The following is a 72089-nucleotide window of genomic DNA, read 5'->3' on the forward strand; positions in this document are numbered from 1 at the left end:
CCGAACTTCGACGATCGGATCCGGCTGGACACCCGAGAACCTTGGATACAGCACATTCGCCGGGAAAGCCTCAGATCACATATCTAATAACTGGCTTCCGTAGAGTACTGTAACAGCGATGTTGTTTCTGGATGGCTGCAGATACAACACCGCTGTTACACTATTCTACGGAAGCCATATATAGATGTTGGCCACTGATGGGATCATCTCCTCATCATCAGCTAAGGCTTGAAAATGGTGTGTTGGTCACCGAAAAGGGGTTGAAATGTAACAAAATAACAGGTGTTTCATTTTATTACATAAGTGAACTGCCGAAGTTCTATGGACCATCGATCACGAGGTTGGACGTACAAAAAAGGCTTCGTTTTGGCGCTGAGCAATAATAAATAAACATTAATCGCAGTTTTTGTTTCTTATTTATGAAGTTAAAATCACCGCAGACATTAAATTGATTCATGGACCTACAACACTTGAGGAAAATACGGCCAACGAAGACATACTTTCATATAAAAATAGGTCAGTCTCGCTATGTTAGAGGCCGCCTTCTAGGCGTTGTGATTTTAATTGCTGGCGATGCACTTTGGTTAAATCAACACTGCGATCGACGTTTCAGATATTCGGGTAGTACTGGCCATCCATCAGCCAATTCTAGCTCTTTATCAAGTGCCTATTGTGTCTTTATTTTGCAGTTACTTTTGGAGCCTCATCAAGAGTACACACTCTCTTGAACTGAGGGCTACTGCAGCCAAATATTCACATTTTTGTGCGAAGGCAGTGAACACCTTTCTGACGGTACAAAGTTTATTGAAAGCACGATGGGATATACGCGGTTTATGGGCGGCCTCAGGTGATCCAAATAGGGATTAGAAAGGAAGTATTTTACATTTTTTCTTTTTACACAGGTTTAGTGGGTACTGTTACATGCAGTAGAATAGACTCGCACATTAGGTACTTGCATTATTGTGTCTTCAACATTATTTAACGCTTTTCTTGAAACCTCTCTCCATCCATTACGTCACTAGTAACATTGAAACCCACTAGAAGTGTTTGTCAAATAAATGAAACGAGGTGTTCCTAAACGAAATAAAATGAGTATTTGGTGTGGAGAGAATAAAATAAGGCCTTCAAAGCATGCCAAGTTGTAGATAAGCACGAATAAACACATACTATTATATCTACATCTACATCTAACAAGGAGACGGCACGACCGTAGGGTCTGGGATTTGTCCGAAATTTGTATGGTGAAAGAGGACCCCTAACACTTCACGTGGTTAAAATATTAGGACGCACTACTCGGAAAATCCCAAGAAAAATCGATCCAAAGTTTCTTAGGTGCCTTATCATGAAGTAAATAACCTGAAACGTTTCTACCATGTCAGGAGTAATACAAAATCAATATGTGTTGGATATCAGTTCAATAACTTTAACCATTTTCGAAATTTGGATGTTTCTCTGTAAAAATCATTGGCGCAACAGAAAAGAGCTAGAAACTTAAAAATTTATATTTAGATTCCTTTTGCATAATAATTTAGTAGAAACAGTATTCTGGATCTCACAAATTAAAATTTTAGTTGAAACTCATGATTTTCTACATCTACATCTACATCTACATTCATACTCCGCAAGCCACCCAACGGTGTGTGGCGGAGGGCACTTTACGTGCCACTGTCATTACCTCCCTTTCCTGTTCCAGTCGCGTATGGTTCGCGGGAAGAACGACTGTCTGAAAGCCTCCGTGCGCGCTCTAATCTCTCTAATTTTACATTCGTGATCTCCTCGGGAGGTATAAGTAGGGGGAAGCAATATACTCGATACCTCATCCAGAAACGCACCCTCTCGAAACCTGGCGAGCAAGCTACACCGCGATGCAGAGCGCCTCTCTTCCAGAGTCTGCCACTTGAGTTTGCTAAACATCTCCGTAACGCTATCACGGTTACCAAATAACCCTGTGACAAAACGCGCCGCTCTTCTTTGGATCTTCTCTATCTCCTCCGTCAACCCGATCTGGTACGGATCCCACACTGATGAGCAATACTCAAGTATAGGTCGAACGAGTGTTTTGTAAGCCACCTCCTTTGTTGATGGACTACATTTTCTAAGCACTCTCCCAATGAATCTCAACCTGGCACCCGCCTTTCCAACAATTAATTTTATATGATCATTCCACTTCAAATCGTTCCGCACGCATACTCCCAGATATTTTACAGAAGTAACTGCTACCAGTGTTTGTTCCGCTATCATATAATCATACAATAAAGGATCCTTCTTTCTATGTATTCGCAATACATTACATTTGTCTATGTTAAGGGACAGTTGCCACTCCCTGCACCAAGTGCCTATACGCTGCAGATCTTCCTGCATTTCGCTACAATTTTCTAATGCTGCAACTTCTCTGTATACTACAGCATCATCCGCGAAAAGCCGCATGGAACTTCCGACACTATCTACTAGGTCATTTATATATATTGTGAAAAGCAATGGTCCCATAACACTCCCCTGTGGCACGCCAGAGGTTATTTTAACGTCTGTAGATGTCTCTCCATTGATAACAACATGCTGTGTTCTGTTTGCTAAAAACTCTTCAATCCAGCCACACAGCTGGTCTGATATTCCGTAGGCTCTTACTTTGTTTATCAGGCGACAGTGCGGAACTGTATCGAACGCCTTCCGGAAGTCAAGAAAAATAGCATCTACCTGGGAGCCTGTATCTAATATTTTCTGGGTCTCATGAACAAATAACGCGAGTTGGGTCTCACACGATCGCTGTTTCCGGAATCCATGTTGATTCCTACATAGTAGATTCTGGGTTTCCAAAAACGACATGATACTCGAGCAAAAAACATGTTCTAAAATTCTACAACAGATCGACGTCAGAGATATAGGTCTATAGTTTTGCGCATCTGCTCGACGACCCTTCTTGAAGACTGGGACTACCTGTGCTCTTTTCCAATCATTTGGAACCCTCCGTTTCCTCTAGAGATTTGCGGTACACGGCTGTTAGAAGGGGGGCAAGTTCTTTCGCGTACTCTGTGTAGAATCGAATTGGTATCCCGTCAGGTCCAGTGGACTTTCCTCTGTTGAGTGATTTCATTTGCTTTTCTATTCCTTGGACACTTATTTCGATGTCAGCCATTTTTTCGTTTGTGCGAGGATTTAGAGAAGGGAACTGCAGTGCGGTCTTCCTCTGTGAAACAGCTTTGGAAAAAGGTGTTTAGTATTTCAGCTTTACGCGTGTCGTCCTCTGTTTCAATGCCATCATCATCCCGGAGTGTCTGGATATGCTGTTTCGAGCCACTTACTGATTTAACGTAAGACCAGAACTTCCTAGGATTTTCTGTCAAGTCTGTACATAGAATTTTACTTTCGAATTCACTGAACGCTTCTCGCATATCCCTCCTTACGCTAACTTTGACATCGCTTAGCTTCTGTTTGTCTGAGAGGTTTTGGCTGCGTTTAAACTTGGAGTGAAGCTCTCTTCGCTTTCGCAGTAGTTTCCTAACTTTGTTGTTGTACCACGGTGGGTTTTTCCCGTCCCTCACAGTTTTACTCGGCACGTACCTGTCTAAAACGCATTTTACGATTGCCTTGAACTTTTTCCATAAACACTCAACATTGTCAGTGTCGGAACAGAAATTTTCGTTTTGATCTGTTAGGTAGTCTGAAATCTGCCTTCTATCACTCTTGCTAAACAGATAAACCTTCCTCCCTTTTTTTATATTCCTATTAACTTCCATATTCAGGGATGCTACAACGGCCTTATGATCACTGATTCCCTGTTCTGCACTTACGGAGTCGAAAAGTTCGGGTCTATTTGTTATCAGTAGGTCCAAGATGTTATCTCCACGAGTCGGTTCTCTGTTTAATTGCTCGAGGTAATTTTCGGATAGTGCACTCAGTATAATGTCATTCGATGCTCTGTCCCTACCACCCGTCCTAAACATCTGAGTGTCCCAGTCTATATCTGGTAAATTGAAATCTCCACCTAAGACTATAACATGCTGAGGAAATTTATGTGAAATGTGTTCCAAGTTTTCTCTCAGTTGTTCTGCCACTAACGCTGCTGAGTCGGGAGGTCGGTAAAAGGAGCCAATTATTAACCCAGCTCGGTTGTTGAGTGTAACCTCCACCCATAATAATTCACAGGAACTATCCACTTCTACTTCACTACAGGATAAACTACTACTAACAGCGACGAACACTCCACCACCGGTTGCATGCAATCTATCCTTCCTAAACACCGTCTGTACCTTTGTAAAAATTTCGGCAGAATTTATCTCTGGCTTAAGCCAGCTCTCTGTACCTATAACGATTTCAGCTTCGGTGCTTTCTATCAGCGCTTGAAGTTCCGGTACTTTACCAACGCAGCTTCGACAGTTTACAATTACAATACCGATTGCTGCTTGGTCCCCGCATGTCCTGACTTTGCTCCGCACCCTTTGAGGCTGTTGCCCTTTCTGTACTTGCCCGAGGCCATCTAACCTAAAAAACCGCCCAGTCCACGCCACACAACCCCTGCTACCCGTGTAGCCGCTTGCTGCGTGTAGTGGACTCCTGACCTATCCAGCGGAACCCGAAACCCCACCACCCTATGGCGCAAGTCGAGGAATCTGCAGCCCACATGGTCGCAGAACCGTCTCAGCCTCTGATTCAGACCCTCCACTCGGCTCTGTACCAAAGGTCCGCAGTCAGTCCTGTCGACGATGCTGCAGATGGTGAGCTCTGCTTTCATCCCGCTAGCGAGACTGGCAGTCTTCACCAAATCAGATAGCCGCCGGAAGCCAGAGAGGATTTCCTCCGATCCATAGCGACACACATCATTGGTGCCGACATGAGCGACCACCTGCAGATGGGTGCACCCTGTACCCTTCATGGCATCCGGAAGGACCCTTTCCACATCTGGAATGACTCCCCCCGGTATGCACACGGAGTGCACATTGGTTTTCTTCCCCTCTCTTGCTGCCATTTCCCTAAGGGGCCCCATTACGCGCCTGACTTTGGAGCTCCCAACTACCAGTAAGCCCACCCTCTGCGACCGCCCGGATCTTGCAGACTGAGGGGCAACCTCTGGAACAGGACAAGCAGCCATGTCAGGCCGAAGATCAGTATCAGCCTGAGACAGAGCCTGAAACCGGTTTTTCTGGTTTTTATCTTAAAAATTAAGGAAGCAAGATAGATTAAGTAGGCGAATAAATAAAGCTAGGATGTTTAAATTGAAGTAGAAGGGAGATCCGCTATAATCATAAAAATGTGAGAAGTTTCATCAGAATAACTATAAAACTATAGCTATAGCGTATCTCTAAAGAGCTAGTTCAGAGCTCGTCTACTGAGTGTAGTGTAATTAAATTAATTCTCTCGCCAAAAATATTTGACTTAGCCACGTCAGACTTTTATTATGATTACTTACTTATGTGCTGATTGCACAATTAAACTGAAAGCTTCATCGGCCATCAGCAAAGGAAGCAATGATTTATTCGATAACTTAATGTGGTGCATTACTAGCCCAGCGGCTAGTCGGGAGAGCGGATTTGATCAGGCGTTCCCTTAGCCGTCCGCACCGTGGCTTTATATGTAAGAAGGCTGCGCGAGAAAAAAAGGCCCCAGTTCTCTCCAGACGCTGATTAGCGCACCACTTGTGCCGGGAGTCGCGTCGCGTCGGTATCATTGATATAAACAGCCTTGGATGCATTAATAAGTTACTCGGGATACGCGTAACCATGAAATCGTTTTCGAGTGAAGTGTTAGTTTTGGGATGACTTTAATGATCTATCTTCAGTTTGCGTATGTCGTATTTTCACTTGCCGCCGCAGGACAGACATTCTACCATTATTTAGCGTGGCATTTGATGAACTTTATCATCAAATTATGGCGAGCATTCACTTAAACATTTAATTTGAACAGTTATAGTTACATCAGCGCATTAGACTCTGAACTGCTCTGGTAGTTGGATTGTGTGTATTCTCTTTGGTCAGTGACTTTCAGAATATAGTGAACATTTTAGAGAGAATGGTTTTTGATTATGAATCCCAGACAATCTCCTAATTCCTCGGAGCTATAAGCTTTAGCTATAAATGTATTTCTCAGATGAAGTGGGCACTACGAATTCTAATTACAGGCTTCACGTTTTGCTAATCACTTTCTGGTTGCCAATATTGTAGTTGGAGAGCCAGTGTTGAGAACAGCAAACAACAGCATTAAATAAATAATCGGAACATTAACAATTATTCCACCCACTGCCCCACAGTATGGGTACAACACCATTACTCTACCACGCAAACATAAGGTTTACACTCGTCTGGTGTGAGACGTTCCCTGGGGGGTCCACTGGGGACCGAACCTCCCAATAACCCTGGGTTCGGTATGGAGTGGCGGAGGGGTGAAGTGGACTGCGGTAGTCGTTGTGGGGTTGCTGACCACTGCCTTTCCGTCGTTTCTAGGTCCCCAGTTAACATAACATAACCTAAGGACATCACAGACATCCATGTCCGAGGCAGGATGCGACCATAGCAGCAGCGCAGTTTCGGACTGAAGTGCCTAGAACCGCTCGGCCACAGCGGCCGGTGAATTTTCCAAGCAGATATCTTTTGCCTTACTGTTTTTCTATATGTCACATCTGTCTGAGTTATACCGGTTACTCTAAGATCCTCTTTAATCGCAACGATCCATTCAATTGGCTCAGTTTTGGCCTTACTTCTGTTTTTGTAGAATTCTAATATTAGTTTTGTCAACCTAGTGGGTGCCGTTCTTACAATGTGCCCATAAAATTTAACTCTTCGTTTGTCTGCGTTCTCTTCTATTTCATTATTACTTCTCAGCCTGTAAGTTTCTCCATCAGTAATTTTGGGGCCTAATATTTTCCTAGCCGCGCAGGATTAGCCAAGCGGTCTAGGGCGCTGCAGTCATGACTATGGCCGGCCGGGGTGGCCAAGCGGTTAAAGGCGCTACAGTCTGGAAGCGCGAGACCGCTACGGTCGCAGGTTCGAATCCTGCCTCGGGCATGGATGTGTGTGATGTCCTTAGGTTAGTTAGGTTTAAGTAGTTCTAAGTTCTAGGGGACTGATGACCTTAGAAGTTAAGTCCCATAGTGCTCAGAGCCATTTGAACCAATCATGACTATGCGGCTGGTCCCGGTGGAGGTTCGAGTCCTCCCTGGGGCATGGGTGTGTGTGTTTGTCCTTAGGATGATTTAGGTTAAGTAGTGTGTAAGCTTGGGCAACGGCCTTGCCACAGTGGATACACCGGTTCCCGTGAGATCACCGAAGTTAAGCGCTGTCGGGCGTGGCCGGCGCTTGGATGGGTCACCATCCCGCCGCCACGTGCTGTTGCCATTTTTCGGGGTGCACTCAGCCTCGTGATGCCAATTGAGGAGCTACTCGACCGAATAGTAGCGGCTCCGGTCAAAGAAAACCGTCATAACGACCGGGAGAGCGGTGTGCTGACCCCATGCCCCTCCTATCCGCATCCTCACCTGAGGATGATACGGCGGTCGGATGGTCCCGATGGGTCGCTTGCGGCCTGTCGACGGAGTTAGTTAGTTAGTTAGTGTGTAAGCTTGGGGACTGATGACCTTAGCAGTTAAGTCCCATAAGATTTAAAAAAAAATATTTTCTTAATAATTTTTCTTTCTTTCTTACTTTTAATATTTATATGAATATCAATTCACGCAATGTGAGCGCCAATGGAGAATTTATAAATAGTAAAAGTTTTTACTCGCTCCAAAATACATTGTTGAAACTTTAGAACATTGGGATATCCGGACAGGCAGTCAAAATTTCCTAAAATATTCCTGTGTCTCAGTTCTGTTTCGTTGTTCAAGGTAAGCACAGGAGATATTTGTAGGCCTCTGAAAATCGCTGTCTCTTCTAAAATATTAGAGTGGCTGGTGGGAAACCACCAGTCCAAGCCCCCCCCCCCTCCCCCCGCTCCCCACTCCATCTATCGCTGCAATCTGTCAATCACGAAGTTATTTTATTTTTATTCGAGCTACATAACAGCAGTAAATGTCAGCAAGCAATTCGTACTACAATTGCCCCATCGCTGTGCGGTACGAGGTAAACGAACACTCCATTTGAGAGCGGATGGCGAGCCCTCAGCCACGCGCCAACCGGCTGCTCTGCTGTCAGAGGGTGGGCAAATGGCAGACGGGAAGGGCGGCAGGTCGCAGCGGTGATTAATGTTTTTTCGCTCGCCGGCGCCACCCGGCAGATGGCAAGTGGCGAGCCCACACGGCCAGCGGTGGCAGAGGCGGCGGCGGCGGCGGCAGCGGGCCGGCAGAGCACGCAGCCCGCACCGCTCCCCCAGCGTAGCTCGTTTGTTTCCTCCCTCACTTGGTTTGTTTGATCTGAGGCCGGCGCTGAGTGGCGGCAGCCCGAGAGCTTTTTAATGAGCAGGCTTGTTTGTCGACTGAAAGAAAGGCACGCCGGCTATGAGCACGAATCGCGCTGCCGCCGCACCCCATCCGTTACGTGTAGCGTTTGCTCAAATTCCCCGCGGCGCTTGCTTGCCCTTTCTTTCATTATTACTCTTTCCGTTTTGTTTTCGCCACGACCCTTCTCTCCTCCGTCCGCTGAAGAAACCAGTTATTCTGCGTATCTTACCTCACAGATTGCCTGAACAGTAAAGAACCGTCTGTGTGTGTGTGTGTGTGTGTGTGTGTGTGCGTGTGAATGTGTTTTTGTCTCACTTTTCAGCACCCAGTGTTGAAATTAGCATCTGTATGGAATATGGGTACGAATAGTGCATCATGTTACACGTCAGCCACCACCATTCCCTCAATTTTTGCATGTTTCCAACCGCCACTCTAATAAAGACAGCGAAACATGGAGACTCGAGACGTGGAAAAACGAGACTCTCATGCAGATCTGAACGAAAACACACGTCGTGAGACAGGTGTGTCTTCATACATTTCTCTGTTAAACTTAGAAGAGACACGCATAGTTACTTAACACAAGCAGGCACTCAGGGCGTTCCATGACCAAGAGCCTTTCCGTAACGTTACTATGACATTAGTTAAGATTATTACTACACTTCAGTTGCCACTTGAAAGGATATTCGGTAATTGTTTATCACCGAATGTGTACTGCAGTGACTTTGTCGAGCACGTATCAAGGCCACAGCATCTATTCAGAGCAGTCCTCGCCGCAGTGGAAAGGAGAGGAATAAAATTATTCTGAACACGAGATTCGAACTCCATACAAAATTCCGGGTAAACTAATACCTAACTTCGACCAGTCGAATAATTAATTAACAATTAATCGAACTTAAGTCTAAAGACACTACCGACGTATTGTCTACGTAGAGGACCATCGGTCAGAGGGGGCAAGTTTATTTTAGCATTCCGCATTTAATTAATGTAGAAACCGCCCAAGATAGCCGAATCTAGCTTGCTGTTCTGGCCGTTATTACAAATCGTCCTCGGAGCCACGCGGTGGGGGAAGTACACACAGTTCTGTCGCCCTCTGAGAATTCTCGCAACTTCAGGGCACCCAACGTGAGGGGCTGAACTCTACTGCTCCAGACGGTCAGAACAGCAGGAACGGTTCCGCCTCTCACCCCTTTTAGTTTGGCTACGAGCATCCAAGCTGCTTACAAAAATAATATACAGAAGAATGGAAAAGAAAATTGAGAATGCGCTAGGTGACGATCAGTTTGGCTTTAGGAAAAGTAAAGGGACGTGAGAGGCAATTCTGACGTAACGGCTAATAGTGAAAGCAAGGCTAAAGAAAAATCAAGACACTTTCATAGGATTTGTCGACCTGGAAAAAGCGTTCGACAATATAAAATGGTGCAAGCTGTTCGAGATTCTGAAAAAAGTAGGGGTAAGCTATAGGGAGAGACGGGTCATATACAATATGTACAACAACCAAGAGGGAATAATAAGAGTGGACGATCAAGAACGAAGTGCTCGTATTAAGAAGGGTGTAAGACAAGGCTGTAGCCTTTCGCCCCTACTCTTCAATCTGTACATCGAGGAAGCAATGATGGAAATAAAAGGGTTCAGGAGTGGAATTAAAATACAAGGTGAAAAGATATCAATGATACGATTCGCTGATGACATTGCTATCCTGAGTGAAAGTGAAGAAGAATTAAATGATCTGCTGAACGGAATGAACAGTCTAATGAGTACACAGTATGGTTTGAGAGTAAATCGGAGAAAGACGAAGGTAATGAGAAGTAGTAGAAATGAGAACAGCGAGAAACTTAACATCAGGATTGATGGTCACGAAGTCAATGAAGTTAAGGAATTCTGCTACCTAGGCAGTAAAATAACCAATGACGGACGGAGCAAGGAGGACATCAAAAGCAGACTCGCTATGGCAAAAAAAAGGCATTTCTGGCCAAGTGAAGTCTACTAATTCCAAATACCAGCTTTAATTTGAGGAAGAAATTTCTGAGGATGTACGTCTGGAGTACAGCATTGTATGGTAGTGAAACATGGACTGTGGGAAAACTGGAACAGAAGAGAATTGAAGCATTTGAGATGTGGTGCTATAGACGAATGTTGAAAATTAGGTGGACTGATAAGGTAAGAAATGAGGAGGTTCTACGCAGAATCGAAGAGGGAAGGAATATGTGGAAAACACTGATAAGGAGAAGGGACAGGATGATAGGACATCTGCTAAGACAAGAGGGAATGACTTCCATGGTACTAGAGGGAGCTGTAGAGGACAAAAACTGTAGAGGAAGACAGAGATTGGAATACGTCAAGCAAATAATTGAGGACGTAGGTTGCAAGTGCTACTCTGAGATGAAGAGGTTAGCACAGGAAAGGAATTCGTGGCGGGCCGCATCAAACCAGTCAGTAGACTGACGACAAAAAAAAAAAAAAAAAAAAAAAAAAAAAAAAAAAAAAAACGGTGCGTTTTCGCATACCGCGGAAGTGCACTGTAGCTCATCGACCGAGCCTTTAAATAACATGGGGAGTAGGTCTCCAGTTTGTAGAGGAGTCAACATCGCGAAGTTCAGTGTACGGCACTTCCGCCATTTACTGGCTAGTGCTTCTCGTTGCCCTGGGAACTGCATCGGTTTAGTCGTCTGAGAACCACTCGTGATGTTTCTGAAGCACTCCGCAATTACGATGGTTGCGACTGCGTTAGTGCTACGTCCGTACATCGAGATACCAGCGCGGCAGACCGGTATTTAGTGTAGCAAGCTGTTTTGATGACCCCTGTTGCTGTTAGTGTGACCCCATGGTTAGTTCTCTAGCTATAGTGATACCTATTATTTCATTTCTGTGCTCTCTCTGGGGACTGGTCTTCATACTCAAGATGGGTTCGTGAGTGATCTTGTGTACTTCCAGCTTGTCGTACAGCAAGCATGCTCGCCCAAGGGCTACATTACGTGTGGAACGATTTATGACCGCTTGTTACAGAGCTATCTCTGAATTTATGTGTTCATTTCTGGATATATGTTTCGCCAGATTACCACGACTTTCGTTGTCTGTGGCTTACCTACAGTCCCATTTGTAAACCAGTTTCTTACTAGGCTACGAAACACCTGAAGAAGAGACGGAGTCCGACTCCTGGGATGGAAGACCATCAGCTGAGTGATCTACTAGGGAATATCGCCAGTCGGAGCTCCACTGCTAATCTGCTACAGCTATTTCCACCAAAAACCCAGACGCTGCAAACGTTGTTGTAACCTTCAGTACAAAGAGTACTGTAAAGCATTTAAATGGTTTCGTCAGGTACTTTGGCAGTATTATGTTCGTCTCGTTCTTCTATAGAACATTGTCTACTTGACCTGACGCACTGTGAGATATGTTCTTTAGCATTTCAAGGACGCGTTACGATAGTTACTTGGATGGTTTCACCGACAACGTCGATGTTGTGCCAGTTTCAAAGGAAAATGGGATATCGTTTTAACTGATCTGTTTTTCCTTGTAAGTATACACTTGTATTTTGCGGCCATGTTTCTTCTTGTAGTTATATTTTCGTGTACACCGAATTCTTTGAAACTTTTTAAAATTTCAGTGGTGACAGACGTCCATTCAGGATGTCCTGTCTGGAAACGGAGAATGATATACATGTCAAATAAATCAGCTGTTGGTTAAACTGCATTTTCTAAAGTATTATGATGCAGGTCTCCACACTGGCATGTGATGTGCAAGTCTCCTCATCTCTGCATAGCTAGTACCATCTACCTACAGTAAAACGTTCTTACTTTAATCAATCCTTTCTCTTCCACAATTACCAAATTAATTACTCCTTGATGTCTCAGAGTGCGTCCTGTTGCGCTATTCCCTCTTATATTCATGTTGGGTCATGATTTACTTTTTACCCGATTTCATTGAGAACTTGTTCGTTAGTAAATAAGAAAATCTTCTGCACCCAAGATCGCTCAGTATTATCAGTTTTTTTTTTCTTTTACAGCGACCGGTTTCGGCAGGATCTTGCTTTCACCATCCGATCTTCAGAAAATTCTTCTTGACATGCCTAAATGCCATGAATACAATGACAACACTTCCCACTCAGCCAGCAGGGGTGGTCGAGCGGTTCTAGGCGCTACAATCTGGAACCGCGCGACCGTTACGGTCGCAGGTTCGAATCCTGCCTCGGGCAGGATGTGTTGGATGTCCTTAGGTTAGTTAAGTTTAAGTAGTTCTAAGTTCTAGGGAACTGATGACCTCAGAAGTTAAGTCCCATAGTGCTCAGAGCCATTTGAACCATTTTTGAACTTCCTACTCACAGGAAACGACACCATTTTGGCTAGTGTGTAATGGAAGATGTTCTCAATGTACTGCTGGTATGTATAGCTGTTAATAACAATTTTCCGGAGATATGATGATGACAGCAAGATTTTGTCGAAACCGGTCATTGTGAAATACAACAAAATACCAAGCCATCTTGGCTGCAAAACGTTTTCCTATTGGCTCTGAGCACTATGGGACTAAACCTCTATGGTCATCAGTCCCCTAGAACTTAGAACTACTTAAACCTAACTAACCTAAGGACATCACACAACACCCAGTCATCACGAGGCACAGAAAATCCCTGACCCTGCCGGGAATCGAACCCGGGAACGCTACCGCGTTTTCCTATTCACCAAGTCCCTACAAACATGTGAAACTTGTTCATTACGTATTTAATCTGCACATCTAACCGAAAGGCGGTATTCAATCCACCTTCCATATAATTTTTATGGGGTTCTGCAACAAGTACTTCCTCTGCCTATAGTCTCTCATATTTTCTTCACGTCAGGGATGAAGATCACGATGGGAACCGAAACTGAGTGTGTTTCATTTTAATTTCCATTACATTTGTCATTGAGCACTCCGGATACCTGTAAAAACCTGTTCTGAGTATGTGTGATCGCTGGGAGGACTGAATGTGTAAGCAACGTCAAAAGCATGCAACTCGGTGAATTTAGGTGGAATGTCTCGGCTCAGCATTGCAGCAGACGCCCGAGAACGGCAATTGAGTTTCACTCAAGCAGGACATTCTCTGTGCAGGTTTTCTTAACGGGTGCCCTCGCCATAGGCTCCTTCAGTCCGAGGCGCCAGGGACCCGACTGGTCAAATTTTAGACACTAGACCGATGGAAAATTTTGAGGACGAGCGGACAGACGTCGTTCGTCCTGTATTCTGATTAGAGAGGACGTCTGGCACGACTGAAAAGTCGTCTTGTTGATTGGTCAGTTCGCAACCTCAAAGTTTTTTCGGTATAACTGCACGGAGGCGGGGCGGGTCGGACTTTGTATCGAGTCAGTCCGTCGTAGAAGAGTCGCTGATCTGTAGTACGCATGATATGCCGCTCCTGTGCACACTTAAATAGCGATTTTGGATGAGTGTTGGCTCAGATTTTACGAGATAGTAATTTTCTGTAATTTTAAAGTCATTTGCTCCAAGCATTGTATGTTTCACACGAGTATAATTTTGCTCTCATTTTACGAGATTCAGATGAAGCGGAACTTATTCTTTACACGGTTATGACTGACTTCAGGCATCTTATTTTCGACTGAGTTTCGTGTCTCCTTCTGCTGCAAGGCACAAGCCAGTTTTGATGAGTCAACTTTTGCTAGAAAGTGATGAGTGTTATCTTCGGTTGTTCAATGAATGTCTGGATCTTTGCATACACTCTGCGACAGTAAAAACACACACACAACACGGAGGCATTACCCGACAGCATAGTATCTCATTGCATGGAGTAGAATCGTCTCTCTTCGAACTGACCCCCCGATGACCAGCGAAGATGCTTCAGACAATGGTGGGATACCCACCATACTGTCGCCCACCTTACGGCCCGACAGTCACGACTGATGATCTGGGGTGACATTTCATTTCATAGAAGCACCACATTGGTTGTCACCTCCGGTACTCTTACAGCACAGCGGACCATTGACAACATTCTGCGTCCCGTTTCGTTGCCCTTCATGGCAACCCATCCCAGGCTTACATTTCAGCAAGATAATTCCCGCCTCCAAACGGCTTTTCTTCCTGCTCGCCAAAACGTACCTTGACCAGCAAGATCACCGGATCTCTTCCCAACAGAGAGAGTGTTAGGAGCATTATGGCCAGAGCCCTCCAAGAAGGGCGGGAACTTGACGACCTAGTGCACCAGTTGGACAGAATTTGGTACGATATTTCCCAGGAGGACATCCAACAACTCTCTCAATCAGCGTCAAGCCGCAGAACTGCTTCCATAAAGGCCACAGGCGGATCGAAACGTTATTGATTTGCTCAGTTTGTGGAGGTATTTCTCTTGAATAAATAATCAAATTTTTATGAAACTTAAATGATTTGTTTGCACATACACATCAAATTTACCGGTTTCCATCCTATTCGGATAATATTTTCGTGGTACGTCATCTTTCTTTTTATTTATTTATTTATTTATTTATTTATGCATTTATTTTACCTGGCAAGATTAGGGCATTCAGGCCCTCTCTTACACCTAACCAGGCATACTCAGATTCAACAAATTTCAGTTTCTACAGAACATTAAGGACATATAACATGTTATACAGTATTAATGTTAAAGAAAAAAATAGAGATTATAAACGTAGTACAATGATAATTATAATAATCAAAAAATAATTATAACAATCAAGAATAATAATAATAATAGTAATGACTATGTATATGAAAGTAAACATATTTTTCTTTTATGAATGTCAGTCCTATTGCTAGTTGGGAATTTTCTCGTTACATTCTTGCAGCTTGTGAGTTATTCTCATCAAGCAGAGACATAAGACGATATAATGGGGTGAAAGAGATATAGAAGAGGTAGATAGGTTAGAGGAAGAGAAACAGAATGGTAAAATTCGAAGCTATGATGGAGAGGAGAAAGAAAGAGATGAGAGGGGCACAACAATGGTGGCTATACCGTCCCTAATAAGTAAGTCTTGAGTTCCCTCTTGAATGTTGAGTGGTTCTGGATAAGACCCAGATCACAGGGGAGCGCGTTCCATAGTCGTATGGCTGAGATGGAGAACGACACGGAGAAAGATTTTGTGTTATGTAAAGGTACAGCCAAGATGCTAGACGTATCCGATCTGGTATTGCGGTTGTGGAATGATGATAGGTGTTTAATGTGGGAAGATAAGTATTGGGGGCACCAGTGGCTAAGAAATCGATGAAGTAAGCACAGCGTGTGGAGATCGCGTGCCTTATGTGGGCGTATCCAACCTAGCTGGGAGTATGAAGGACTGGTATGATCATACAACCGTATATTGCACACGTATCTAACGCAAGCATTCATCACTAGCTCGAGGCATCTCGAATTATCACTATTTGTGCCGTGTTGAACTACATCACAGTAGTAAAGATTAGGCAAGACTAGTGTTTGGACTAATTTTTGTTTAACAGGGGTTGGAAATATTTTTCTAAATTTTTGAATTGCATGTAGGGAGGAGAGCGATTTACGGCAAGCTGTGACTGTTTGTTTATCCCAGTTTAGGTGTTCATCCAAGATTATTCCAAGGTCTTTTACTGATTTTTGGTATGGTAGTTGGGTACCATTGAGGAGTATTTGAGGGACAGTTTTGCGAAAGTACCGACTGATTAACTTTGGATGAGATATAAGTAAGACCTGGGATTTCTTGGGGTTTAGTCTCAGACCTAGGTTCTGTGCCCATCGAGAAACAGAGCAAAGATCTGCGTTCATACTCGCTACTGCGTCAGCAATGTTCTTGGGGCTTGCACTTATGTACAGTTGGATGTCGTCGGCATACAGATGGTAGTTGCAGGAATTATTATTATGTTATTATTATCATTATTATTCTTGTTAGAGCGTATGTACGTCCATGTTGCATCCCTAACCTATCCTAATCCTCAATGAATGACGAGTATTAAACAGTATGCTAGTACGGAATCGTGTTGTTAATATTTTACATATTTCCTATGTTCACCATGCTTAATGAGGATGAGAAGCATGCTCCACTTTGTGAATAAATGTCCTTTAAGTATCAGTTCAGTTCGATAAACTTGTCCCCAGTGTTCATACGAGCAAGTCTTCCTTCCTTTTGTCATCACAGACCTCGTGTACCCAGTAAGAGAAACATACCAGGAGGCGTTCAGAAAATTTCTTATCCTGATCGGTCGAACTCAAGTCACGCGTGAGATTTCCGTGGCGCGTTATCCCTCAGGTAGAACCTAGGGCTAAATTCAGTTAACACTTCAGGGACTTGAGTGACTTGGTACTCAGGCGAAAGCACTGTTTTGCTCAGTAGGAATCTCGTGGCTGCAAAAAATCCCTGCTATAGGGCAAAATATCTTCCCACGATGATATTTTGGCTGGTCAAGAAACATTGGGAGTCTCTTATAATCATCAGCATTATTCTGTAGCACCACACTTCCAAAACTTCTTTTCTCTTGTATTATCTATATGCTTGTCACCCATGTTTCAATTCCACACAAGGTTGCATTCAAGAGACATACTTGCTGAAAAATCATAACACCTAAATTTATATCTAAAGTTTTCAGAAAATCTTTCTTTGCTGTTGCTAGTATTCATTTTATATGTCTCTACTTCGGCTACAGTTGATTGTTCTGCTACAGAAATAGTTCATTTAATTCTACTACACTCACCTAACCTTGTGTTTCTTCAGTTTATTTTCATCTCATAAAATATTATCTTTTCCGTTGTAATCTACCCACTCCTTTCTAGTTGCTGCTACTGTTCACCCATGTACAACGTCTTTTCTGAAGATTTGACAGGAGTAAGATTACAATAAACTATTCATTTTACGTATCTTTTCTTGTAGAGTTACTCCAGTTGTTCTTGTCTAGGGGTCTAATACTTGAAGCTGAAATTCTCACATTTTAGTTTCTCATGGTTCAATTTGTCCAAATAATTTTGAAGATAGGCGTTGCAGAATTTTTGTTTTTACATTAATTTACATTCCTCACATTTCAGTTTCTCATGGTTCAACTGATCTACATAATTTGGAAGATTGCAGTTGCAGAGTTTTTGTTTTTACATTAATTTATTTTGTCACATTTTTGAGTATCGCACAGTCTTTTGAATTTTCACATTAACAAAGCCGAAATTACATTGTTCGCCCAAAATACAAAAATACGTCCGATCACATCAAAGGCATGCATACTACTACTTCACTCTGCGATAATAACAATATTCCAAAGGATTTACAATTTTGCTTGACGAATGAATTTCTGCTAGTTTAGATTATTACTTCATAAATGAATCTAGAAATAAACATAATAAACAGTACTAGATTTCGTAATTAATAATAGAAATTTTAAGTGTGCGAAATAATCCGTAATTTCAAATGTTTCTAAAAACAGATAATTTTAACTGTACATTCAGAGCTAGAACTTATCGATTGTTAACATTGAAAATAAAGCTTGAAATATAACATATTATGAATAAAATTATATGAAATTTTTCAGACAAACAGCTGAGATAATACTGACCCACTCAAAATTCGAAACATATTTCTGGTATCGACTACTACTGTTGAGGGAAATTAATTCTAGAGGAGGATGTCGCTTTACACCGTCCAATTAATCTCCCAAAACTTTTGTCACCTGTGACCGAATTACATAGTAACTGGAAAACCTTGAAGATTTTATTTATTCTCCTTGAACTATAGTTCCTTTGTAATTTCTTCTTGATACGTCTTACTGCGTGCTCTTTGTACGGATTGAATATCGTGAAGGATGAACTACTGCCCTACCCGATTCCTTTTTCAGGCGCTGCCTTTCATGTCCTTCGACTCCTGTAACTCAGGTCTGTATCTGTACACTTCGTAGAAAACTTTCGCTTCAGTAGTTTATCCCTGCTGTCGTCAGAATTTCACAGAGCATAGTCCATTTATAACCGACAAAAGGTTTCTCTAAATTTACAAAAGTTAGTGTATTAATGTTCGTTTGCCTTTATTGAATCGAAGTCATAATGCTAGTATTGCCTCGCGTGTTGGTACATTTCTCCGAAATACAAATTTATCTTTTTCCTAGTCAACAACTAACAATCTTTACATTTCTGAGTAAATAATTCACCGCAGTATTAAGCAGCTATGACTTTGTAAATAGATGTATTAGTATTATTCAGCTTGCATGTCCATGCCTTCTTCCATAATTGATTTATTACATTCTTCTTGATGGTATAAGGGCATTTGCCCTGTCTTACATCATGATATCGCATGTAACATTTCTGTAAAGATTGATTTTGGCAAGAATCTTAATAATTTTGGGAGAATATCCTCTACTTCAGCTATATTATTTCGACTCGGGTCTTTCAGTACTTCGACAAATTTATCTCGCGATAAAACATCACCCATGCCGTCCACTTTCTCTTCACTTTCCACCATAACATTGGTTTGAAGTTGCTTTCCTTTACATCCACCTTCAGCCTTTTCTTTTTTGTTTATTACTGAAATTCCAGCTGATCCTTGGATGTTCATACAGTAACTACTTTTTTCTTCTATGGTTTCATTACTTTTCCTATATGTCACAAATATTTTTCCTGTTGTCCCACTGCCTTCTACATGTCTGCATTTCTGCTCCAGCCATTCATGCTCTAATTCCTTTTGCCTTAACCATTTACTGCCTTTTTAAATTTTCTCCCTTCATCAATTAAATTTAATAAACCATATGTTGTTCGAGACTTTCTGTGGGTCTTGTCTTTTTCTCCATTTGTTGCTCCGCTGCCGTCACTATTTTACCTCCCAGGGACCTCATTATCAGCTAATGTACTTTGGGGCGAACCTTGAATCGGTTCAAAATATAAATCATTAACGCAATTCTCTTCTCCGTATTACAGATGACACTTCACAGTCTCCGTTTGTACTGGAGTAGTAGGATATGCAAAGGTCCTCGTTGTTCCTTGCCACGTCAAAGCCTAACACAGAATCCCTAACACTTCCATCAACCTGGCGTCTGCAAGGGAGGTCGTCGTACCATCACAGAGGTACCACGTAGATCCAGAGTCCGCTGCTTTTGCTGCGAGGCTTTACTGGAATACAATGAAAGAAGCCACGGTTCTTTCTCACTAACATAATGTGTTACTTAATTTCTATGGATATCAGCTATTTTTAATTATGAAAATTTCTTCAAATAGTATAGCAGACTGAACTATAATGAAGCATAAGAATGTGTACACCTACAGGAATCACATTCAATGTTATAATCACTATTATTCGTCAAAATACAATTCTTTCTTGTCTTGAAACTGAGTAGCAAATACTAGCTACATTTCATACTCCTAATTACACGCCCCTAAACTCAATAAAAATCCACGTTGCTGGCATATTCCCGAACTTTGATTTGCACTCTGACTTAGCAAATTATGTGTATTCCCTTCGAATTAACACTGAACTGAAACTTCCTGGCAGATTAAAACTGTGTACCCGACCGAGACTCGAACTCGGGACCTTTGCCTTTCGCGGGCAAGTGCTCTACCATCGGAGCTACCGAAGCACGACTCACGCACGGTCTCACAGCTTTACTTCTGCCAGTGTCTCGTCTCCTACCTTCCAAACTTTACAGAAGCTCTCCTGCGAACCTTGCAGAACTAGCACTCCTGAAAGGAAGGATACTGTGGAGACATGGCTTAGGCACAGCCTGGGGGACGTTTCCAGAATTAGATTTTCACTCTGCCCGCGAAAGGCAAAGGTCCCGAGTTCGAGTCTCGGTCGGGCACACAGTTTTAATCTGCCAGGAAGTTTCATATCAGCGCACACTCCGCTGCAGAGTGAAAATCTCATTCTGGTAACTCTGAACTGTTTGGCGCGAACCAGCTCGCTAGTCTTTCATTCAGCACGCTGCCGCTGACAAACGATGTGATTCGGCTTTCTCTATGAGTGCTGTTCCGGCGTAACGACGAGCGCCGGCACGAAGATCAAGAACGATGCAGCAGAGAGCGCTGTGAGACGACGTCAGCCAGTAGCACGCTGTCTAGGACGTCACCACGACAGGAGCGGCCTCTACACACGAAGAGAATGAAAGCGACGCGCCGGCTAGCCTCGGCCGCACTAGCAGACGGGCATTAGAAGACGGTTAGTAGAAGACGCGTATTACAAGAGCTGCAGTGATATTAACGATAGCAGTAACTTACGAACTTGAGTGATTAGCTTACATGGAAGTTGTATATATCAATGGACAGTGATTATTTGCATGTCGCCAATTGCTTGCGACCCATCGTGTAGAACCGAAAGTAAAGTATTGTCAATTCAATTATCGTAATAATCTCCATTAATATTATTTGCTTTTATGTGATCTAGTTATCCGAGAAAACAGCTTCCTAGGTACCCTAGAAGAGACGAGAGGCCAGGAGTCCACATATTCAGTTGTCTAATAAAAGTTTCTAGTAAAATTATGTTCTGATTACCTTATGATAAATCAGTTTTAAGAGGTTCTCCCATGTTTTTTTCAACAAAATTTGAATGTAAATTCAGTAATAATTAATAATCGGGAAAACAGTTTTGGCTAGCAGATCACAGGTTGATCTTTTATTATGGCAGTCAGTCAGAAGAAAGGTCAACTAAAGTGGTGCAGTTTCCCAAGACTGCTGCAATCGGATTCCAGCGTCTGTCGTTTCTGCCTCACTCCACCTTATGAGTCACCCAATACATACTATGTCTTCAACTGAGGTGTGATATGTTGGAATAAACATGTGCCTCTAGGAGCCAGAAAACTTCTGACTAATAAATTATGCTCAAATGAAACTACATCGTTCCAAAGACCCTTCCAAGTCTGACATTTCTATAACGTATATTTCCAGACAAACGACGAATGAAAATTTGTACTAAGAACCCGGATCTCCTGCTCCCTAGTTAGATGCGCTTACTACGAAGCCGTCCTGTCACAGTAGCTTTGCATAACTGGACAGACTAGACTGGCGTACCATCTTCCTCAATTCAAATTCACATTCACGCCTTAGCCCACTTGGTATTCTCTCTAAACTGGAACACCACGTCAGAGGCTCTCCATCAGTACTAGAATAGCACCTCAACATCGAACACAATGGGTGATCCTGCCTTAAGCGCTGGCATAGGTGCTTTAATGAAACAATATGGTTCCACAGACCTTTTCAACCTTCACACACCTATGATGTATACATGCAGACAAAAGCGACAAATGAAAATTTGTATAAAAGTTGGGATTCGAACCAGGATCTCATGCTCACTTGGCAGACGCTAACCATTATGCCACCCTGACACAGTGGCTTTGCACAACTGCATGGACTACCCCAACCTAAATTATGGCTTGATACCATGTATGCTCCTAGAAACGTTTGCAATTTTATAAATCAATTCTAATTATCTGTACGTATCTGAAGCCTTCCAGTAACTGCAGGTTTCCCCAGAAACATAACCCACTTTTGTCATAGTTAAGCCAAATAATACTTAACTTTTGCTCTGTGAAAAATTTGGGCCACAAATTGTTGAAGAAGTTACTGTTGTCATGGCTGGGAACGCTTTAAGCAGTGCCTGAGCTGTATCAGGGCAGCTGAACATTCTGTGGTTCACCATGGGAAAACTGCTGCGAACAATTGTGAAATGGGATCTCTGGCGCAGTACCAGACTTTTGTGGATGCATATGGTCATCACCTTGAGCAACTTTTGTAACCTGAAACGTACACATGGTACGCATTTAATAAATGTTACCCCTCACATGAAAAATAAAACGTGTCTCTTTCAATGGTTTATTCGTCGTTTCTGCTCCACATGTCGTTATAAATGTACCTTTTATCTACTTTCAGTATTGTGATGGGTCTTGGCTTTGTGTACAGTGATTTTGTTATATATATTCAGTTTATGCCATCTTCTGTTATCCTGATACGGGGAACACTGATATTCAAAGTACCTCTAAAATCACCATCACTATCTTTGCCATCAGTATCCCACATTTAGGTAAACTCTGTATGTCATTTACAGCAAACCGTTTCAGTAAGAGATATTTCTAATAGACGAAACATCTCTGACACAACCATTCAAGAGTCAACTTACGTCTTTTGTCTCTGAACTGGTTTGGAAATATATCATTTATTTTCAGGTAGTGGTGAAATTGTAGGTTTTGGAAAAGAACGTCTTGACATTAGATGACGGTCGTATGATTTTCATCCATTCTAAAAGCTGAGATCTCATCTTCAATAGCAAAATGATTTTCGAAAGCAACACTCTAGTAGATTACTTTGGATTTACTTCACTGGAAAAGAAAACGTGGTCAGTAATACTTTGTATCTTCCACAGTCTACAGAACACAACCGTTTGTACCATTTTATTTATTTATTTATTTTTTTTTTTGTTCGGCGAAAGATATGTATCTTGGTAAACGTGTTAGCCAGTCTCATTGGAAACACAGTCTAGTTTTGAATGAAAGTTATATTGATTTCATCTACCCGTTCTTCATGATGAGGTTGCTCATTGTCTATGATTTCCTCATTGCTCTTCAGTCCCTAGGTATCATGTATATATCCTCCAGGTTTTATTTTATTCTCGGAGGCATATGCAGCAAAAACTTCTCTGGCCCATGGTATCGTGTACGATACACACCGCACTTTCCACAGCTCACTTGATCGTCCTTCTGCCGAGCGCCACAAGGTGACAGCACTGATTATTGCGAACTTCTGGTTCAGCTGCAGCAAGTGTTTTTACTTACTGTGAAAACTTATTAAAAATGCGCAGCACTTTCTCAGTTAATACCTGACTATAAATTAAAGATATAACACTTATAAACGTTTATAACCTATAAAATTTGAGATATCATACATCGCTTATAACATTATGTACCATTAGCTGTTAATTTTGTTTACGTGAATGAAAGTGTATTTTTTTTCTTTGATGATTCCCATACTTGACAGCCAATTAAGAAGGAAAGGGTAAAATGCCGGGAAGTGCAAAAAGTCCCTTCACTACGCTAATGACAGTAACTGACTTAGCAAATTCCATGGGAAGTAAAATTAAATTTGGAGAAGTAATGTTAACAGTCTGATAAGGTGTCACCTGCAGTCTGTACTATGAGGCTCCAGCTGGATAGCAAGGCCACTAGGAAAATTACTTGAAACGTAATGTTGAATGAACTTTATCTATAGGGATACCTTACACACTTAACGATTAAAGACGCATCTTCCTTCCCATGTTTATTTATGCTACTGAGACAATGATGGCATCAGCTGCAGCCAGGTAGACGAATAAAGATAAATGTTGTGGGGCCGTGTGCATACAGTATATGATAGCGGCATACAGGCACCAGAAGATTTGTACGTGTTAGACAAAAATAAAGATTACGTAATGCAAACTAAGAAGTATTTTAGGTCAAAGTATATGAGTGAGAAAGGTATGGAACTTGCAGCTATCTTGTGTAAAGTTGAAGTAAGGTATTTCAAACGTTGTGTGTGGCTGTATGTGCGTGTTACGTAATGACTTGATTGTAACATTAGGAGGAGATGTTGTGACAGCTGAGTGAGTGTGATACTGAGGAAGTAAAGAGGCTATTCCGTGTGCTAGGCTTAGGCTTTGTGTTGATAGACTGGATGTGATTTGTGTCAAGTTTGCCAATGAGCTGAAGGGGTGCTAGTGATAGGTACAAGCGTTAATGTGCAAAGTGTAGTTACAGTTTCGATGTTCTTGCTGACTTGTTATTAATGTGAAATTTTGGATGATCATTGGTGATGTGAGGGATAGGTTTGTTGCCAGTTTTGTCATCTTATGTTGTGAGTAAAACAGAGTGGAGGAGAATTGCGTAGATGGAGAGCAGATGTGGAGCAAAATTGTGTAGGTGGCTGAGGGTATTATCAGCTGATGTGAGACATGAGAAATTAAGATTTCGAAAGAAATGTGGAACGCTTCACGATTTTGTGTGTCATACTTGCGCAGCGCCCATGCTAATCTTCTCCAATTTTAGTATATGTACCACCGAAGCGAGTACATTCGAGGAGCCTTCTGAAATTGTATATACAGTTATCGCGTCGCGTCAATCATGGTTCACCTTGGGCATTGCTTTACACAGCTGTGGCGACTAACACAAGGCCTGCCGAGTTCCAATCTGCGAACCAATTGCTGCGAGATGTCGTTCTTAGTAAGTGGCAGGACTGTCAACTGTAGATTTGGCCGTATTGGATGTAAAACTCAGATTGTAATGTAGCATGCTCTCGCAGCATCGGCCCAGAGCAGTAGCAGTTTCACATAGGTGCCGCTAGGGGGCAGCAACACATGTTTGCACCTATTGTCGCCTTGTTCTCACATCCCGAGTTTAGTGTCTTGTAGGCATGCCTATGAAACACACTTATGTAATGTGTGACGTAAATGACTATGATTGGAGCAGGTAGCAGGTCTTCAACACTCTCGAAACAAGCGAATATTTTTGCCAAACTGTTTTCAGTGCTAACACAAATTACATTGCTCTTGCAGTGGTACTTTCTTACAATAGTGGTCAATTTAATCTCTGAGTGCACTTATGCAAGGCAACTTTTAACTCACCATCAAGTACACCACAAGAAGACACAACCTGTGACCATGTAAATTACTGATTAACTCTACAGAGACGAAGCATGGCCCTTTGCATCCAATGGCGCGAGAAGACAATAGTGACTGCAAGAAGAGACATAGTAGCCTCATGAATGATCAAAAAGAGCATTCATACTGCATAGTTTGAAACACACCAATTTAGCTCGTTATTAGGGCATGGGTGGGTGAATGAGAGTTGTGTGAGATAGTAGTTATGATGGAAGTAGTTCCGTTTTCAGTAGAATATCAGGTGATATATTTGTGCTGATCCATGTGTACACAGGACAGGTTTACTTGACATGGGTGAAACATTGTGATGGAAATGTTTGAATGAGCCAAAAATATTGAGGGGACATGTGCTTAGAGAAACCATGTTAGCATTGTGTTAGTAACTGTAATCATGTGGCAGTGATATGGCAATCAGATGTAATCCAATTTGGTAAATGTTATCATTGCAGGACGGTTTGCTAGTGCAAAACAAAGAGTGATGAATTTACTATTTGAAAGCAGTTAATAACTGAGTAGCTACTGCTTTCATGTAACACAAACTGGTTTGTGCAGTTGTTTCCCTTTCTTGAAATCTCGAAGCTCGTAGTGTTTTGTATCTTGACTGGCTCTGTATCTGCTTACGTGGCAGAGCCTCTGTGTATGTAACATGATGAATATTGCATTCCGAGTTTTTCAAATCTTTTTTCCTAGACATAGGATGAAAGATGCATCAGCGGCATTTGTGAACAGAATCGACTTGTATGACATTTATGGGGTACAACCTGCTGTCAAAATAGTAGTGGCTCACATCTAAGTACTATATGTTAATATTAGCATACTTGACTGCTTTCCAGACACCTCAGTGTTGTGGCATACACTGTCTGACACTTTTGCAAATTAATTTTGGTAACGATATGTAAAAGAAGATGACTAGACCTGTGGGAAAATACTTCGCGAATCACACTCGTGGAGAATAACCAATGAAATTTGTACATGATATGCTGTTGCACCACAGATTTGCTGTAATAGTTGGTTATTAGGTGAAGGTCAGTGGCTGAGAACACAGGCAGGTATCCTTCAGTTAAGAGTCTGATGAGGCGTCACCTGGAGTCTGTATTAATAGGTTCCAGCTGGATAGCAAGGCAACGTAGGAATGACGATCTGTTACTTTCAATCGAGAATGTTGGCAAATTCAACTATAATCTCGTAGCCGTCGCCACGTGATAGACTGTGGCGCTCTCTACGCTGCGTATATATTCGGCGCACCCTCGAGTTCTCGTGGCAGTTCACCATTTTACCTCACAAGGCAACCTCCCCATCGCACCCCCCTCAGATTTAGTTATAAGTTGGCACAGTGGATAAGCCTTGAAAAACTGAACACAGATCAATCGAGAAAACAGGAAGAACTCGTGTGGAACTATGAAAAAACTAAGCAAAATATACAAACTGAGTAGTCCATGTGCAAGATAGGCAACATCTAGAAGAGTTCGAGTTTAGGAGCGCCGTGGTGCCGCAGTTAGCGTGAGCAACGGCGGAACGAGAGGTTCTTCGTTCAAATCTTCCCTAGAGTGAAAAGTTTACTTTCTTTATTTTTGCAAAGTTGTGATCTCTCCGTTCGTTCATTGACGTCTCTGTTCAGTGTAATAAGTTTAGTGTCTGTGTTTTGCGACCGCACCGCAAAGCCGTGCGATTAGTAGCCGAAAGGACGTGCCTGTCCAATGGAAAACGAAAACATTTGATTGCAAGGTCATAGGTCAACCGATTCCTCCACAGGAAAACACTTCTGATATATTCTATACGACACTGATGACGGCATGTGCGTCACATGACAGGAATATGTTGTTGACCCACCTAACTTGTACACTTGGTGAATGGGTAAAAAGATTCTTCTACCTTGCCCAATTTAGGTTTTCTTGTGGATGTGATAATCACTCCCAAAAAAGTGTGAAAACGTAAGAGTTTGTCACATAAACTGCAACAAATGAATGCAACAGTTTCACAGTCGCACAGTTTTGTCTGTGCTCTGTCAAAACATGTTTTTAACGTTTTCAAATTTTTCCGTGTGTAGACCGTCAAATCCTGCATATGTCCAAGCAAATCTGAACATGTCCTGAAATTTTGGAGAGCGAAGTTGGTTATATGTGAGTGCCTGAACTTTGATAATTGTCTGAAAATAAAAAATTAAAATTTTCTGCCGAGGGAAGACGAACAAAGGACCTATCGTACCGCAGCTGCACACGCTAACCACGGGACCACGGCGCTCGTTGGTTTACAACCACCTGGTCCTCAGTCGGAGAGGAAACGCTAGGAGATAGTTTCATACATCGACAACGGCCTAATAGGCCAGACATTTTAAGTGATGTCAATACCAGCAGTGAAGGATTACATTGTATGACAGAGACTTGAAATGTTCAGACCGAAGCAGTAGATACTGCATATGCATTTATTTATACTGGGAAGAATAATTTTGAATAGGGGCTTAGTGCGAGCTGTTACAATAGTCTTTAAAAGCAAATATTGTCGATGAATCAAGCTTTGAATTAAGTGGTTTAGAAGCACAAACCTAGGATCACTTTATGTTTATAACAAAAACAATTCGCTTAATCGTCAGAATTTTAACTTCAAGTGGAAATGTTATTTAATATCTTTTATTAATTATTAAACTTAAGTTATTTATTATTTCATATTGATTTTCATCATTTCATTTCTTTTTGGAACAAACAGGAGCTATTATCTGAAGTTTTACATTTCCTATAATCCTGAACAAAAGTTGTAAGAAGTAACCAACAACGAGGTCCAGACCTATCAATTCGTAAGACAATGTCTTCGGTAGGGGATGTATATTTATTTGCTCAATTTTTTGAGATGTGTCATATTATGTATAATTCACTAGCAGATTTAACTTTCTCGATTTTTCGAAAGTTAAGCCATTCTCATTTCATCCTACAACTTCGACTAAGCTACCGAGGTTAAAATAATATAACAATTCCAACTGGCTAAAGAAAACAAATGATTATATTTCTACATTTTATTTTATTTTATTTCGTTGCTTTTTTTCTCGTTACGATTTGCATTATGCAATTATAGCGTGCCGTTACATTGTGAAGTCGAATTAGCACTACGTTACTATGACGAGTGCCGATCTGTGTGAAGAATACTGAGACAATTTGGCTTTCTCATTGAGCCAACAGATTCCAGTTCGTAACAACTCGTCGATGTTTCTAAGCTACAAAGTTTTGCGTACTTTGCTTCCAAACTCAGTGATTTCAGTAAAATGTAAAGTGTTCTTGCCTTTTACCAGACAGTTACGCTGAAATAGTTCGCTGGTTCTCCAGAATTATAAAAATAGGAGTAGTAAATGTTTCGTTAATTTACGGCGAGCGAAAATCGACCCGGTTTTGATTTTGATTTTTTAAAGTATAGTGTCATCATGTTACGCCTACTAAGTCACCCAGTACTAGACTAAGATAATATAAGTATTTCTCTATCTGTCTGCGTCTGATTTCATACTAGATAAAATTCTACAACCATTGATTTCATTAAAAATATTAGTATAAACGACACTGGAGAAAGATACTTTCATGTGGATGCTATTCCAGCTCACGCGAATTTGAATTGTGTAGTTGAGTGTAACATATCACACACTTATTGTGCTCTTACATGTTGCTTCCAACACACGATATAACACATGACACCGCGTTTCATCACAGTACCCACGTTCCACCACGAAGTAATATTGCCTTCTGTCGCCTCGCAGTAAAAACATGCACAGTAACAGCAGAAATGTGGTCACTAGACAAGCTGTAACATCGTTAAATTCATTGTCGATGTCAAGAAGAAAGGAGTGGCAGGACCAATGAAAGAGGGGGCGGAAGGCTCTTACATAGCATGCGCAAAATACGTATATTCCATGGATAACAAGCATAAATACATTATTACATAGAACTTTTTACGAAACTGAGAGTTATATAGGAAACACTAACTCTGCGAATACTTTACAGAACGGCAGTACAGGAAAAAATGTAACAAAGTTTTTGTTTACCGCGACGTAATATGGGGTGATAAATTCTTGTTATCATATTTATGCTGCAGCAGACAACCCCGAAATTCAAGAGAAAGGTTTTCAGAGTGCTTTTCTTCCGCAGCAACGAATGCACAGAGGCTTTAACTGAATTCCACGATGAATTACTAATGATCACCGCTTTGATGTTTGGTTTGTGGGGCGCTCAACTGTGCGGTCATAAGCGCCTGTACATAGACCCAATTTTGTCACAGTCCAATTTTTACACAGTCCAGTCTAGCCAGTAGCACGAATGATGATGATGATGATGATGATGATGGAATGATGAGGACAAGCATACACCTCGCGGTTCTAGGCGCGCAGTCCGGAACCGTGCGACTGCTACGGTCGCAGGTTCGAATCCTGCCTCGGGCATGGATGTGTGTGATGTCCTTAGGTTAGTTAGGTTTAATTAGTTCTAAATTCTAGGGGACTTATGACCACAGCAGTTGAGTCCCATTGTGCTCAGAGCCATTTTGAACAAACATACACCCAGTCCCCGGGTAGAGAAAATCTTCAAACCGCCCTGGAATAGAACCCGTGACCCCGGGATCCAGAGGCTGCAACGCTAGCCACTAGACCACGAGTTGCGAACGTTCGCTGTTTCCGACTGCACGGATCTTTCTGGAAATTGCAGTACCGAGACCTTGGAGTATTGCAGGTGCATCTTCGAAGGTTCTGTCCTTAGCTAATCCCAAAAGAAGCAATCATACAGGTTGAGACGCTATTCCACACCGTGTTAAGCAACTTGAGGGTGTGGATTCACTGTACTCCAGTGGTGCCAGTTCTGTTTGTTGACGTCTCCATAGAGATGGAAGTATGCCTTAGCATGAAACCTGATCGTTAATGACTGTTCCATTTTCAGAGGCCTCAGTCATCTCATTTCCAAAAGAATATCCCTGCTCCACATTATTGTCCTTCTAAGGTTGACTCTGTTGCATTATGTAGGCGAGAAACTTAAGTTTCTCTTCCATTATCCTCAGTAGAGACAGTAGTGTAGCATGTCTTTTGACATTATCGACTTCTCATTGAGTGGCGTTCAACTCGTTCCTCGTATTCCAGGGTTCCAGTTGTAGCTTGTCGTCCTAAGAATCCTTTCTTGAGACGTGTAGGAATCCAATCTCTTCTAAACATTTCATCAACCTGAAAAAAAAGTGTGAATATTACACATAAACATTGTATAAGAGGATGTCTAAATTTTGTCATCACAATCTGACTTCCTTTCAGTACAGTAATCTCACGGAGAACCGGTTGTTCAAATGGTGCTGTTCTTGGATCAAATGTACACCTCAATGCGCGTCTCACCATAACAGTACATCCATAAGTTGTTTAAAATGTCTTTACGTTACATATACGCTATTGTAACGTTCGTGCTTCTGTTTTGAAAAGAGAACTGAATAATTGTTGAATGGGCATTGGAAATTTCAGAGCTACAGGATAACAATATCACAAGGAGACTCATTTACGGCATACGATTAAACCGTAGTAGACAAACACTAACACATATTTGAGCCTCCCTATAATATCACCTTTAGCCGTGTAAAATGAGACCCCTTAGATCATTATGTTCCGTTTCGTTTTTCTGTTTGCCGGCGATGTGTTCTTCTTACTTGATCATCAACGTCCGCAATAATATTGGAATTATCAAATGAGAGTACGATTTATTACGGAAGAACTTAACAATATCATCGCCTCATGAATAACTGCTGCTCAAAAAAGAAACAACCATGTCAAATGATCCCCCGCTTAACGCGGGTGTTTAGTTTCCGAGAGATAACCAATAGCACGAAATAACACAATTGTTCTGGTGTTCAGTATAACAATCGCAGCGAGTGCCTCACTCGACGAGTTATTCATGTCTCCTCTTTCCAGTCTCTCGGGAAGAAAGCTTACGAAAGTTTGTTTCACTTCTTTGTCGCAGTTAATGAAAGAATTTAGCCTGAAGTGCCCGCGGCATAATTGCAGCCACTTGCAACTTCTGCAGCCAACTGGCTGGAGCTCCATTTGCGGGACACGGAACGGCACTTGACCTGAGACTTCTGAAGACGCGCGTCTCGGTTGCCAGGCTAAATCTGGTCTAGCGGACTACCTCCGTCTCCACACAGAGGTGACAAACTTCGCACTGAATACATCCAATAATAGACACTGAGTGAAAGGACAGCGACATTTTGTCTGAGGAGAAATCGTAAAAAGCATTTCTTAAGTGATGCTCTTCACAAAAATTGAGATACAATGGAAGGAAAGGTGTTCTCGTAGTCTAGTCACACTTGCGACTCGCAAGAGGAAATCCAGGATACACATTCATACATTTGTCCATGTGCTAATCATTTCTGTAAGTGAAGGTAGAAATGAATGGGCCATTTTTAAGAAGCATCATATCTTACGCATGCTAGTTTAAAATAACACGAGAAATGCAGTCTGAAGTGAAATTGTGATCCCAAAATAACAATTTTCCCTACATCTACAATGAACGTAACGAAATATATCGTACTATATATCTATTTTTCCACTCATTAGTAAGAAAACTATAAACTGTTAGTAATATGCTTTTTTTTATCCACGGAACACTTAGGGGTTTACCTTTTAAAAACGTGTATCGTCACAAGAGTGTTACGTTTTTTCTGTGCGAATATTACCGCAGCCAGGCTATACAGCGTACTTAGTAATGTTTATAATGTTTCAGTCCTCGATATTTTACTCTTTTTTAGAGGGATTGGCAGTATTTTTTCTTAATATTGTACATGCTGGGTTTGGGTGTGTTCCATAAACCGTAACTACATAAGCTTCGAACATTCCGACCGGATTACACTGGTCTCCCTCAGGGCAAGACTGGATTTGCTGAGGGAAAGGTGGCTCTAGATACGTGTCAACATGTCATATTTTTGGAAACTTTATTGGCCCCAGAATATAATAACCTAGTCATGACGAAAGGGAGACTCGGAAAGAAGCTGTTCGTGGGCTAGCTGGCTTGACAGTTATTGGCAACCGCCTGCAAGTCAACGCTAGGCTTCTGGCGGGCAGGTTTTCTTCCTGGTGTGCGCAGAAAGGCACAGGCAGTTGACAGGTAGCTGTTTGTTGAAGCTGTCCCGTCCGTGACAGGTCGGACTTCCGTGGCGCGACCGCTCGCGGCCCTTGGGCCGGGATCGCCGACAGCCAGGACCCTGGTCTCCGTTGATGTTGTCATGTTTCCTAACGATTTCAATCACATCTAGATGTTTGTGTTGGTGCGTCCACGACTCTTCCGCCAGGATACGGGCTGTCTGGAACAAGATAAGCTATCCGCAGTCACGGTGGTGATCCGTAACTGTCGATTTATTATGGTATGCTAATCGCACGTGTCGTTCACGCTCTGATACTCGTGTACTGACGGGTCTCCCTGTCTTCCCCATATCGACAGCTCTGCACTCGGAACTTAGTTCATATACTCCTGTAGTACCCAGTTTGTTGACCGCATCCTTGATGGAATCTATCATGTTGTGGATCCTATGGCTGTCGAGGAAAATCAGTTTGAAATCTCGTCTGCGGAGTTTACAGTTTATCATTCAAGTATTTTATACAGAGATGCGGTACCGGGTCCAGAAATATTTCATAAGCTTTCTAATGTCACATATTCCCTTATGTCTGACCAGTACTCTTCCGTCGCAACCTGGTCACCTACGAAGAATAACAGTTAATTCTAAAGTGGAATTTACAAGTCCAGCTGTGAATTCAGTGGCGGTCGCCGCATGTGGACTGCATGTCTTGTGTCTGAATTCTGAGTAACTAGTTTGAATTAATGCTACCTTTGATTGGCGTCTCACCTCTCTTCCTCGAGCTCCCATACAGTGTCCAATTTTCTTCTATAAATGCGGTCACCTCCTGTCAAATTCTAAAATTTTCTTCTCATTCGCTACTTGAGCTGTCTTATCAGGGTTTACAATGAGTGTTGCCTGCTTAACTGCTCCTTGTGCGATTCTCAGCCCACATTAGCTGTAACTGCCGACTCATGTTCCACGATATCTTCCAAACGAACGCCATTTTCGTCCCACAAAACAGTAGTCAAAACAACTGACGAGAAAAGAAAACATCACAACACCAAAAAATAATTAATATTGGATAATGAATTTTGGGAACAGATTTGTCTACGTAACATATTTAAGTGATTAACATAGCAAGATCACAATGTAATGTAATCGTGGAATAAGCCATTGCTAATATAAAGTGTTGGAACATTAATAACCGATATAATCAGCAGAATGTTGAATGCAGGCATGCAAACGTGCATGCGTTGTGTTATACTGGTACCGTATATCGCTTTGTGGGATGCAGTTCCATGTCTCATGCACTTTGTCGGTCAATACAGGTACCGTTAATGCTCTTTGTGGACGACGTTGGAGTTGTCGTCCGCTGATGTCTCATATGAGCTCGATTGGAGACAGATATGGTGATGGAGCAGGCCAAGGCAACATGCCCAAACACAAAGTGTTAAACATGGCTGCTGGGTTCAGTGACCGTTTCCAAATTAAATTGAAACAAATGAGCCCTCGGTCACAGTTTTTTTTAAGCCTTATTGACCAGGTTTCAACAGTTCTAAGAGTGCCTTCATCAGAATTAAAACAGTTAAAATGGCCTATAACATCACTACAAATTTATAGGAAAAGACATTTTTATATAAAAAGTGTAAGTACTGACTAACACTAAGAGACAGAAGCAGTGCTTACATGTCACATATAAAATAATTAACAGGCCAGTAGGGCTTTAGTCAAAAATTATATAAAAAGGAATGCGTGAAATCAAGCCACCATGGGCTGGCTGCTCGTACGTGTACAGCCACAGGCTGCAACTGACAGAGGCGCCCGCGTTAACAAGTGCGGGCAGGTGAACATGACATTGCATCGAGAGTGCCATCTAGTAGCCACAGGTACAACTTGGCTTCCTACCATTCAAGCGTAGACAGACGACATTATAATGAATATTTTTCAGTACATAATATAAAAAGAAATATTTTGCTTAACAGCGTCAGATAAAGTAACATTTTGTCTGCATCAGAACTAAGTAGTACAGTTTGAAGCATAAAGTACGTCATTATAGGAAATACAGAAATGGTTGAAGGACACACAGCTTTTAGAAAACGATATAACATGAAATACAGCCAATAAACCATTCAATAAATGAAAAATTATGAGTTTACTTAGACGGAAAAAAATACTGTTAACTACACAAGGAGACCCGAAATTAAATGTCAAGTAACGGTTTTATACCGTTGAAGAAATTTTTACTACGGAACTGCAGCTGTTCATTGAGTGTGAGATTATTACTTCGAGAAAGATGTTTAAAAATCTCGAATTCTTCCAGAATGCCTAATTTACGTCCTTTCTTCATGGTGTGCAAAATGTTGATATCAACATTTTTTTCTCATCTAAGTTAACTCAAAACTCATGTCGTGTTCACCTGCCCGCACTTGTTAACGCGGGCGCCTCAGTCCGCTGCAACCTGTGGCTGTACAGGTACGAGCAGCCCATAGTGGCTCGATTTCACGCATTCCTTTTTATATATTTTGTGGCTAAAGCCCTTCTGGCCTGTTAATTATTTTATATGTGACATGTAAGCACTGCTTCTGTCTTTTAGTGTTAGTCAGTATTTCTATATAAAAAATATCTTTTCCTATAAATTTGTAGCTATGTTATAGACCATTTTAACTGTTTTAATTCTGATAAAGGCACTCTTAGAAGTGTTGAAACCTGGTCAATAAGACTAAAAATAACTGACCGAGGGCTCATTTGTTTCAATTTAGCCGGACAGAGTGGCTGAGCGGTTCTAAGCACTTCAGTCTGGAACCGCGGGACCGCTACGGTCGCAGGTTCGAATCCTGCCTCGGGCATGGATGTGTGTGTGATGTCCTTAGGTTGGTTAGGTTTAAGTAGTTCTCAGTTCTGGGGGACTGATGACCTCAGATGTTAAGTCCCACAGTGCTCAGAGCCATTTTTTTTTTTTTTTCAATTTAATGTCCAGACACTGCAGAGCGTGTTGGGTTACAACTGTGGTACGTAAGCGAGTGGTAGTCTGTTGGGAAACACAACCTGGAACACTGTTCACGAATAACAACTCAATAGGTCGAATAACCAGTCTGTCGTGGGCATGAGACAACCACAAGAGTACTCCCGCTGCCATACGAAATCGCACCCCAGGCTGTAACTCCAGGTGTACGTCCAGCGTATCTTGCACACACACACAGGTTGGTTGCAGGCCCTCAACTGGCCTCCTCCTAATCGACACGCGGCCATCTCTGGCAACGCGGCAGAACCAGCTTTCATCATCAGACCTCCACCCTGCCCTCCAATGAGCCCTCGCTTGACACGACTGAGGTCGCAAATGGCGGTGGTCTGGGGTCAGTGGAATGCACGCTACGGGCCATCTAGCTCGGGCTGTCCTTGAAGTAACCGATTTGTAGCAGTTCGATGCGTCACTGTGTTGCCAACTGCTGTTCAGATTGCCGCTGCTGACGCACTACGATGCGCCAGAGTGCCACGTGGCCGTCCGGAGCCCGGTCTTCTTGCGACCGTACGTTCTCCTGACCACAGCAGCCACCAATCATCTACAGTGTTTACATTTCTGCTAAGTCTTTCTGCTATAACGCAGAAGGAACGTCCAGCTTCCGTAGCCATATTATACTACCTAGTTCAATCCCAGTAACATGTTGATGGCATCTTTGATGCTTAAAAGTCATTCTTGACTAACATCAACTCACCACGTCTAATCTCAAAGGTAACTATTGCTCACCTCCGTTGCAACGTATATTTAAAACAAACCCGATTTGTATCCTTATAGTGCTGCTAGTAGCGCCGGTCTTGTGCGACTGGCGCTAAATTTTAATGGAATCTTTCAGTTGTAGAAACATGCCTACCAACTTTCGTTTTGTCACACAGCTCCTTCTTGGTGCTTCTTTTTTTCCGGAGCTGTTTTTCGACTCGAGTAAGGAAATTGGTTAAATTTGTTCGGTTTTGGCGAAGTTGAGGATGACCGTTGCATTTACAGATTGTTTCTGAGATGGTAAGTGGCTTTTGGAAAATAGTTACGATTGAATGCCATTAGTGTACGGCGCACAGATAGTGTACAGATAGAATAAATGATAAACAAATTCAGAATGATTGAAATGCATGATACATACAATACTAGTGAAGCGAATACAAAACTGGACGCTAAAGGTTCATTTAACAGCCCAGGAGCCATTAAATTGTGGGACGCTATAACATGCAGAATTATCCGTGAATCTGTGAGAGATATTGATAAATAATACATTAACCTGAAATGGTTGTAGAGACAATTTTTTTGTCTTTTTAGACAGGCGAGAAAAGGATATCCCTGAAAAGCAACGATCATTGGTAACTAATAATTTTATTATTGACTGGTAGATAAGCACTACAAAAAAACTCTCAGAATTAAAGCTTTCGGCCATTGGCTTTCGTCAACAATAGGCACATACGCATACACACACACACACACACACACACACACACACACACAAACGCAACTTACACATACGGCTGCAGTCTCAGGCAACTGAAACCACAGTTGCCCGAGACTGCAGTCGTGTGTGTGGGCGGGTACTTCAGGTGAATGAACACTTCAAACTTCCCGTTTTTATCACTTCACTAAACAGTACGACACTGCTGTCTTCACACGACATACGTTGATTGATTTGGGGTTGGGGACCAAACAGTGATGTCACCGGTCTCATCGGATTAGGGAAGGATGGGGAAGGTAGTTCAAAGGAACGCTCCCGGCATTTGTCTCAAGCGATTTAGGGAAATCACGGAAGACCTAAATCAGTATGCCAGACGCGGGTTTGAACTACCGTTCTCTCGAATGCGAGTCCAGTGTGCTAGTCACTGCGCCACCTCGCAGCATACGTGCAGGCATGATCAGACGCAAGTGATTATGTGCAACACAATTTAATATTGGTCTTAAAAGGCAAACGATGAAACGAAAGTATCACTAAAGCTGTGATTGAGAGGGGTGCAGAAACCGCCAGCTATTCCACTCGCTCAATATGCAGAATAAAGGTGGAAACGAGAGTGCAAATACTTAACATGGTTTCACTACTTCAGTAAGACGCAGCAGGAAGACAAAATTTTATTTTTATGAAATACTAACGAACAATTATCAGGGGACTGATACATAATTTCCATGTGATGCTAGTTTCACTTTGTCTTATTCGTAGTAACAAACGTTGTCTAATAAGCTACATTTTTATTCTCATTTTTTTTTCCTTCTGGTAGCACACAGTCGATTCTGTCTTGGTTTTGAATAAAATGCGAGCACCGCTTGGCGTTCCCCTTTCATTTTAAAAACTATGTCAAATTTCCGCCACAAAGGCTCTTTTTTTTTTTTTTTTTTTTTTTTTTTTTTTTTTTTTTTTTTTTTTTTTTTTTCATCAGTCTACTGACTGGTTTGATGCGGCCCGCCACGAATTCTTTTCCTGTGCTAACCTCTTCATCTCAGAGTAGCACTTGCAACCTACGTCCGCAATTATTTGCTTGACGTATTCCAATCCCTGTCTTCCTCTACAGTTTTTGTCCTCTACAGCTCCCTCTAGTACCACGGAAGTCATTCCCTCATGTCTTAGCAGATGTCCTATCATCCTGTCCCTTCTCCTTATCAGTGTTTTCCACTTATTCCTTTCCTCTCCGATTCTGCGTAGAACCTCCTCATTTCTTACCTTATCAGTCCACCTAATTTTCAACATTCGTCTATAGCACCACATCTCAAATGCTTCGATTCTCTTCTGTTCCGGTTTTCCCACAGTCCATGTTTCACTACCATACAATGCTGTACTCCAGACGTACATCCTCAGAAGTTTCTTCCTCAAATTAAAGCTGGTATTTGATATTAGTAGACTTCTCTTGGCCAGAAATGCCTTTTTTGCCATAGCGGGTCTGCTTTTGATGTCCTCCTTGCTCCGTCCGTCATTGGTTATTTTACTGCCTAGGTAGCAGAATTCCTTAACTTCATTGACTTCGTGACCATCAATCCTGATGTTAAGTTTCTCGCTGTTCTCATTTCTACTACTTCTCATTACCATCGTCTTTCTCCGATTTACTCTCAAACCATACTGTGTACTCATTAGACTGTTCATTCCGTTCAGCAGATCATTTAATTCTTCTTCACTTTCACTCAGGATAGCAATGTCATCAGCGAATCGTATCATTGATATCCTTTCACCTTGTATTTTAATTCCACTCCTGAACCTTTCTTTTATTTCCATCACTGCTTCCTCGATGTACAGGTTGAAGAGTAGGGGCGAAAGGCTACAGCCTTGTCTTACACCCTTCTTAATACGAGCACTTCGTTCTTGATCTTCCACTCTTTTATTCCCTCTTGGTTGTTGTACATATTGTATATGACCCGTCTCTCCGTATAGCTTACCCCTACTTTTTTTCAGAATCTCGAACAGCTTGCACCATTTTATATTGTCGAACGCTTTTTCCAGGTCGATAAATCCTATGAAAGTGTCTTGATTTTTCTTTAGCCTTGCTTCCATTATTAGCCGTAACATCAGAATTGCCTCTCTCGTCCCTTTACTTTTCCTAAAGCCAAACTGATCGTCACCTAGCGCATTCTCAATTTTCTTTTCCATTCTTCTGTTTTTATTCTTGTAAGCAGCTTCGATGCATGAGCTGTTAAGCTGATTGTGCGATAATTCTCGCTCTTGTCAGCTCTTGCCGTCTTCGGAATTGTGTGGATTACGCTTTTCCGAAAGTCAGATGGTATGTCGCCAGACCCATATATTCTACACACCAACGTGAATAGTCGTTTTGTTGCCACTTCCCCCAATGATTTTAGAAATTCTGATGGAATGTTATCTATCCCTTCTGCCTTATTTGACCGTAAGTCCTCCAAAGCTCTTTTAAATTCCGATTCTAATACTGGATCCCCTATCTCTTCTAAGTCGACTCCGGTTTCTTCTCATAGAGGCTTTCAATGTATTCTTTCCACCTATCTGCTCTCTCCTCTGCATTTAACAGTGGAATTCCCGTTGCACTCTTAATGTTACCACCGTTGCTTTTAATGTCACCAACGGTTGTTTTGACTTTCCTGTATGCTGAGTCTGTCCTTCCGACAATCATATCTTTTTCGATGTCTTCACATTTTTCCTGCAGCCATTTCGTCTTAGCTTCCCTGCACATCCTTTTTATTTCATTCCTCAGCGACTTGTATTTCTGTATTCCTGATTTTCCCGGAACATGTTTGTACTTGCTCCTTTCATCAATCAACTGAAGTATTTCTTCTGTTAGCCATGGTTTCTTCGCAGCTACCTTCTTTGTACGTATGTTTTCCTTCCCAACTTCTGTGATGGCCCTTTTTAGAGATGTCCATTCCTCTTCAACTGTACTGCCTACTGCGCTATTCCTTATTGCTGTATCTATAGCGTTAGAGAACTTCAAACGTATCTCGTCATTCCTTAGTACTTCCGTATCCCACTTCTTTGCGCATTGATTCTTTCTGACTAATGTCTTGAACTTCAGCCTACTCTTCATCACTACTATATTGTGATCTGAGTCTATATCCGCTCCTGGGTACGCCTTACAGTCCAGTATCTGATTTCGGAATCTCTGTCTGACCATGATGTAATCTAATTGAAATCTTCCCGTATCTCCCGGCCTTTTCCAAGTATAACTCCTCCTCTTGTGATTCTTGAACAGGGTATTCGCTATTACTAGCTGAAACCTGTTACAGAACTCAATTAGTCTTTCTCCTCTTTCATTCCTTGTCCCAAGCCCATATTCTCCTGTAACCTTTTCATCTACTCCTTCCCTTACAACTGCATTCCAGTCGCCCATGACTGTTAGATTTTCGTCCTCCTTTACATACTGCATTACCCTTTCAATATCCTCATACACTTTCTCTATCTGTTCATCTTCAGCTTGCGACGTCGGCATGCATACCTGAACTATCGTTGTCGGTGTTGGTCTGCTGTCGATTCTGATTAGAAGAACCTGGTCACTGAACTGTTCACTGTAACACACCCTCTGCCCTACCTTCCTATTCATAACGAATCCTACACCAGTTATACCATTTTCTGCTGCTGTTGATATTACCCGATACTCATCTGACCAGAAATCCTTGTCTTCCTTCCACTTCACTTACCCCTGCTATATCTAGATTGAGCCTTTGCATTTCCCTTTTCAGATTTTCTAGTTTCCCTACCACGTTCAAGCTTCTGACATTCCACGCCCCGACTCGTAGAACGTTATCCTTTCGTTGATTATTCAATCTTTTTCTCATGTTAACCTCCCCCTTGGCAGTCCCCTCCCGGGTATCCGAATGGGGGACTATTCCGGAATCTTTTGCCAATGGAGAGATCATCATGACACTTCTTCAATTACAGGCCACATGTCCTGTGGATACACGTTACGTGTCTTTAATGCAGTGGTTTCCATTGCCTTCTGCATCCTCATGTCGTTGATCATTACTGATTCTTCCACCTTTAGGGGCAAGTTCCCACCCCTAGGACAAGAGAGTGCCCTGAACCTCTATCCGCTCCTTCGCCCTCTTTGACAAGGCCGTTGGCAGAATGAGGCTGACTTCTTATGCCGGAAGTCTTCGGCCGCCAATGCTGATTATTTATCAAAATTTAGGCAGTGTCGGGGATCGAACCCGGGACCGAAGAAGTTCTGATTATGAATCAAAGACGCTACCCCTAGACCACGGGTGCAACTACATAGCAGTGATGGAAATAAAATGAAAGATTCCAGAATTGAATTAAAATTCAAATGGGAAAAGGATTCCTTATAAATATGAAGGTAGGACAGAGAGTGAATTACTGTGAACAGTTCAACGACGGTGTAGTTCTCAGCAGGATCGACAGCAAACCAACACAAACAACAAAAGTTATACATGTCCCTGTCGCAAGCAAAAGATGAAGAGACAGAGAGAGTAAATGAGGATATTTAACAGGTAATTCGGTACATAAAGGGAGATGAAAATTAATTAGCATAGAGAACCGGAATGCGCTTCTACGGGAAGAAGTAGAAGAAAGAGTTACGGGAGAATATGGACTTAGTGGTAGGAATGGGAGAGGAGACAGACTGAGTTGTGCAATAAATTTCAGAGGGTAACAGCGAATACTCTGTTCAAGAATCAAAAGAGACTCTTTACTAGGAAAACAGGAAGATTTCAGTCAGATTATATCATGGTCAGGCAGAGATTCCCAAATGAGAATAGTTTAACAGAATAGTTGGCCACAACTAATACGCAAAGAAGTGGGATACGGTATTACTTAGGAAGGACGAGATGCGTCTGAAGATCTCTCACGTTATAGATACTGCCGCAATAAATACCTCAGTAAGCAGTTTGGTTGAAGAGAAATGGACATCTCTAAAAAGGGCAATCACCGAAGCTGGAGAGAACATTCAACATGAAATTAAAGCAAGGGCGGTAACATTCAGATTGCAATGGGGTTCCACTGTAAAATGCAGAGGAGAGAGAGCGGGTAAGTGTAAAGGGTACATTGAGGGCCGCTGTGAAGGAGAAGACTTATCTGATGTTATGACAGAAGAAGAACCAAGAGTCAGTAGGATATAGATAGGGGATCCAGTACTAGAATCATAATTTAGAAGAGCTTTGGAAGACTTAAAAATCATATAAGGCAGAAAGGATAGACAACATTCCATCGAAATTTCTAAAATCAGTGGGGGAAGTGGCAAGAACACGACTATTCACGTTGGTGCGCAGAATGTATGAGACCGGTGATATACCATTAGACTTTCGGGAAAACATCATCCATAGAATTCCCAAGACTGGAAGAGTCGCCAAGTGCGAGAAATGTAACACAATCTGCTAAACAGCTCATGTATCCAAGTTGCTGTCATGAATAATATACAAAAGAATAGATACGAAAATTGAGGATCAGTGAGTTGACGAGTAGTTTGGCTTTTGGTGAAAGTGAGGGTACGAGAGAGAAAGTTCTGAATATGTGGCTGAGGGCTGAAGAAATGAAACTTTCGTAGCATCTTCCGACCTGAATAAAGCGTTCGACAGTGTCAAATTGTGCAAGATGTTCGAAACTGAGAAAAATATGGGTGAGATATAGGGAATGACGGGTAATGTGCAATATGTACAAGACCCGAGAGCGAAAAATAAGCGTGGAAAAAGGCAGAAATTTCTGAGAATGTACGTTTGGAGTACAGCAACTGTACACCGTCTGTTGGAAATTCGAAACAGAAAAGAATCGAATCATTTTATAAGTGGTATTTCAGACGAACTTTGGAAATTAGCTGCACTGGGAAGGTAAAGAGTGAGGAGGTTCTCCACAGAATCTTCGAGGGAAAGAAGCTATGGGTCAAGAAGAAGCACAGTATGATAGAACATCTGTTAAGACATCGGGGAAGGGCTGCCACGATACAAGAGGAAGCTGTAGAGAGTAAAAACTGTAGGGAATGACTGACACTGGGGTACATCCAGCTACGTTGCGAGTGCTGCTCGAGTTGAAGAAGTTGACACAGTAGAGGAATTCGTGGAAGGCCCCATCAAATGAGTGAGAAGACTGAGGAATCAAAAAAAAATTATGTAAGTAATGTATAAATAGAGAAAATTATTTGACCATTTTGCTGATGTTCTACAGTAAAGTGAATATTAGGGTGAAGTTCATTCATCTTACGAGTTACAGGAAAAGTGCTAACCCCAGATCTCAGATTAAAAAACGAAAAAACAAGAAAAAAAGGCAGAATGTCACGACATATATTTTGTAATTAAGATTTTTTGTCTCTTGTGAACGTTTGACAAAAAACTAGTTTTCAACCTAACTGGTAATGTATTGGCAATAGTTCCAGCAAGCGGAGAGTCCATGGCAATTCCTTCGTTCTGTATAACTGTTTTCATGTTGAGGGAAAAGCAATTATAATTAAGTACTAACATTATTAATTCAGTAAGTTCAATTCCTACGGAACTGTGTGGAACGGTAGTCAGCTAGCTTGTAGCAATTTTTTGCCGAGTAAATTTTATGAAAATTTTTCCAGAACTGCACTTAATTTTATAAGGATTAAACATCCTGGGTTGTTAATTGCGTTAGAACTCGGTCTTTTTGTCACATTTTCTTTGTGTATTTCAAAGTTGGCCATCTCTCTTGGGTTTCATTGACCTCCTTATTTAAAGAGGCCTTTTTTTATATTTACTAAGCAAATCATTAGAATTTTCAGTAGCCTTTCTAATTTCTATTTGAAATGTGTTGGTTGGAGCAGTCTTCATCTCAGTGATGTTATTTTCAGCAATAAAGGTGAGTGTCCATTTCATGGACAATGACCAACATGTTCCACTTCTGTTATTATCACAGCCTTGTTAAGCAATAGTTTATGATTAATAGTATTGCACATTAAATGTTCATAATTATGAACGGATTAGTATAAAGAACATTAGAGGTGATTTCAAAAACAACGACTGGAAGTTTAGGTAGCTGACCTTTACTAGCTTTAATTGTGTCAGTCATTTATTTTACATGAGTAATAGGAACTTAGGCATTGAACTGTGGTATTATATACTGCGGAGACTATCCTCTTTCGCTTTCGTCGATCCTTTGTATATGCAACTGTTTTTTCCTCGATGTTCCAGTGAGAAACTCTTGACTTTGAACATTTTTACTTGTGTAAATATTGCTAATAACCACATAACATGTTAATAGGATTGTTTGCAGTCTCGTTAGCTTTAGTTTATACTTCTTGTGGGATATACGTTTGTGCATAGGCTTCATCTGTCGAGTTACACCCCACCCTTCTGCAAGATGGTTCTCCACAACGCAGATCCCACCATCACCGTTGTACCCTCACCTGCAGTGCCACATACACAGCTATGTGCCAAGTTAATTTGTGTGCCCTCTACCTGGAGGTACTGCCTTCCCTGTTCTCAACACGAGAGCTTCACATCAATGGAGCAGCCCTTTGACAGGGTTCAGATCGGCAGCGCCTTTCATGTTTTGATCCTGTATCGGCGGGTTTCAGTACAGTGGTATTGGTATTTCAAAGCACCCAAGGACTGCAGACATCTTCCTGCAAACAAACAAGAAAGCAGTCACTATACGCACACATTAACGGGGCAGTTGTAGGTAGGGCTTGTCTTGGACTATGGTTGCGTAAGATGTCAGTAGACGTCGGCCTTGAACGGCCACATTTACAACACTGCCAATGAGCAAGATAGCAACGTAGTTCTTAAGAAATGTTTTTTCTCCTTTTCTGTGTGTTGTGCGATTCTCTTTGCTTTCTTTTCTTATACAGAAATGAGTGAAGAGGCTAATCGTAGTTCATCACGGAATTTGAGAATGACTCTTAGAATACCGGAGGAAATAGGAGATTTGTATAACTACAGTTACAAGGGGCGTTCGGTAAGTAATGTAACACTTTTTCTGAAGGCGGTTTTTTTTTTCCTAGTTCCAATACCCCTGCATTTTCCCGCACTCTTTTAGCTGCAAACCCTATTTTCGACATAGTCTCTTTCAGTACTGCGGCCTTAAGCCACCTTAGTGAGAGGGCTTGCATGCACTCTAATGGTCGACGTAGCCAACAAATGGCTCTGAGCACTATGGGACTTAACAGCTATGGTCATCAGTCCCCTAGAACTTACTACTTAAACCTAACTAACCTAAGGACAGCAAACAACACCCAGTCATCACGAGGCAGAGAAAATCCCTGACCCCGCCGGGAATCGAACCCGGGAACCCGGACGTGGGAAGCTCGAACGCTACCGCACGACCACGAGCTGCGGACGACGTAGCCAACATCCTGCTGCATCAATAACCTCTCCATCACCCACGTACTTCTTCAAAAATGGCTCTGAGCACTATGGGACTTAACGTCTGAGGTCATCAGTCCCCTAGAACTTAGAAATACTTAAACCTAACTAACTAAGGACGTCACACACATCCATCTCGAGGCAGGTATCGAACCTGCGACCGTAGCGGACGCACGGTTACAGACTGAAGCGTCTAGAACCGCTCGGCAGCCCGCATCTCGTGGTCGTGCGGTAGCGTTCTCGCTTCCCACGCCCGGGTTCCCGGGTTCGATTCCCGGCGGGGTCAGGGATTTTCTCTGCCTCGTGATGGCTGGGTGTTGTGTGCTGTCCTTAGGTTAGTTAGGCTTAAGTAGTTCTAAGTTCTAGGGGACTGATGACCATAGATGTTAAGTCCCATAGTGCTCAGAGCCATTTGAACCATTTTTGAACCGCTCGGCCACAATGGCCGGCCGTACTTCTTCCTGCAGAGTGCATCCTTCATTGGACCAATCAGACTGAAGTCGAAAGGTGCAAATGTGGGCTCCAGGGTGAATGTGCAAGAACAATCCAATGAAATTACGTGATCCCCTCATGGTTTCGCACACCTGTGTGAGTCATTATGTTGTCAGGGAGAAGATAGTTTACATTTTTGTGGCGACGAGCAGACTGAAGTCGTTCCTTCAGTTTCCTAACAATAGCACAATACACTTCGAGTTGATCGTTGTATCATCAGGGAGGACACCAAAGACAATAACCTGTTCAGAATCCCAGAAGACTGTCGCGATGACTTGACCGGCTGAGGGTGCAGCTTTGAACCTTTTCTTCGGAGGAGAGGTAGTGTGTTTCCACTGCATGGAATGCCTTTTTGTTTCCAATTCGAAGTGATTAACGCATGTCTCAGCGCCTGTTGGCTATTTGACAGAAAATTGTCCCGCATCAGCCTCATAGAGTGCAAGCAATCCCACACAGACAATCCTTCGTTGTCCTTTATAGTCTCTGAGTACGCCAACTGGTGGACCAGTGTGTCACCACCAGCAACAGAGACATCCAGTTGTACAGCGACGTGTTTGATTGTGATCCGTCGATCACCTCAAATGAGAGCATCCGTATCTTCCATCACTGCAGGAGTTGTGTGTGGCCGCCGGCACGCGGGTGACCTCGTCCAGCGACTCACCGTGCTTTTACTCATTGCCCGGTCTCCGTAGACATTCTGCAATCGCCTATGTATATCTGCGATGCTCTGATTTTCCGCAAAATAAATAAATAAAAAATCTCTACTTGGAGCGCAGTCCCGTTAAGGAGCTCATTTTGAAGGCTACGTATTGCGCCGATGTACACTACTGGCCATTAAAATTGCTACACCACGAAGATGACGTGCTACAGACGCGAAATTTAGCCGACAGGAAGAAGATGCTGTGCTATGCGAATGGTTAGCTTTTCAGAGCATTCACACAAGGTTGCCGCCGGTAGCGACACCTACAACGTGCTGACATGAGGAAAGTTTCCAAACGATTTCTCATACACAGACAGCAGTTGACCGGCGTTGCCTGGTGAAACGTTGTTGTGATGCCTCATGTAAGAAGGAGAAATGCGTACCATCACGTTTCCGACTTTGATAAAGGTCGGATCGTAGCCTATCGCTATTGTGGTTTATCGTATCGCGACATTGCTGCTCGCGTTGGTCGAGATCGAATGACTGTTAGCAGAATATGGAATCGGTGGGTTCAGGAGGGTAATACGGAACGCGGGTCTGGATCCCAATGGCCTCGTATCACTAGCAGTCGAGATGACAGGCATCATATCCGCATTGCTGTAACGGATCGTGCAGCCACGTTTCGATCCCTGAGGCAACAGATGGGGACGTTTGCAAGACAACAACCATCTGCACCAACAGTTCAACGACGTTTGCAGCAGCATGGACTGTCAGCTCGGAGACCATGGCTGCGGTTACCCTTGACGCTGCATCACAGACAGGAGCGCCTGCGATGGTGTACTCAATGATGAACCTGGGTGCACGAATGGCAAAACATCATTTTTTCGGATGAATCCAGGTTCTGTTTACAGCATCATTATGGTCGCATCCGTGTTTGGCGACATCGCGGTGAACGCACATTGCAAGCGTGTATTTGTCATCGCCATACTGGCGTATCACCCGGCGTGATGGTATGGGGTGCCATTGGTTACACGTCTCGGACACCTCTTGTTCACATTGACGGCACTTTGAACAGTGGACGTTACATTTCAGATGTGTTACGACCCGTCGCTCTACCCTTCATTCGATCCCTGCGAAACCCTACATTTCAGCAGGATAATGCACGACCGCATGTTGCACGTCCTGTACGGGCCTTTCTGGATACAGAAAATGTTCGACTGCTGCTCTGGCCAGCACATTTTCCAGATCTCTCACCAATTGAAAACGTCTAGTCAATGGTGGCCGAGCAACTGGCTCGTCACAATATGCCAGTCACTACTCTTGATGAACTGTGGTATCAAGTTGAAGCTGCACACGCCATCCAAGCTCTGTTTGACTCAATGCCCAGGCGTATCAAGGCCGTTATTACGACCAGAGGCGGTTGTTCTGGGTACTGATTTCTCAGGATCTGTGCACCCAAATTGCGTGAAAATGTAATCACATGCAGTTCTAGTATAATATATTTGTCCAATGAATACCCGTTTATCATCTGCATTTCTTCTTGATGTAGCAATTTTAATGGCCGGTAGTGTATATCGGAAATGATCCACTGCACTGCTGCACTTTTCCCGGACGATCCAAGTTCGCGTTTGTTTACGCTCGCAACTTTGTTTACGCTCGCAACTGGCTAATTGTAGCGTTCTTATTTCAATGTGACAATTAAAACTTAATGACCCCTCCTCGTATGCTATGCCTTCACCCTCAGAGATTTCTTGAAATCCGTAATTTTCGCTTCCGTGGATAACAATCGCCGATAAAGTGATTAAATGGAAGAGGCGAGACCCGGGCACAGTGGTACACTACACAGCGTAAAGTAAGAGTAAAGAAGAGCGCGCTGCAGAAACAAACAGAGTAGAAATACGAGTGGCGGAGGCCTGCGGTGCGTCCCTCGGAGCGCGGAGTGTGCGAGCAACGGAATGGTGTCGGATGTGGTGGAAGCGGAGGGGTGGGGGTGGGCCGGCTCTGGCCGCGCCGGGCTGCGGGCAGATTCGGAGCGGAGAAAAACTCTCCGGCAGTAAATTCGCGCCGGGGCGATTTGTTTACGGCCGCGGCGGCCGGCGGGCCCACGGGGCGCGCTCCAATTCCCCGTGATGGAGCCGGGCCGATGCATGCGGGGTGCGGGCAGCCCGCCACCAAAGGCGCCCACCCGGCCCTCCTTATAAACAAGCGGTCGTTCCTGCTCCTGCCGCCTAGCACCAGATGCCCCTCCAGAGCTGCACCGCCTCTCAGCCCTGTAGGATTGCTGACCGGTATGTCTCAATCACCCTTCCTACAAGGTGACACCTGTCGAGATGCTCATGAAGTATCACCCACTGTTGCGATGTAATACTCGTGGAAGAATTACAGTGAGGTGACAAAAGTCGTGGGATACCGCCTAATATCGTGTCGGATCTTATATTGCCCGGCGTAATGCAGCAACTTGACGTGAGGGCAACAAGGCGTTGGAAGTCCCCTGCAGAATATTGAGCGATGCTGCCTCTAAGGTCGTCCATAACTGCGGAAGTGTTGTCGGTGCACGATTTTGTGCACGAACTGACGTCTCTATTAACTGCCATAAATGTTGGACGGGATTCATATCTGGTGGCCAAACTTGCGAGGTGCCAGGATGTAGAAGAGTTTGCACCTCTTTAATTTTGATGAATTTTGCATGAGACGAGACATGCACCCGAGCCCTCCTTATCGACCAGCTAATTAATTATGCGCACAACGAGAACGGAAGGAAATGATGGTGGACCCTGCTAGTTGGTAAAATAAGGAGTGCACACTCACAATAATTTAATAAAAATCGTAATCCACTCAAAAAAGAGAACTTTATCATAAAAAACAACAGGAAATGGGAATCTGCATATATCTACGAAATGATATCTGGATTAAATATTACAATGAGATTTATTACACATCAGAACATACATGCATATGATTGTCGACACAAAGAGTAGGTTAAAGGATAGGGTATACTGAACAATTATGACAACAAGAGTTGGCTCGAGAACAAGGGGCTCCTACTCCCTGTTATGCAATAGAGTTACGATAGTGACTGGAGGTCCTAATGAATGAAATATTAATCTTCCGACTATACAGCAGTATCGCAATTAGTAGTGAGACCTCAAATGATATCATATAGAGAAACAAGCAAGGTGGACTTGCAAAGCGAGCGTGTGTGCTGCTGAGGGATTCAGTATAAAATTGATAACATCCTACAACGCCGGAGCCGCAAAATACTGTACCAGTACTGAAATCTGCAGCACGTCGTCGGTAGGCAGAGTCCTGATGATGTAGGCACAGACTTCTGCCGTGCAGCAACTCTGTTTCAACCCCTGGCCTCGAAGGCTGTCCGAGAATTCTTCTTCCCAAAAAGAGCGGTCAAGTCGCAAGACCGTCCGACTCCGGTGAAGATCAGATTTCCCAATATCCCAGCCTGCGCAACACAAGAGCGAAGCCAACATTGCTCTACTCCCTACTCTCCTCGAAAACCGCGAATCAGCATTCAGTTCTGATTCCAAAATTCCCCCACACTGTCTCAGAACATCATTCGCGCCAATAGCGATCGTTCCCTTCAATTTCGAGCGGGGCTTTATGACGTCAATTAGCTTCAGTTTAAGTTGACCAATCACGCCTCTCCTATTCATCTGAGGGCAATGAACTTGCCGTTTGACCGGCTACGAAAACAACCTGCCTAGATCACTGGCCATCCGGCGCCAGACAGTCGCACCTAGCAGGGCACGGTCCACAAGTATTCTCAGAATCAAGAGGACAATGCAGTCAGTCGGTGCCAGGAATCTTCGTTCCGGACGCGCCAGAACGGTAAACACATAAACTGTGGTGACACTCAAACGTCTCACAGGTCGTTTCACCCTGCATACAATAGGCGAAACTCGAACGACGTCAGTTGTTCCGCCAGACGCTTAAGCTTATAGTACGAACCACTCTGAATTCAGGGAAGTGCAGCCCCCAACCGAGAATGCCGTGTGTCGCGTCCTCCGAAGCTTGCCTCGCACACACCAGCCAGGGAACTAATCCAAGTGAAAAGCATTTTGGAGCTCTCAGTACAAACACTCTCATTACAATAACCTTCTTCGGTCTGTTACCACCGTGCAGTGACATAGAACATTAATAAGATTAACGAAAATGAGAGGCGACATGCAAAAGAGGGCATGGAACCCCTCAAACTATTCGCTCGAACTGTGTAGAATGTTCTTCAAACCAAGCGTGAACGACTGTGGCCCGGTAACACGGCACATTTTCGTCTAAAAAATCCCACCGTGTTTTGAGAACATGAGGTCCACGAACGGCTGCAGCTGGTCTCCAGGTTGCCGAACATAACCATTACTAGTCAATGATTGGTTCAGTTGTCCCAGAGGACCCCGTGAAAACACAGTCCACATCATCACAGAGCCACCACCAGCTTGCACAGTGTCGTGTTGAATACTGCATCAATGGTCTCGTGGGGTCTGCGCCACACTCGAACGCTACCATCGGCTCTTAGCAGCTGAAATCGGGACTCATCTGACCAGTCGCTAGCGTCCAGCCAATATGGTCAGAAGCCAAGAGAGACGCTGTAAGCGATGTCTTGCTGTTACCAAAGGCACTTGCGTCGGTCGACTGCTGCTATAGCCCATTAGTGCCAATTTTGGTCACAGTTTCCTCACGGATACGTTCGTCTACTTCCAGCACTGATTTCTGCGGTTATTTCATGCAGTGTTGCTTGTTTGTTAGCACTGACAACTCTACGCAAGTTGCACTGCTGTCAGTCGTTAAATGAGGCCGTCGGCCACTGAATTTTCTGTGGTAGAAGGTAATGCCTCAGATTTGGTATTCTGGGCGTACTCTTGACACTGTGGATCTCGGAATATTGAATTCTCTACTACTTCCGAAATGGAACGTCTCATGCATCTAGCTCCAAATACCATTCCGCGTTAAAAGGCTTTTAATTCCCGTCGTGCGGCTTTAATCACACCGGAAAACTTTTCGCCAGAATCACCTGTGTACAAATGACAGCTCCACCAATGCACTGCTCTTTTACACCTTGTGTTCGCGATACGACATCCATCTGTATGTGTGCGTATCGTTGTCCCATGACTTATGTAACCTCAGTGTAATACTTGTATTTAGCTGAAAGGTGGAAGAACTATATAGAGGGGCTGTACAGGGGAAACTAACTTGGATACAGTATTATAGAAAAGGAAGGGGAAGTACATGGAGGCGAGATGGGAGATATGATTCTGCGGGAAGAACTTGACGGAGCACAGAGAGATCCAAGTGGAAACAAGGCCTCTGGAACAGACGAAATTTCTCCAGAATTATTGAGAACCTCTGGAAAGCCATGACAAAATAATCCACATCCAGTGCAGTATTCGTGCAATATAAAGAACGTAATAATTCAAATTACAAGGAAAGCGGGTGATGACAGATACGAATATTACCAAACTATCACTTTAATAAGACATGGTTGCAAAAATCTAATACGAATTCATTATAGAAGAATGGAAACCTGGTAGAAGCTGACCTTGGGGAAGAAAAGGTGTGTTCTGGAGAGATGTAGGGACACACGAGGCAACACTGACCCAACAATGTCACCTTATAAGACAGATTACAGAAAGGCAAACCTACGTTTATCGGACTTGCAAACTTAGAAAAGCTTTTGACAATGTTTACTGCAATACACTCCTTCAAATTTGAAGGTGTCAGGGGCCAAATAAAGGTCAATTTGTACATACAAACAAACCTGCCGGAGGAAAATCCGTAACTCAGCGTTATACCAAAGGTTGAAAATACCGCTACAGTTGGAAGGTTCTTTTATTTACAACACGACCGGCTTCGGGCTCTTATACGCCCATCTTCAGGTGTCGTAACTTGGTGCTGTGACCGCGAGCGCCGCGATGGAGGAGTACAAGACACGGTGTGTTACCAACGAGCGCAAGGCATCGGGCGTATAAGAGCCTGAAACCGACCGTGTTCTAAATAAAAGAACCTTACAACTGTAGCGGTATTTTCAACCTCTGGTAATTTTTACATAAACCAGGGGACAGTTCTAAAAGTCGGAGTGCATGAAAAGGAAACAGCGGTCGAAAGGGAACTGAGGCTGGTTTGTAACCTATCCCCATTTTATTCAATTTGTAAATTGGGCTAGAACTAAAGAAAACGAATCAGACATGGGATATGAGAAATAAAGTTGAGGGAGAAGAAAAAAAAAGCTTTAAGGTTTGCCGATGACTCTGCAATTCTGTCAGAGACAGGACTCGTCTTCGAAAAGCAGATGAGAAGAATAGACTGTATCTTGAAAACAGGTTTCCAGATGAGCATCAACACAAGTAAACCATGTGTAATGGACTGTAGTCAGACCAAAATGGCCAACGCTGCGAAAATTATATTAAGAAATGATACACCAACATTAGTTGATGAGTTTTGCAGTTTTTCGGTAAAAATAATTGACGATGGCCGAAGCAGAGGAGGCATAAAACACGGATTGGTAATAGTAAGAAATTCCGGAAATGGAGGAATTTGTTAAGATAGAATATAAATTTAAGTATACAAATGCATGGTTTCGCGGAGACGTATACTGATAAAATTTTCTCGTTCTTCTAGCCGCGAACATTCGTCCTAGTGCTTCTCGGCCGTTGTCAAGTGGTGACTGTCGAATGATAGCTGCCGCGTTCAGTGACGTCACCGGTGCTCGCTCCAGACCGATATACGGTAATGTTTTCGTTGCGCACCTGCCACGCATGCGTCAGCCTACCAATGGCCGAGTTTCAAGTTGTGCTTAGCTGCAAGCCGCCGTCTTCATTGAGACTATTGTCACAAATTTTTAGCTTGATTGTTTCTTTTATGACTCTATCCGAGAAACTGTTAGTCCATGTAATAACAGATGTCTCGTCAACTACGATACGGTGTTCGTTTTCTATAGCATGTTCTGCTGCCGCTGATCTCTCAGTGTAGGCGAAAACATCTCCCCTGTTCTACATGGCGGTGTCCTACACAGAACTGTCCACAACCACACGGTATTTTATATACTCCTGGCATTGTAAGACCTACATCGTCTTTCACATGTCTCATGAGTTGGATTTTTTCTGGAGTCCTGAAGACCGAATCGATTTTATGAAGATGGTATCTGTTCTTTCGGACATGTCCGAAAAAACGGATACCATCGGTGACCATGCAGCTCTCTTAGAATGAACTGATAATTAAATCAAGACCCTAAGCTGTCGACGTTTCTTGTCAGGCTTTCATATTTTACTGTATTTTATCTAGACGATATTACTTTTTGTATCAGACTTACATAAATGACTCCTTTACAAACATCAACAACTGTGGAAATAAAGTATGACAAGAAGACAAGAACTTCGTTACGTAATTTGAGCAGAAGAAGGGATTGGTTTATAGGACACACTCTGAGACATCAAAGGATCACCAGTTTAGTATTGGAGAAAAGTGTGGACCGTAAAGATCGTAGAGGGAAACCAAAAGATGCATAGAGGAAGCGGATTAGAATTATGTAGGCTGTAGTAGTTACTTGCACGGGATAGTGTAGCATGGAGAGCTGCATCGAACCAGACTTCAAACTGGAAACCACAACAAGAACACTGTAATTTCCACAGCCCTTAATATACCCGCCTCTGTCCATCAATAAATCAAATAATACGTGGATTGTGGTGTCTTCTCTATGGGTTTACTATAGGTTGGCCCACGAGAAGTAGTGTTACGGCACAGAATAGTAAGGAGTTGAAAATTAGGAAATTTTAAGAAAACTCATTCACCTTGCTACAAGCAAAGTGCGGTCGCGCAAGAGGTAGACACAGAACCAAGAAACTAGTGTGTCACAAGTGGGCCAGGCCTCAGCACGTTACAACACCGCGCAGAGATAGAGAGGACGAGCTCAACAATAGCACGCGAGAGAAAACCAATGGAAAAGTGACACACACATTCGTTATCTCGTAAGAGATGTCGAAAGAAACCATACCTATTTTTATAAGAACCACCATTAGAGAGCCTACACAGTTGTTAAGAGCCTGCTAAACAAATATGGCAGAATAAGGACACATATGAACCAAACGTCATGTCATTGCGCCATGTTGGCTCCCTTTAGGTACTTGAGCTCTCCAGCTCTCAAGGAGTTGATCATTGGGATCGACGGCGTTCATAGTAACAACACTTGATTACATGATTACGGTACTGTAGCAAATCTTTGTCCTAGATACTCCACAACAGTCTACGTACCAACCGATGATGTACCTGAGATGGCGATCTTTTCCTGATGTCTTCATACTGTTCGCCACCTATCATTGCTGATGTAGAAGCTGACTGTCTTCCGGAAACACCATATCGCATATTGCTGATAGCACCGAACTTTAAGGAGGAAATCGGCAGCAGGGCCTCAAGGGGGCCCCATTCCTGTTCAAAAGTTAGGCACCTACGTGTGCTGAAACCTATCTGCCCCGTACGGAGGTGATCGACTGACCACACGACTTCCGATAGCACCACATCGCGGATGGGTCATCAAGGTTCGACATAGATCGAGCACTGCAGCACCTAGTACGAGACCATTTGTGCTGGACCACAGGCGCGCCGGAAGCGCTCTACGGCGCGAGGTCACTGACTCTTCACCTGGACTTGTAGACGAAGAGCTGACTCAGCAGCTGTCAGCGGGAATTCCTACGCGCAACTTAATGAAGCATCGGCTACAAGGCCAGTGTGGAACAAGACGACTGAAACGTGGTTAATAAATAATCGATCTTTGACAATGTTTTGCTAGCGTCAGAGATGCTACACAGGTCAGAAGTGTGCACTCCGATGCCGTCACCAGAGGTTTTGGCATCCAAGGTGTTCGATTCCAGAGCCTGGAATTCACAGTGGCCCGTACTTCGCAGCGGTAACCGCTAGGCATTGGAGACATAAAAGGTTTTTTTTTTTTCCTTTGAGATATGGAATAATTTAGGCGTATTGATGGACGTGCTATGCCAAAAGTACTTTTATAAAACTAACGGAGCATATTGATTTATCTTAGTAATTAATTTGTGGTAAGATCTTATGGGACCAAACTGCTGAGGTCATCAGTCCCTAAGCCTACACACAACAATCTAAATTAAACTAACTTACGACATGGACACCACGCACACATCCATGCCCGAGGGAGGGCTCGAACCTCCGACGTGGGGAGCCGTACGGACCGTCACAAGGCGCTCTAGACCGCGCGGCTACCCCGCGCAGCGATTTATCTTACTTCAGATGCAATTGTAAAGAAACTTTGTTACTACCAGTGATATGTGTAATTTGTACTTTAACGGGTCACAGTGAACAATGCACTAAGTTAGTTTGTACAGGTAACTTGTTCTACTTGTAGACGCTATGGTCATGCGGCACAGAAGTGTACTAAGCGTCGCTGGCTGATGACCAGTCAAAACAAGTAACTGAGTTTCGAGTTGTACAGTGTGAGTCGTACTGTCCCGTGAATCTTGGTGTAGAGGTTTTTGGTATAGTGGTAAATTGAACAATTATGCAAGGCACAAGGTTAGTTACTACTAGTGATAGTATAGACTATTTAATGGATCAAGTATCATAATTCTTAGAGGAAAATACGCCATGAGGAATTGGTGGTACAGTTAGAAACTTTGCAGGCTGCGCGAGGCTCACAGCCAGGTTCGAGTGAATTTTAAGTCGTCGGTAGCAATGCCCTACTTTTCAGTTGATTCTTCAATAGCTAACCTCATCACTCCCTTCTTTGGCAAAACAACAGAGGACGTCACGGTATTCATTAATGATGTATTGGCTACAGCCAGATGGGTAATTGGTTAAATAAAATACTCTGCGGATAGCCAGTTTACGCCTTACGTGTGAAGCCAAGGCAAGTCCATTTGTGCAGTTTACGGAAGGTTTGCAACAGAGATACCGTGAGAAAAATAGTGCCGGGTTATGTAGGGAAAAATTCAATGGGTTGACACAGAAAGCAAATGAAACTGTAGAGACGTTTTCAGACAGAACCTGTTAAATAAGTGCTCAAACAAATGAAAAGACGGGAAATCCTGGTACGGTTGGTTGGTTAATTTGGTGGAGGGGGCCGGCGCGGTTATCGGTCTCATCGGATTAGGGAAGATGGGGAAGGAAGAGGGCCGTACTCTTTCAAAGAACCATCCCGGCTTTTGCCTGATGGGATTTAGAGAAATCATGGAAAACTAAACCAGGTTGGCCCTACTAGGTTTGAACCGCCGTCCTCCCGAATGCGAGTCCAGTGTAGTAACCACTGTGCCACCTCGTCGGTTCCTCACGCGGATAGTGTCATACTCACGGAGTCAGAGAACAGATCACTCTAAGTATTTCTGCGAGGAATTCCCGCGAGTTTTCACGAGGAGTCCAAATGCAAAATCCAGAGGATTTGGCTGCAGCACTGCGTATTGCCACGCATCTGCAGTAGATAGATATTGCTACCTGGGTTTCTGAAAAGAATTGTTAACTTTGTGGGAAGAAAGAGCATTTGAAGACGCAGTGCAGTCAGGCACAATGTTACTGATGTGGGCGTTTTGGTCACAAGGTAAACGAGTGTGGGAATAAGAAACAAAGTAAAAGAAATAATCAAAGGAAAACGTTAAATGTAAACTCGGGGTGTTTTGTCCAATGTTCTTTGATGGGCTTTGTAAATGATAAAGAATGTAAATTTATGGTCGATACTGGTGCACATGTATCTATTATCAGTCTAGAACTCGGTAGTACAAGACTAGGGATTTCGTGGTATAAATTATATAGTGGGAAACAATGACTTGGTATCATTGGGGACTATACGGCTCGTTTCCGGGATTGAAACTATAGCGAGATTATAGAAGTGTTGCACTCTGTGGGACAAGGTTATTCTGCGGTTCTTCGACTTGATTTCCTGGATAGGCGTTATGCAGACATTAATCTTTTGTCAGTGCAAAGTTGAAATTGGCGGGAACCTGTTTCCAATGGGTCCGACAGCTGTAAGCGTTTCAATGTCGCGAGGTACACTGATGGCTCAGGTGTCACCAACAGAACTGCGTAGGCCTACACGTACATTAGAGATGATTCATGACGTTGGTTTGGGTTTCTGTAGATGCAGATGTGCTCCAACAGAGATTACGTGTGGTTGAGCCACTGCAGAATAATGAAGCATTAGAGGAAATGCATTTTTCATACGAAGAAGCGTTGCGCGGGTAACCAACGTTAATGGGGAACTGATGATTCCGGTAATCTTGGATAACTTTGGGACAGATGAAGTGAATCTCTCGAAAGGATTCCTTATAACGAGATTAGAGATACTCGAAGTTGAGGATGTCGAAGGGTCACGTTGCGATCATAGCATCAAACAAATCGTCAGTGTGTCGGTACTACGTGACAAGGTTTTTCACTTGAAAGATAGTGAACAAGAAGCCATGGAAGGTTCGTTGTTACAATATTCAGACTTAGGTAATTCAACGACACCTATCATACAACAATGCATACCAAAAGGCGACAACCCACCAATTTATAGGAAACGATACAGAATACCGAAACACCTACAGCAACTAGTAGGCGGATTTATAGATCAGCAATTGCGTGAGGTTATTACCGAACGTAGCGATAGCGATTTTTCGGCAGATATTGTCCTTATACCCAAAAACACCAGTTGTCATCGATTTTGTTGTGACTATCGTTACTTAAATGCACGAACAGCAACGGATGCATTTCAAAAACCGAACACGACAAATACATTAGACAACCTTGGAAAATTTAAATACACCTCAGTGACTGACCTTAGAAGTATTTATCACCAACTAGATGTGTTTCTTGATGAAAAACCCAAAACTGCTCTCACAGCAAATTCAGGGCATTACTAATATCGAAGAATGCCGTTTGGACTGAAAATGCTCCAGGTACCTTCCAACGACTGTTAGGCTGTGTAATTTGTGGGTTAATACCGGAAACCTGTGTGCTATATCTTGACGTTACAGTCGTCTATTCAAAAACAGTTGAAGATTATCGTAAAGGTATGGATGAGGGTAGCGCATCTTAGACTAAGTGTGGAGAAATGCCATTTTTCTCTTACACAAGTAACTTATCTTGGGCACATTATCAGTCAAAACTGAATGAGAGTGGATCCTCGACTTACTTCCACCGTAAGTTATTTTCCGACACCGCAAACTACTAAACGAATCCAGGTGATCATCTGTTTATGCAATTATTATCGCATTTTTGCGATGGGGTCCGCTGAAATTGCACGACCATTAACCAAGTTGCTGTAAAAAGGTGTTAGTTTCCAGTGGATATCACAATGCCCAGAAGCGTTTGGGAAACTCAAAGAGATTTCAATACATGATCCTGTGGTAATATCCCCTGATCATGAACACGAGTTCATACTTGCGTGTGATGCATCCAACAAGGTTTTGGGCTGTGTGTTAAGTCAGAATGTTGAGGAAAATAACATCCAGCAGCAAATGCCTCCAGACCATTGAATAAGGCTTAAACTAATTTAATTATTCAACAACTGGAAAAACTGTTAGCTGTCACATCCAGAATCTCTTATTTTCGTTGCTACTTGTACGGTCGTAAATTCAAAACAGTCATAGCCCACAATTGTTTAATATGGTCATTAGTGTTCAAAGATCCATAAAGTCGATTAACAAGATCGCCCTTGAAATTAAGTGAGTTCGGTTATAAAATAATTCATAAGCCTGGAGTCAAACAGAAAAATGTTCATGTTCTAAGCAGAAAGATAGCAGCTTTGCAAATAGTGTGTCGAAGCCAGACAGATTTGATAAACTCACAATCAGCTGACAGTGAATGTCAATTGTTTCGATGGCAGTCTCAGTTTGAAATGCAAGGATGCTTGCTATGCAGATCTACAAAGCGCGGACCTCGGATTTTAGTTCGTGCAGCGCTGAGACTAGACAAATTTTGTCAGGCGCACGACCAAATATTATCGGATCACAGCGGAAAATGGACAACTGATAGACGTGTAGCGGGAAGATTTTGTTGGAAAATGCATAGCTGTGATGTAGAACAATACGTAAGGAACTTCATCCCGAGCGCACAACGAGCAGATTTGAGTCATCAGAAAATTCAGTTAAAACGACTACCAGACGCTGACAAACCATTCTATTTGTTGGGGCTGGGTGTCCTGGGAACTTTTAATAAAATGCAAGCAGGTAATAAATGTTTTCTTACGACGTTACATCACTTTTCATGATTTTTAGTTATGGTAGTCATTCCAGATCAGAAGGCGAATACAGTCGCACAGGCAATGGTAAACAACTAGTTATTAAAATTTGTTGTGCCAAAAATTATTATTATAGACAAAGGCAATAATTTTGTACCAGCCCTAATGAAACAGACATGCCTCTAGAATGAAATTTTCACTCTACAGTGGAGTGTGTGCTGATATGAAACTTCCTGCCAGATTAAAATTGTGTGCCGGACCGAGACTCGAACTCGGGACCGTTGCCTTTCGCGGGCAAGTGCTCTACCAACTGAGCTGCCCAAGCACGACTCACGCCCCGTACTTTGCAGGAGAGCTTCTGTGAAGTTTGTAAGGTAGGAGACGAGGTACTGGCGGAATTAAAGCTCTGAGGACGGGCTGTGAGTCGTGGTTGGGTAGCTCAGTTGGTAGAGCACTTGCCCGCGAAAGGCAAAGGTCCCGAGTTCGAGTCTCGGTCCGGCACACAGTTTTAATATGCCAGGACGTCTCTACAGCTATGTCGCTTATTAAAAATTAAGGAGTTATGTACCATCTCAGTCCACACTCAAACAAGAGGATGCACTGAACGAGTCCACCGTACATTACCAAGATGTTAATCCATTATGTGAATTGCATACCAAGATACTGACTAGAAAACTTTTTCTGGAAATAGCGCTATTATACCGTTGCAGAGATGTGATAAAACATCAATTACTATGCAAGGGAAGTTTATTTGTTCTACTAATGAGTCACAGATGGACGGTCGCGCATACAACTGGAAAGTAAGGAACAATGTATGAAGAGTGGAGGACAGGTTTACAGCTTTACAAAAGCGGAAACCCAAAGAGATTCTGGTCCTACATAAAGCATATCCATTTAAATGGTTTACATTTGGGAAATGGATACAGATACAAACTCATGAAACAATATCAGTTTCTAGACAACAGATGCTCATGTCGCCATGTCTGTAGAAGATTTTTGGGGAAAATGGAAGCAGAAGAAGGCGAGAGAAAAAATCTTAGCGCCTCTGACAAAATTTCAAAAAAATGGTTCAAATTGCTCTGAGCACTATGGGACTTAACATCTGAGGTCATCAGTCCCCTAGAACTTAGAACTACTTAAACCTAACTAACCTAAGGACATCACACACATCCATGAGGCAGGATTCTAACCTGCGACCGTAGCGGTCGCGCGGTTCCAGACTGAAGCGCCTAGAACCGCTCGGCTACAACGGCCGGCTACAAAATTTCAGAAAGCTGGATATCGGTGGCTTTACTTCATATTCACACCAAAGATAATAATCATCACTTGGCATACAAACGGTAAATTCACCGGTATAATGAAACTAGAATTGCAAGGCAATGGATTGTTGATTAATGTAACTAGGTTTGAGTTACCGGGAAGATGATTTAACCTTCTAGCTACCGTCACAGGTTCAACAATGTTTAACGTGTCGCGACCAATGCTGTATTGGCCGAAGGAACCACCACGTACCTTATCTGATCAAAACCTAACTTTTGTTTACGATACCATACGCTCAGCTTTTCTACAATCAAGAGACAATTTAATCAATTCAGAAAAAGGACAAATTTCAGCCAGTCAAATAACGCGAGCCCTGCAACAATATCACGAGAAATATAGACAAAACACAGTCATTTATAGTTTACCGACGGCAAGCATAATATTGATTTTAGTATTTATACGTGCAACTTAATTTTGTATAAAGTGTAAGATATCTCATTCAAATGAGGCAGCCAGTCACTAGATACCTGTAGAGTGGATACGTGCCGGCCGGAGTGGCCATGCGGTTCTAGGCGCTACAGTCTGGAGCCGAGCGACCGCTACAGTCGCAGGTTCGAATCCTGCCTCGGGCATGGAAGTGTGTGATGTCCATAGGTTAGTTAGGTTTAATTAGTTCTAAGTTCTAGGCGACTGTTGACCTCAGTAGTTAAGTCGCATAGTGCTCAAAGTCATTTGAACCATTTTTTAGTGGATACGTACCAGTAATAAGTAACTGAAGAAGAAAATGTAAATAACGTAGTTAACCATGGAAATATGACAAAGAAGATTAATTAAGCTAACTAAGATCCAAGACATTGGTTGCAAAGCGAGACAGGGAACTTTTTTAAACTAATTTTTTGAAACATAAGACAGATATCGTTTAAGAAGTAATAAGTAAAACAGGGAAAATTTGTCACGAATTTTGTTAAAGAGGAGGGATGTGTTACAGCACAGAATAATAATAGGTTGAAAATTAGAAAAGTTTACTAAAACTCATTCACCTTGCTACAAGCAAAGTGTGGTTCACGCCAGAGGCAGACACAGAAACAAAAAATAAGCGGTATTTCGGAAGTGAATCAGGTCCCAGCACGTTACAACACCGCGCCGAGAGAGAGAGAGAGAGAGAGAGAGAGAGAGAGAGAGAGAGAGAGGACGAGTTCAGCAGAAAATAGCACTCGACAGAAAACCAAACGAAACGTGACAAACGTATTCATTAGCTTGTAAAATGGTTCAAATGGCTCTGAGCACTATTGGACTTAACTGCTGAGGTCATCAGTCCCCTAGAACTTAGAACTACTTAAACCTAACTAACCTAAGGACATCACACACATCTATGCCCGAGGCAGGATTCGAACCTGCGACCGTAGCGGTCTCGCGGTTCCTGACTGTAGCGCCTAGAACCGCTCGGCCACTCCGGCCGGCTTAGCTTGTAAGTGTCAAAAGAAACTACCTATTTCGTTAGAAGCGGTATCAAAGAACCTACACAGCTGTTAAGCGAATGTAGCAGAATAATAAGGACACATACGGTCATTACGAACTGAGCAACAAGTCATGGACTTACGTTAGCTCCCTTTAAAAGCTTAAGCTCTCCAGCTCTCAAAGAATTTATCATTGGGATCGACGACGTTCACTCGAATCTATGTCCTAGATATTCCAGAACTGATTACGAACCAACCGTAGATGTACTTGAGATGACGGTCTTTTCCTGATGAACTTCGTAATGTTCGCAGCCTACCATTGCTTACGGAGAAGCTGATTGTCTTCCGACAACACATCATCGCAGTGTGCTGACAGTACCGAACTTCACTGCAGAAACCGGCTGCAGGGCCCCGTGGGATCCACTTTCCTGTTCAACATTTAGTCACCTCCGTGTGCTGTGATCTACGTGGCCGGTAGGAAGGAGATCGACCGACAACACGATTTCCGACAACACCACCTCGCGGATGGGTCATCAAGGGTCAACATAGATTTCGGAGTGGGCTCGAGCACACTCAAGCATCTAAACGAGACAATTCATACTGAACCATAGCAGCGCCGGCAGCGCGCCGCAGCGCTAGGTCAGTCCCTCTTCGCCTGGGCTTGCAGAGGAGCTGACTTGGCAGCCGTCAGTGAGAATCCAACACGCAGCTGAATGAGGCATCGCCTACAAGACGACTGTAAATATGATTAATAAATAACTGAACTTTGACAATGCTTTACTACCGTCAGAGACGCGTCGCAGGTATCTAACTGCTATCCCGACTTCATACGAGGAGTCTCGCCCAGCCACTCTGTTCGGAATGACCTGAATTGCGTTCCACCTGATATGTATGCAAATAAAACAACTTAACTGTCTTGAAAGCCCTCAGCATCCTTTTCTGTAGAGCTGCTTGAGTATGCAAAATGGTTATTACAAGAGACCTAGAGGAAACTGCTCTGTATGGCTATCAATGGCTCAAATGGTTCAAAGGGCTCTGAGCACTATGGGACTTATATCTGAGGTCATCAGTCTCCCAGAACGTAGAACTACTTAAACCTAACTAACTTAAGGACATCACACACATCTATGCCCGATGCTGGATTCGAACCTGCGACCGTAGCGGTCGCGCGGTTCTAGACTGAAGCGCCTAGAACCGCTCGGCCACACCGGCCGGAGGCTATCAATGCAAACGTAAATCACTACCACAGTAATGCAAATATTAAAAAGACGTTACTATAGATGAGACAGCATTTACGCTTGCGAACTCAAATTTATTGCAATAAATGAGATTTCAAGAACCAAGTTTAAACCTGCAATTAGGTAATGAAACTTTCTGTTGGTTGTGAATTCTGCAAGAGCCATGTTCTAATTTATATTTACGTGACAAACCCTAATTCTAGGGCTATATTTTAATTTTGACAAATGGATCTATGGCGACACTTGTAAAAACGGCGATGGTACATTAGTCCTTACTAATGTAAAATTGCCACCTTCTGGAGAAGACAAATTTACATGTGTCGAAACCTAGGTAAAGAATTCTTTATCCATTGCAACTGGGCGGCTGTTTATAATTTTATTACGTGGAACCGTTGCTGTTGTGCAGCTATGTTTAAAATACTGATCTTAAATAATGTTTCAGTCACAAGCAACAAAGCAGACGCACGTTAAACATTAAAATGATGTTGCATAAATTTTTGTGTTGGACGGAGATTCGAACCAAGAACTTATCCTCGTTGTTTTCTAGTCACAAATAGACATTAATGATCGATTTATTTCACCAGTATCGAGATTTGCACGTCTCTGAATTGGAAATAACGCGAGAAACAGTTTTGTGTTGTCTGCGAGTCAAACCATTGACATATCACCGTTGTTGGTTACACCCAAAGAGATTTTGACTATAAAATTCTTATTCACCAGTAACTACCAGTGACATGATGCGATGAAGTTTTCTGTAAAATTCCGTGTATGTTATATCATTATGATGTGATGAAAAGCTCTGTGTCTGACTGGATATCAAAACTGCCACCAATAGTTATTGTTGACAAAGCATCGAACGCGTTAAAAATCTTGGTGTGCACACGCAACGACTTTAAACGTCACAGTGAAAACTTTCGTGCCAGACGAGGATTCGAAAGAGGCACTCACCTTTCATGGAGAGCATCTACGGAAATCTACGTCGGCTTCTATCTTGGATCTTGTGGCCGCTCTTAAATATCGGCGTAATTCCTCCGCGCCCAACACCTTAATTACAAAGTCGCTGATACATCTCAAGTATGGTAAGAGATCTGTTTGTCTAGGCAGGGAAAATACTACAAATAGACAGACCGTGTAACGATGTGTTCACGTTTGTCTCTGTTAACAGTTGACGTTTTCACGGAGGTCCTAAAATCACTGACTTGGGTTATATTTCGCTCACAGTGATGGTTAAGATGAGTGAACAACACATTCGCTATATACAGGGTTACTACAAATGATTGAAGCGATTTCACAGCTCTACAATAACTTTATTATTTGAGATATTTTCACAGTGCTTTGTACACACATACAAAAACTCCAAAAGTTTTTTTAGGCATTCACAAATGTTCGATATGTGCCCCTTTAGTGATTCGGCAGACATCAAGCCGATAATCAAGTTCCTCCCACACTCGGCGCAGCATGTCCCCATCAATGAGTTCGAAAGCATCGTTGATGCGAGCTCGCAGTTCTGGCACGTTCCTTGGTAGAGGAGGTTTAAACACTGAATCTTTCACATAACCCCACAGAAAGAAATCGCATGGGATTAAGTCGGGAGAGCGTGGAGGCCATGACATGAATTGCTGATCATGATCTCCACCACGACCGATCCATCGGTTTTCCGATCTCCTGTTTAAGAAATGCCGAACATCATGATGGAAGTGCAGTGGAGCACCATCCTGTTGAAAGATGAAGTCGGCGCTGTCGGTCTCCAGTTGTGGCATGAGCCAATTTTCCAGCATGTCCAGATACACGTGTCCTGTAACGTTTTTTTCGCAGAAGAAAAAGGGGCCGTAAACTTTAAACCGTGAGATTGCACAAAACTCGTTAACTTTTGGTGAATTGCGTGAGGATTCTCTACCGCCCAGATTCGCACATTGTGTCTGTTCACTTCACCATTAAGAAAAAATGTTGCTTCATCACTGAAAACAAGTTTCGCACTGAACGCATCCTCTTCCATGAGCTGTTACAACCGCGCCGAAAATTCAAAGCGTTTGACTTTGTCATCGGGTGTCAGGGCTTGTAGCAATTGTAAACGGTAAGGCTTCTGCTTTAGCCTTTTCCGTAAGATTTTCCAAACCGTCGGCTGTGGTATGTTTAGCTCCCTGATTGCTTTATTCGTCGACTTCCGCGGGCTACGCGTGAAACTTGCCTGCACGCGTTCAACCGTTTCTTCGCTCACTGCAGGCCGACCCGTTGATTTCCCCTTACAGAGGCATCCAGAAGCTTTAAACTGCGCATATCATCGCCGAATGGAGTTAGCAGTTGGTGGATCTTTGTTGAACTTCGTCCTGAAGTGTCGTTGCACTGTTATGACTGACTGATGTGAGTGCATTTCAAGCACGACATACGCTTTCTCGGCTCCTGTCGCCATTTGGTCTCACTGCGCTCTCGGGCGCTCTGGCGGCAGAAACCTGAAGTGCGGCTTCAGCCGAACAAAACTTTATGAGTTTTTCTACGTATCTGTAGTGTGTCGTGACCATATGTCAATGAATGGAGCTACAGTGAATTTATGAAATCGCTTCAATCATTTGTAATAGCCCTGTATATGCATGATGAGTCAGAGATGCGTATGTTTCACGTATATTTAAATAGCTTGAAAATGAATGTACAACTCACGTGCGAAGTAGAGAAGGCTTATAGGATTCTATGCCTGTACACTGAATATGATTTTGTAGGAAATCGCATAGCGTCTACCGAATGCCAACACACGCATACAGCTATTTACAAGCCGGATCCCCTTACCACTCAGCGTAGAGAAACTCTGTCACCCACTCGCTGCCCACTCACGGGCAGCGTCGAAATGATGGTCAGAATATAATAACCTGAGCTTAAAAGGCTGCAAACAAATGTTTCATCACTTGGTGTATACTAGATGGAGTCAGCTCAGAGCTTACCTTATGCGAAGGGAACCAGCGACCAGCTGGATTGACGTCCACCTCGTCTTCCACAGCAACAGTAAGATCCAAGTTGTGTGATGCTCAACAAAGAGCAAGACAGACGTTCAGAATAATGCGAGTTTGGATTGGCCAAACCGACAGGCCGGCAGTGACATACACACCTCCGGAAACGTAGCAAGGATTTATCAAATCCATATCACGCAGAACTGTTGCTGCATTATATTCCAAAATTGGAGCAACGCGCTGTTGAGTACGTAGGCATTTGGTTTGACCCGTCACCGTATGTCATTTTTTTATAACTTGGTGATGAAGTCACCATTCACGTAGTTTCACTTTAATAAATCTGGAATGAGGAGATGACGTCACCATTTCACATCGTAAGCCAGTTGTTAAAGAATTTTTTGTCTATAAATAAGTCCGTGTACTGCATTAATAGATTCAGCAGTGTTTCAGTTTTGGGTATTGTGCATCATGTTCATAATTTGGCAGTTTACTGGTTTTAATATATTCAATCGCAACTCCATTATGTTGCAGCGCCTTTCCTGTCTTTTTTTAATAATATCATACATATTCTAAATATTAGTGGTTTCACTATTAAATATTCATGTTTCTGGTTCATAGCTTAACACTAAGTTTTACAGAAATCTTCGAATATTTGTTCACTTTTTTCTCTGTTATTAGCTACCTGGTTGTATACCTGCTTAACTGATGAAACGATCCACTAGACTAGAGAATTAAAAGAACCAATGAAGAATACACTACAGAAAGTTTTTCTTTAGTGAAACATAATTTTTATGTGATCTCGGAACTCTACCCGAAAAATTTCTGTTTAATTGAGATTATTGGATCATGATTCTGTTTACATGAACCCTTTCTTGTAAGAGTTATCATTCCTGTATTTAAGAATTTCTTTCCTTTAAATATATTTATTCCTCGAAAATATTTAACTGTGGGCCTGCCTTCGTTAATTAATTGTTTATTTTTGCCTATGCTTACATAATCCTCACTTTTTAAGACGCTGAACATGTCACTCAGTTTGAACTCGTATACCACCATATTCTTAATTACATTCACATTTTCTACTATTTTTACTTTCACTATGCTATCATTATTTGAAATCCTAAACTGATTTCAGACCTTCACAAGATGTAGCCAAATTATTTTTGTTTGATAAAATATAAGAACCTTCTACGTGTCAATGAGAACAATGAGAGGAAAGACCAAAGACAAATGTAAACACCAAAAACACAACACATTACCATGCCTCATACGACGCAATGAATCTGATGGCATTCAAACCAGCATCTAGTTGAAGAGATAAACACAAATCCTGCACGGTTTTCCAAGAATTGTATACCATTCTTTGTGCAAAACAGTTGCACGTTCAAGTAACGAAGATGGTGGTAGATGGCGATCAGGGACCTTTCTCTTCAAAGTAGACAAGTCTCATTACTATTAATATATGGTGTCTCTGGTAGCCAGGGGAGATTCTGGACGATTCAGGCTATGCGAACAGGTGATTTTTCGTCTTGTAACACAGCATTAGCATTGGCGAACCAGCATTGCACCATGCAATAGACCAGATCAAACAAAATGGTCGTATAATCCTTCGCAGTAATGCGGCTTTGCAGAACAAACATGCGGCCCATGCAGACCAGATCATCATCGACATCCATCATGTTTCAATGTTGAGACGTAAACTCGGCCAGAAGTTGGAACCAGTGTAAACAAGACTCATCCGAGCAAATTACATGTCTTTACGTACGGTACATAGACTGAAGCGGCGATTGAAAATTTGTTACAAGGATGGGAATCGAACCCGGATCTCATGCTTACTAGGCAGGTGCGTTAGCCAATAAGCCACCTTGGTACAGCGTTTCGCATAACTGTATTGATTACACTGGAACGCCTCCCTTTCCCATCCAAATTGTCACTGTCTTCCAGTCTACTTTTAAATTTCCCCTTACACGCGAAAAGAACTGCCGAGGCTTTCCATGTTCTGGAACAGCAACTCATCATCGAACATAAATTGGTGATCCAGGCTGAAACCAGGTGCAGATACTTACATAAACGAAATGACACAATTTCAGAGAATTTATGTACGAGGGTCACTCCAAAAGAAATGCACACTATTTTTGTAAAAATGCAGTTTTCTTTCTGCATGTGTGAAAGCTTTACAGTGTGTAGATACATCCATCCTGCTTGTTTTCAAACTTACGAGGGCAGTTCAATAAGTAATGCAACACATTTTTTTTTTCTGAAACAGGGGTTGTTTTATTCAGCATTGAAATACACCAGGTTATTCCCCAATCCTTTAGCTACACAACATTATTTTTCAACGTAATCTCCATTCACTGCTACGGCCTTACGCCACCTTGAAATGAGGGCCTGTATGCCTGCACGGTACCATTCCACTGGTCGATGTCGGAGCCAACGTCGTACTGCATCAATAACTTCTTCATCATCCGCGTAGTGCGTCCCACGGATTGCGTCCTTCATTGGGCCAAACATATGGAAATCCGACGGTGCGAGATCGGGGCTGTAGGGTGCATGAGGAAGAACAGTCCACTGAAGTTTTGTGGGCTCCTCTCGAGTGCGAAGACTTGTGTGAGGTCTTGCGTTGTCATGAAGAAGGAGAAGTTCGTTCTGATTTTTGTGCCTACGAACACGCTGAAGTCGTTTTTTCAATTTCTGAAGAGTAGCACAATACACTTCAGAGTTGATCGTTTGACCATGGGGAAGGACATCGAACAGAATAACCCCTTCAGCGTCCCAGAAGACTGTAACCATGACTTTACCGGCTGAGGGTATGGCTTTAAACTTTTTCTTGGTAGGGGAGTGGGTGTGGCGCCACTCCATTGATTGCCGTTTTGTTTCAGGTTCGAAGTGATGAACCCATGTTTCATCGCCTCTAACAATCTTTGACAAGAAATTGTCACCCTCAGCCACATGACGAGCAAGCAGTTCCGCACAGATGGTTCTCCTTTGCTCTTTATGGTGTTCGGTTAGACAACGAGGGACCCAGCGGGAACAAACCTTTGAATATCCCAACTGGTGAACAATTGTGACAGCACTACCAACAGAGATGTCAAGTTGAGCACTGAGTTGTTTGATGGTGATCCGTCGATCATCTCGAACGAGTGTGTTCGCACGCTCCGCCGTTGCAGGAGTCACAGCTGTGCACGGCCGGCCCGCACGCGGGAGATCAGACACTCTTGCTTGACCTTGCGGCGATGATGACACACGCTTTGCCCAACGACTCACCGTGCTTTTGTCCACTGCCAGATCACCGTAGACATTCTGCAAGCGCCTATGAATATCTGAGATGCCCTGGTTTTCCGCCAAAAGAAACTCGATCACTGCCCGTTGTTTGCAACGCACTTCCGTTACAGACGCCATTTGAACAGCTCCGTACAGCGCTGCCACCTGTCGGAAGTCAATGAAACTATACGAGACGAAGCGGGAATGTTTGAAAATATTCCACAATAAATTTCCAGTTTTTTCAACCAAAATTGGCCGAGAAAAAAAATGTGTTGCATTACTTATTGAACTGCCCTCGTAGTTCGACCTGTTCCCGCGAGTGGCGTCGGCACAGCATGCGTTCAAGATGGCTGCTACACTTGACGTTCTTCATAAGGAACGTGCTGTCATAGAATTCCTGTGCTGTGAAAACGAGACAGTGGGAAACATCCTCAAGAGGTTGAAAAAGGTGTATGGAGATGCTGCTGTCGATCGCAGTACAGTTAGTCGGTGGACAGGCAGGTTACGTGATGAAAGCGGGAACGGCAATTTTGAGGATTGTCCTCGCAGCGGCAGGCCTCGTACTGCACACACTCCAGACAATGTGCAGAGAGTTAACGAATTGGTGACTGCTGACAGACGCATCACAGTGAATGAATTGTCACGCTACCTTGGGATAGGGGAAGGAAGTGTTTGCAGAATACTGAAAGTGTTGGCGTTAAAAAAGGTTTGTGCCGGGTGGGTTCCCAAGATGTTGACAGTGGCTCACAAAGAACCAAGAAAAACTGTATGCAGCGAACTTTTGGAACAGTACGAGAATGGTGGAGACGAATTTCTTGGAAGAATTGAGACAGGTGATGAATCATGGTTCCACCATTTTTCACCAGAGACGAAGAGGCAATGAATGGAGTGGCATCATGCAAATTCACCCAAGAAAAAAAAATTGAAAACCACACCTTCTGCTGGAAAAGTTATGGCTACAGTGTTCTTCGATTCCGAAGAACTCTTGCTTGTGGACATCACGCCAAGTGGAACCACCATAAATTCTGATGCATATGTGACACTGAAGAAACTTCAAGCTCGACTGAGTCGTGTTCGACCACATCGGCAAAAGCAGGACGTTTTGCTGTTGCACGACAATGCACGGCCACATGTCAGTCAAAAAACCATGGAAGCGATCACAAAACTTGCCGGCCGCGGTGGCCGAGCGGTTCTAGGCGCTTCAGTCCGGAACCGCGCGACTGCTACGGTCGCAGGTTCGAATCCTGCTTCGGGCATGGATGTGTGTGATGTCCTTAGGTTAGTTAGGTTTAAGTAGTTCTAAGATCTAGGGGACTGATGACCTCAGATGTTAAGTCCCATAGTGCTCAGAGCCATTTTAACCATTTGATCACAAAACTTGGTTGGACAACACAGAAACACCCGCCTTACAGTCCTGACCTGGCACCATGTAACTCTCTTCGTGGAACAAGGTTTGACTCCGTTGTGCACGCTGCCAAACAGTGGCTCCAACAGGTTGGTGCAGAATTTTACTGTGCGGGTATACAGGCACTGGTTCGAAGATAGCGTAAGGCAGTTGAGAGGGATGGAAATTATGTGGAGAAATGAAAATATTGTTCCTAAAGGATGTATCTACAGACTGTAAAACTTTCAAACATGTAGAATAAAAGATGGAACAAAAAAAAAATAGTGTGCATTTCTTTTCGAGTGACCCTCGTATTTACACTGAAGCTGAGAGTGAAAATTTATACCGACGCCGGGTTCAAATAGTTCAAATGGCTGAGCACTATGGGACTTTACATCTGAGGTCATCAGTCCCCTAGAACTTAGAACTACTTAAACCTAACTAACCTAAGGATATCACACACATCCAAGCTCGAGGCAGGATTCGAACCTGCGACCACCAACATTTTGCCAACGTTCTAATTCGCTATCTCCTACCTAGAACTCTCATAACCACGCAGAACACTGTTCTGACCACCATTGACACTTGCAACGTGTTAAGGACATTGCGCAGATGCCGTTCATGGTGAAACATAAGAGCGCAACTTGCAGGTTTCGCTACCATCTGCATTTATGTACACTTATGCATTTCTCATGGTGTTTCCACATTTTTGATCGTCCCTTGTAGCTATTACTGCTTGTGGCTTTTTTGCTGTTAGTGCGTTGGATTCTTTTAATCTGATACAGTAAAGAGCTACACCGCCATCAACTCAGGAGCCCTTGTCACAACGAGGATAAAACCTAACGAAACTCGACGGCAGGCAGCAAGCGAGCCGCTGTTTCCAGAGTAGCTGGCTGGCTGCGTTGCGCAGTTGGCTGCCGTGGATTAGAGCAGGCGTCCCTGCAAGAGCCGCGCTGGCTGCGCTTGTAACGGGACACCGCTTAAGCGCTCTCTCCGTATCTCTCTCTCTCTCCCCTTCTCTCTGCTGTCCTCATTAATCCTCCTAGCAGCACGCCTATCTCTCCTCTCGTACACTGCTTCCCACTGGCTGGTCCACCCCCACTCCCACCCCCGCACCATGAGTGCAGGCACTGCTTCGTAAGTTTCAACTGTGCTGTTCGTCTGCTGCTCTGCACATCTCCCGTGTTTATGTGGTTGTCGTCATTCAGGCGCCAGCTCTCCGAGAATAGACAGTAGAGCGGTTTCAGCAGCAGTATCAGACGGAAAATTAAGCTGAAGGACACGGCATGCAGCTCCATTAAGCGGAAGTGAAATGTAGGTTAAACACATCTGATATTTACCCTCCTTAAATCACCCGATTTATCAACAGGTGTTTCATACGAGACGTAGCTTGGATGTCGACAATGAGGGGATTTGCTTCGTGAAGTATTTTCGTGTTGTCCAGGTGGGAGTTGTGGTTGCTGATCCTACGCTCCCATGCGTTGGTTTGAAGTGGGTGTGATCCCCCACGACTGACTGGTCTGACTACCAC

At 43.0% G+C, this 72089-nt stretch overlaps 1 pseudogene; it reads right to left on the minus strand.

The window, feature by feature from the left end:
* Positions 1–24228: 24228 nt before the first annotated feature.
* On the minus strand, positions 24229–24325 carry LOC126261387 (U6 spliceosomal RNA; annotated as a pseudogene).
* Positions 24326–72089: the final 47764 nt, after the last annotated feature.

This window comes from Schistocerca nitens, chromosome 5 (assembly GCF_023898315.1).
Source record: "Schistocerca nitens isolate TAMUIC-IGC-003100 chromosome 5, iqSchNite1.1, whole genome shotgun sequence".
Lineage (NCBI taxonomy): Eukaryota > Metazoa > Arthropoda > Insecta > Orthoptera > Acrididae > Schistocerca > Schistocerca nitens.